General features: G+C 46.8%; 2 protein-coding genes across 3 annotated transcripts in view; both read right to left on the bottom strand.

Annotated features, from left to right (window-relative positions):
• Positions 1-19607: 19607 nt before the first annotated feature.
• Positions 19608-37055, bottom strand: LOC144142288 (uncharacterized). Of its 2 annotated transcripts, none has more exons than XM_077673680.1 (4): positions 36823-37055; positions 30454-30527; positions 29051-29213; positions 19608-19710 (listed from the first exon to the last, which is right to left on the bottom strand). In XM_077673680.1, exons 1-4 carry the CDS (start codon positions 36920-36922, stop codon positions 19640-19642), a joined length of 408 nt encoding a protein of 135 aa, XP_077529806.1. In that variant the 5' UTR covers positions 36923-37055; the 3' UTR covers positions 19608-19639. The 2 variants fall into 2 exon arrangements, with proteins under 2 accessions (XP_077529806.1, XP_077529796.1); XM_077673670.1 differs by lacking the exon at positions 19608-19710 and adding an exon at positions 23106-23308 and having other exon boundaries at positions 36823-36977.
• Positions 37056-54199: 17144 nt separating this feature from the next.
• Positions 54200-71941, bottom strand: part of Sap-r (prosaposin) — a 91999-nt gene continuing 74257 nt past the window's right edge. Inside the window, exons 30-34 of the mRNA XM_077673658.1 lie at positions 67188-67368; positions 63567-63721; positions 62329-62409; positions 58510-58638; positions 54200-54516 (exon numbers count right to left, since the gene is read on the bottom strand). Of these exons, the coding sequence (XP_077529784.1) occupies positions 54478-54516; positions 58510-58638; positions 62329-62409; positions 63567-63721; positions 67188-67368 (585 nt within the window). The 3' untranslated portion in view covers positions 54200-54477. The remainder of the gene's footprint in view (positions 54517-58509; positions 58639-62328; positions 62410-63566; positions 63722-67187; positions 67369-71941) is intronic.

Below are 71941 nucleotides of genomic sequence, written 5' to 3'. Positions count from 1 at the left end.
GTCCTCTTGTACGAAATGGTGTTTGTCGTGTGAGTCTCGATCGGAGCGCGGGTGCCGGTGATCTTGTTAATTCTGGCTCGGACATGCCGCATGCGCTGGCCGTGTCGTTGCTCGTTGACGGGCCTACTTGCACGAGTGTCATGTCGTTCGTCCGCTGGACTCGGTCGGGAGAAGCGGGTGTCGGAGAGCTCGTACTTTCCGGTAGGGTTGAACCTCGTGCGCTGGGTCTTTTGTTGCTTGTGGCCAGGTGATTTCTGCGGTTGTAACATTCGCTGGCCAAGTCCGGATAGCACCTGCAGTGGGAGCGGAGGATGTCGCGAACAGCAGTTTCCACCGTGTGTGCTGCGGCTTGGTGGCGTTCCGTGCGTTGTGCATTTCATTTTCCGTGGTCAGCTCCACTGGTTCAAGTTGGATGTCGTTCGTCACTTCTGGTGCGTTTCGTGCGCTGTTCGTCTCGTTTTATCTAGGAAACTCCCCTATAATTGGGGTGCGGTCGTTCGCCACGTATGGTGCATTTCGGGCGCCGTGCGTCTTGCTCGCTTGTCGTGGCCATATCCACAAATCCGGATGCGATGTCGTTGGTTGCGTGGACCCGCGCCGGGACAGCACGCGCGGAAAATGTACGTACCGGCTCCGTGGCGTTCCGTGCTCTCAGCGTTCCGTTCGTGTACGTCTGTAGCGGAAGAGCGGGTACCAGGAACGTGGTGCCTTCTGGCTCGTGCGCGCTGCGTACGTTGCGCGTCTCGTTGCTGGAATGACCTGCGCGTGGGCGATGTAGCTCGTTGGCGATGTAACAGAGCAACGTGTGTTCGTGATCTCGCCAGAAATGCACTGACTTCGATGCGTCTCCGTAATCGTGGCGATTACCTGGGAAAGGTCCGGTGAGCACGCAATCACAATTTTGCATGCGTCGTCTCGTTCATGTGCGTGCCGTCGTGCATTCTGTCTGGGCTCGGATCTCGTGCAGTCCAGGCACCGTGGAAAACGTGCGGGCGACTCTCGCCAGTTGTCTCAGAAAACTTTCTCGTTCATCACGCAGCCTTCTGCTCTCAAACAGCGCCGCTTGCAGGGTCCTCTGCCGTTTGTTGTCGGAGGCAGCCTGAAGTAGCGTTGGCACATTCGTTCTTTTGGAGAGATGGCGACGTTCTTCGTTGTCCTCTAGAAGACTCAAGATGATGTCGTCCTTACGGCCAGAGCAGGGTAGCCCTCGTAATCGTAGTGCGCTCACGAACTGCTGTTTCTTCGTAGAGCATAGGACGTAGCGTTCCATTGAAGTCAGCACTGTGTCGACCACCGCTGGTGTGGAGAGCGTCGGTGCCCCATGTCTGCGTGCTGCACTCTCGTAGTCGTGGTGCGCGGTCCGTCCAGGTTGTTCGTCCGTTCGTCCTCCCGTGGCCTTAAATCATGATCCTGTCGACTGCAACATCTTAGCTAGGTCGTGGCTCGAATGAAAGGCTAAACAGAAAAAAATAAAATGTTTAACTAATTAGAAATACTAAGATTACATATACATCAGGACAGAGGAGCCCGAGAAGAAAACGTCTTACACGGTGCATTGTCGTAGGGCTTCCCACTGCGCGAAGGCACGTACACAGGAGAGAGCGAAACGGGACGTACGCACTCGCGTTTTGAATCGCGGCTGAATCGCGGGGCAGTTGGCCAGTTATAGAGAGGGCGCATTATGTACATGAAGCTACTTAACGGCGACCCCAGTAGCTCCCTTGAGTACAGCGGGGCGTGATATTAAGTTGCAATAATGAATTATCTTTATGACGGACACAGACAGACAGACTGACAGGCCAACATTGTCGCGCTCAAGTCGCCAAAGAAAGACTATCGTCTTTAAAACCATCTGGAAAGAGACGCTGCCGCCGCTGTTCCGAATTCTGCGAACATTGCGCAACCGTACCCCTCGCAACCGCCGCCAGCCCGCAAAGTAAGAGATAAACAGAAAGACGAAAACCGGCAAGCGCGCGAAAAGCCAAAGAGGGGGGTCCCGCCGCGAAAAAGGGACAGGACGGGCGCTACGCGTCGTTGTGTCTATTTCCGTTAACAGCTAGGCCAAAACCCACAGGGGTCTGATCTTACTAATTTTTCTATGCGTGTGTGTGCGGTAAACCAGAGCACCCGACACAAATTTGCTGCACCTGGCGACGCGCCGACGGTGGGCCCGATTCGCGCCTCGGTCAGCCAGCCCGCGGCAGACGTGCCGCAACTGGCGGTACACGGCGCCGCCGAGTCTACTCTCCTTTTCCCATCGAGACGGCCGCACCAAATCATGCTTGGGACGACCGGCCCGCTAAAGACACGCAGCGACGAGTAGACTCTGGAGACGGCGCCGCTGAGTCGCCTCCCCTTTCCCATTCGTGGCTCGGCTGACGCAATCACTTCGCCTGCATTCGCCGGATTCAAACTGCGGCCAGTGATAGTCCTGATTGGAAAGATTCGAACTGCACGCGGCTGCGACGGAACCCCGGGGGTATAAAACCAGCCCTGAAGCAGCGGCTGTGCGGCGGCATTTCATCGGAGGCACTGGGTTGAGAAGTGCCTTTGTGCGAGCCATGTAACGCTCTTGCTACCTTTGTATATATTGTATATGAATGCAGCTTAAAATCACCGTCGGCTCGACAACTTCATCGCTCTCCTCTGCGCCGCGTCGATGGCGGAGTGAGCAGGGCAACGTCGCAACATCTATGCATCTGTATTGTTAACCTGTGGCTTTTGTATCTATGTTGCACAACGCGCCCCTTATTTAACACCCCCATGTGGGGTCTTTAAGGAAATAAAGTGAAGTGAATCGAACAGTGTTGACTGAGCTAGAATGGCCCAGTCCCAACAGTGTGTGTGTGTTCGGGGGGGGGGGGGGGGGGGGGCGTGGAGAGGGTATCGGTCGCAGTCGAGGGCCGCAGGGCACCCAGTTGCTGCCGGTACTTGGCAGCCGTTACAGCAGCCTAGAACTGCTCTGCCGTGCTTTGTGTACTCGAGAACAAAGTTTGTAGACGCGTTTTTCGGAGGCGTGATAGCTTGCACTGACGTCACTGTATTGCCGTGTTGGTGGGTTGGTTGCACAGTGGAAATCTGCAGCTCTTATCTCGAGCAACGCGGATGAAGCTGACAGCGATCGATCAAAAAGTGCGGTGACGTCGTTATGTGCAATCTACATGTTTTACGAGACGTTCCAAGATGCGAGCTTAAGCGACAATCCCGGCGTCTGGCGTTGGCGTTCATCAATTCAAAACAATTCCTTCACGAGGCCTCTCACAGTGCGAGCTTAAACTCGGCGGTATAGTTGCTAGCGAGGGGTGGTCGCCCCGCCTGTAAACAGTAGTGAAGGTAGGGGAATAACAACCACCGAAATTCACCATCATCGTCAGCGTCCTCATTACACGGTGGCATAAACGAGAAGCGGCGAATCGGGTTGCCACTCGAAAGTAAAGCCATTCGAAAGCAAAACTCTCCTCCAGCGGCAAGATGACAGAGCTCTTCGGCAAAATATGCGAGGCTAAACAAGGCGCCGCACGCGTTGAACTGGATATTATGATGTCCGATTCGCAACTCACAAACGTGCTTAGGTGTACTCGGATTGGGGCAAATTCCACCGCCGCGCCTGCACGCCGTAGTGCACGGTGGGACTATATGCTCACTTGTAAATGGCACTACACGAGACCATATTACTAGCGAACCTGAGCAAAATGTTTCAAAACGGGCACCTAATAAAACCATATGGGCGCACATACATCATCCAAACTGTCGCTTGAATACGCACAGCGAACGTTACAAACCACGCAGTCGGTTTGACGCGAGTTACGTAAATTAACTGCGACTGTTGAAATGAGCGGTTCGGCTCACGAAACGACTACACAGCGTGACATGCGTCTACGGGAACTTCTGAAGACCGAAAAAGAGGGACTTCAGTACGCCTAGTTCGTGCGTTGTTAGCAGCCTCCACCACCTCTCCCCTAAAACAATTGGAAGGGAGCAAGCGCAATGAAGCCGCCACGCGTTCACAGGCCGCGTCAACAAAAATAACTGCGGCAGTCAACAAGTCCCATCAGAGAAGAGCAACTGCGGCCGCGTTTCCCGCCGGGCCCTCACCCCCTCCTTTTTCCCTCTTCACCGTGACCCCTTTGCGAGCGACCGCCGAAAAACGCTTACAGCGCAAAACAGGGACCGGGAAAGGAGGGAGGTGCAGTTTTCGTTGTCTAATTTTACCATCCTTGACAGTTAAGCTGCACAGCGGCACCGCTAAATGTTTGCGACTCGTACACGCGCATCCGGACTCGGGCTCGTGATAAAACTTGTTTGCACTACTGTACTCAGGAGTACATATACTCATGAATACACAGTACTCATGAGTACACAGTATTCATGAGTATTGTACTCATGAATTTATAGTAGAAAACAAACAGTACTCATGTGTACTCATGAGTACTGTATACTCATGAGTACTGTGTATTCATGAGTACTGTGTACTCATGAGTACTGTGTACTCATGAGTACTGTGTACTCATGAGTACTCATACTCATTAGTACTCAAACTCATGAGTACTCATACTCATGAATACTGTACTCATGAGTACTCATACTCATGAGTAGTGTACTCATGAGTACTGTACTCACGAGTAGTGGACTTACCCCTGTACTCACTCGTCATCGTACTCACTGTTTTTTTCTGGGTGTGTGATCACTCATCATCGTACTCACTCGTGATTTTGAGTACAAATGAGTACAAATGAGTGTACTCACGAGTGAGTACGCCGACCTATGGGTATGTTATCGGTAGCGGCATTAACCCTCCCCTCTCCACCCCCAACTCATGCACGCCTAAACCGGAAACGGGGGATAGGCGCCTAATTAGGCGTGATATACACAGGCGAATGGATAGAGAAAGACTTTATATGCAACCAGGCTAAGATCTATTATTATTCTTCCGCCAGAAGAACTATGACCAGCTGGTCAACGAGGGACGCCGACCCGACAATGTTGGTCGGAATGGCTTTCAAGCTAAAGAAGAAGAATGTGGTCACCCCGGCGTTCTAACGGGGCAAGTTGCTTTCAACCGGCAAGGGCGCGCAGCTAGTGGGCGAGGTGGAATTTGAAGCGGCAGCGGCCGCGGCTACATTCTCGGCGGCGGCGGTGGCGGCGGCTTTCAGGCGTCTTTACACCCATTCTTGCTGGTGTTGATTCTCTGCAATCATCTGATAACGGCGCTACGGCCGCTGTCAGCCGACTGCGCAACTTGTGAAAGAGGCATCAGTTGTGGCGAGAGGAGTAATCGCTGTGATAACCGTTGTAAAAGAGGGGTCGGCGGTGGCGAGGAGGAGCCCCAGCCCAGAGCGGCGCCGAGTAAATCTGCTTCACCGGAATGAAAACGGGGTGGGGATGAGACATATACTGCTTTGCAGTAAAAAAAAAAAAGATGATGAATAAGCAGTGTATTCATTGCAAACATGTCTGTATATCATTGCAAAACCACACCTCGACCACACCTCGACAATGTGCCTAGCCTGGGCAGTGAAGCTTAGCGCTAACCAAAGCTAAACCACAGCAATTTTTTATACCGTTACTGATGACATGTCCGTTGTGTTGGCGTGAGGTTCAACGTGGCCGTCAAACAGCCCAATGCGACCGGTCTGGCGTCACATGTGATAGAGTGTATTGGGGTGGCGTTTTACACAAACAGCAAGACACCTGCGACGCGGGAGGGAAAGAGACAGCTCTAGGTATGTCCGCTAAGATAAAGCTCGGGTCTTTTTTCAAATTTCATTCAAGTAATTGGCCAGGAAGTATGCTCAGTCGTAAATCACAAACAAACGTGTTTTGTTTCGTGTACTCCGTGGACTGCGTCCAGCTTTGCAGGTCATCCTTCCTCAGAGTGGAAGGGCACTAAATTTTTTATTTGTTCGGAGCCCACGAAAGAGACGACCGACCCGTTCAGCAGCAAGAATGGAACTCATTATTCCCGACAGCTTCGGAGCAGGCGCTCCACGTCAGGCGCTCTCGCGCTCTCGCTCAGGCCCTTATATCTCCCCTCTTAGACTATAACAAAGGTGTACGCTCGAACGCTATAAGTTCAGTCTTTGCGGGGGCCGGACCACTCGGCCAGATCTCTTGCGGTAGCTGCCTGGAGGCTACACCCAATCAGGAACAGAAACTGTCCCAGAAGTTGGCGATCTCCCCGTACTCTCTTCTTCCTCGTGTCCCGTCCACTCTTCTCCCTCGTGTGACGCCGAGTCCTGCGTCGCGTCGGGCTGGAACCGTACCATGTGGCGGCGGTTTCTTTGCACCACGCACCTTGGTGTTTCGACCACGAATGAGCGAGGCCTTTTAGATGGGTTGAGGAGTGTCGCCGGCCAGTTTAGGTCCTTCACCCATACACGGTTACCTGCTGTTAAAGGCGGTAACGGACTAGCGCGGTGTCGATCGAGAGTTGACCGCCTTGGCTTGTTGGGCTTTATAGACAGCATCCCTAACCTTGAACTCCCGATGACTTGGGGTATGTGGACGCAGGCATTCTGGCAGACTCGTAAGTCATCTCTGAAGATTGCGTCCCATCAGAAGCCGGGCTGGGGAAAATCCGGATGGTCCCGGTGTATCACGATAGGACAGGAGTGCCAGGTACGAGTCATCGCTTTTTTCCAGAAGGTTTTTTACCGTCCGTACCAAGCGTTCCGCCTCCCCATTGCTTTGCGGATACCGTGGGGTGCTGATTTCATGGCGAAAATTGTACGTTTTAGCAAACTTAGCAAACTCGTTTGATGGAAATTAAGGTCCATTGTCCGCCCGGTCGCAAAATGTTGTCACGGACGATCCGGTGTCGCTGTAGGCATTAGTGGTTCGGGGTTCACCCCTCTGTTGGTTGTGCACTGTTCGCAGCTTGTAACCATATATTCAATGTGCATGTTGCACCCAGGCCACCAGCACTTTCTCTTGCTCGTTCCTTGCACCGGCGAAGTCCTTGATGTCCGTCATGAAGGAGGGCCAGCAAATTGGCTCGCGACGCCAGAGGGATAACTAGGCGGCGGTTCAAGAGTATAATTCCATTGAAAGTGCTCAATTTTGCCCTTTTCTTCCAAAACGGCATGAGGTGAACTGGAATCTTGCTCTTGTCTGGCCAGCCATTTTCTATGAAACCACTGACTGCGAGGCATTCCTCGTCGTGGAGCTGGGCTTGTCGAATCCCTTCAAGGCGGCTTGCTACTGGTGCTGAGAAGCCTTTGTAGACATCCCCAATAAAGAGTTCAACAGCATTTACTAATTTGGGGGGAGCGGTATCGCAGGGAGCTCTGGACAGCGTGTCTGCAGTTGCCAACAACTTCCCCGGCACATACTTTACTTGAAATTGGTACCACATCAACTTTATGAGCCTGCGCTGAATCCTTGGTGGCAGCTGATCGAGGTCTTTATTACCGAGAAGAGCTACAAGGGGTTGATGGTCAGACTCCACCGTGAAGAAGAGACCACGCAGGTACTGGTCGAACCGCGTTGTAGCCAATGTTATCGCCAGTGTCTTCTTCTCTGTCTGGCTGTAGCGCGCTTTTGTTGGAGTTGGAACGACGGGTCATATAGAGCTATGCAACAGTCTGAGCTGAGCATCTCCTTGACCTTCTTAAACGCAGTATCTTGATCCACACCCCAGGTCCAGTGACTGTTTCTATTAAGTAAAGCTCGGATGGGCGCAGTCACGCTTGCGAGGTGCGGAAGGAAGCAACCAACGTGATTGACCATACCCAGTATAGCCTGCGTACTCCGTTGGTATCCGTTGGTAGCGGAAGACTTTGGATCGCCTTGACTTTGTCTGGGTCTAGGGACACTCCGTTCTCGTTGACGACAACCCCGAGGAAACGGAGAGACTTGACTCCGAACGAGAGCGCCTGACGTGGAGCGCGTGCGCACGTCAGGCGCTTTCGCGCTCCCGCTCACACGTGTCAGAGTGGCCAGCGGCCCCTATAATGCATTTTTTATTAGAGGCAGCTGATTGTTTCAAGAGTAAGAAATAACATTGTAACCTTAATCAATCACGTTTATCTCACATTTCTTGCAAGCCTCAGTGTTTCTGCAGTCCATAAAATCCGGATGTCCGAAGCGCGAACACGCGAAGGAAGTAACAAACAAGAAAAAAATGCTCTGTGACAAGCTGAGCAGCTGTCACCTTGCTGACGAAAAGACGGCAGCTGACGACGGCCGAACAACGCGTTTCCTCCTGTGAAATCGCCCGAGCAGTCGGCTGGTCGAGCGGCGCGTAGCAGACGACGCGCCTCTAGCAGGCGACAAGACAAACGCCGACAAAAATGATCTCAGTTACTACTCTACATTTAAACCGAACTTGCTGGACGCGTGCTGACGCGTTGGTTTCATAAGTCGAAATAAAATTTTACCTAGATGTCCAGCTCTGGCGGCGCGGGCAGCTGAAGACCACGGCTTCTTGGACTGAGGAAGCCGACCAGGACTGCAATGACCTTTTTTTTTAATAAATGCTTATTCTTGCTCGTCCTCCCAGGCCTCTTCTTGCGCGAGAAATAGAGCACACGCGCAGCGAAAAAAGCACGTGCCATAGCGGTGGCAGCCCCCGGCCCCCGCGCACTCCCGGATAGGGTAAAGCTAAGGCCATTGGCGGATCCAGAGGGGTGGTCCGGATGTTCTGACCCCCCTCTTAATATTGGAAATAATAGCCCCAATAAGATGACCCCTCAGGTTCTAGAAAAGGTCTAATTGATGATTTTTTTCTATTTCTTGTATATTTGGTTATCAAAAATTTCGGTGAATAAAAAAGGCTACTATCCATGGAGGAAAGAAAAGCTTTCTTTCCTCCATGCTACTGTCCTTCTCGTCATCGTCATCACTACCATCATAATCATCACTGATAAGAATGACCCCCCCCCCTCTATGGTACCCCCCTCCCCTCAGAAAAAACCTGGATCCGGCCCTGGTTAAGGCCCCTAGGTAAATCTAGGCAAAGCCAGACTGCAGCACCCTGCAGCGATCGTTCGGTAGCCTATCAACGAGAAGAGGAAGAAGAAGCATGCTAGCCCGTTGCAGCTGCACGTGCGCCATTTTTTATGCGCCAGACTGGAGTTATTCGCTGCGAATCCCGGATTACACACCCATTTTTATGGCCGAATTTTTAGCAATAGCTCTCGCTGTATGCAAAGTACCGCAGCATGTATCAAAAATTATCATATTATCTGATTCGATGGCAGTTATATCGGCGTTAACTTCCTCTTCGGAATCTCCATTGTACCGCACACTATTATTTTTTGTTCCCAGGCACGTGAAGGAGGTACGCTTGTCTTGGGTCCCTGGCCATACGGACATCAGGGGCAACGAGCAAGCGGACCATTTAGCTAATCTCGCCGTCACAGCTCCCATTCAATTCGGAATTCCTAATCTGGCTCTATTTGCATCTGCGAGACTAAGACGATATTGGCATTTAGACGCCACCCGTTCCGATTCGCATTTATCATTTGAAGAGTTCCAACATTTAAAGTTCGGGTGGAATGTTCATTTTTGTGGCTCTCGGCAATGCGAGGTGACCTTCACCGAGCTGCGCTGCAGGGTTCCACGGCTTAATTTCAATCTGTTCAGATCAGAACTTTCACCTACAGAACTATGTGTGCGGTGCCAGGTCCCCGAAACAATCGAACATTTTTTTCTCGACTGTCGCCGTTTCTCAACAGCTAGACAACTGTTTTTGAAGGAGCCGATTGAGCGGTTGGGGTTGACTTTATCGATAACACTTATATTATCTATTGGCGCATCAAAGCTGGGGTTTGCAAGAAGGGATATATATAATTGCATTCAAAATTTTCTTTCTGCCTCAGGTCGTTTGAATTGCTAAACGGTGCTGATTAATGGGTAATTCGGGTTTCATTCTTAACTAAGTTTCCTTTTACACCCTCTTTCCGGAAATAAGTATTTTGAAGTCCTCACGTTTTTAACCAGTTTAGCCCTGGCCAATCCCCCCTTGTGGGTACGTGCCAAAATATTTGAGGACATCATCATCATCATCATCATCACCACCGCCACGTCCACTGCGTTCGCAGGCTCGTGTTCGAACAAGGCGGGGATCGGCCGCGACCACACCTACCACAGCCGTCATGGCGCAATCTGAGGATGACGGCCAACCCACAACGCCTCCGAGATCGCCATGTTCGGAAACGGGGAGCAGCCAGCGTCAAAGGCGAACCGACGTCGACACCCTCCTAGAGGTGAGTTGTACACGACATATACTCCGCCTCTAGAGGAATGAGCAGAGCCTAGAGACAGTGACGAACTGGCCAGCATGCATGCGTGGCAGTTTAATTGTTTTCGGCGACAAGAAACCGGCGTGCATGGAGTTCTTAGTGCGTAGATCCGGATCGAAGGTATAAATGTCCTGTAGGCGCCAATGTGGTTGTGCGGAAAGGGCCTCCTTTATTTGCAGATGAGATTCGATGGCAACAGGAGCCCGGGCGCGAGCCAAGCAGCGTCCGAGGTTCCGGCCGAGCAGCGCAGAAGCCGTGCTTGTTTTTGTTTTTCAGTCGTTCTCTTGCGAGTGGCCCGACCTGCGCGCCGAGGCCACGTGCTGACGACGATGATGGCAGGGGCCCATGATTGTGATGCTGGACGCTTGCGCTTGACGAAGAAGTGGCCGCTACAACCCCGTAGTTTCCACGTCCAGCGAGTAATTCTTTAGCACTTACGCGCGCTTCCCCCGCGTTGTGACTTTAAACTTTTTTTAAATGCGAATGCATTTCTTAGTCGGGGGTTGTCGTGCTCCGTCGGCGTGCGCCTGCATTCCTCCAGCGCGAGCGCACGTGAGCGCGCGCCTCGTAGTTCTGCCTTCGTCGTCGTCGTCGTCGTCGTCGTCTCGGCGCGGCGGACCCGCGCCGCTACAGTCGGGGGTTGTCGTGCTCCGTCGGCGTGCGCCCGCAGGTGTTATCTCTCCGCGCTCCTCCTTGCCCCTAGCAACAGCTGTGGCGCGCCTAGCAACCGGAGCAGGTGGTAGCTCGGGCGGGAGTAGCGGAGGGCAAGGGGAGAGGAGGAGCGCGTCGGGCGTGTGAGGGTGCTCGCATCGCGGAGCTCGGGCGGAGTAGCAGAGAGTGAGTGTAGAGGAGGAGCGCGCTCGGGCGTGTGAGGGCGCTCGCATCGCGGGGCTCGGTGGGAGAGAGAGCTCGCGCGCGGGGCGGGCGTGTTGCGCGGGTCTCTCTCTCTCTCCGCGTACCCTCTCTCAGCTCGCTGCGCTCGGAAAATGTATATAAATGCAGTGGAGCGCACGCCTCTCTCCGTTACTGCTTGCCGCAGCGCACTCATCGGTGCACCCAATGCATTCGCATTTCCGCACGATCCCCTTCGGGGAGGTGGGGGGAGTTTTTTTTTTTCTGCTGGAAAAATGCCGGTAATGGGGGTGCTTCGGCTTTCTCCTGTCACGTTCTCGGGGCATCATCATTGTAGGGTTAGCTGAAGAGTATTCAGTGAAGCTTATTACTACATGGTAAACCGAGTGGGCGGCTCGTTCCTCGTAACGTCAATCTGACCATCAGGATTGGCCAAGGTGCAGCCAGTGCCTCCTCCCGTCATTGCGCAGTGAAAGCGTCTGATTGCTCGTTTGTTCCAAGGAGAGGGGTGTAGAGACAAGGATACGAGGAAACGGTAAAGGCGCGGGCCGCATCAGAAACCAATGCAAGGGAGCGCTTGCTGCGTCTAAGTTGACTGCACATTCGTGCCTACAGTGCCTACTGTGGAGAGAAGCATCTGTGTTTTGTCCTCAAGTGCATTTGAGTGCATGCTCACTGCGCGCTCTCGGTGCAAAAACCGAGCGCTCGACCAACTGCTACGCTGGTCATCCACCTTCGCAGAGTGGAATGGCTCAATTATTTTCCGGCAGCGGCAATTTCTCATCCAATTGTTCTAGACGCTTCCAAATCACGTGACTATGGGCTGCAGGCTAAAAGGCAAAACACCCTCCGCAGACTGCGCTGCCTTTCTGGCTTGCCCTGGGAGAATGCAGGCACTTCACTCGTCGTATACCTTAGAGGAAATAGTTCTAGCGCAGTCACAACATAAGCACTCTCATCTTTGATTAATGTTCCTCGCGATCATACGCAGCAAAAGGCAGCTAATTCCGCACTACTTTCCTCCACAATTAATCAGTAACCAACTATACAAAATCGGCACAAGAGAAATATCAATTAGAATAGCAATTTACCTAAAATTTAGCGGTCACTTAAGTTTGCGTCAGCCAACAAGAATACAATGTTGTTTATTGCCTGGTGCAGGCCTCTCCTGCGCCACCCGCAAGGACTGTATCAGCCTGGACGGAGACGCGCTGCAGCTCTGACGCAAGTCCACAGAGCAACGCATCCAACGAGAGCGGCGTTAAGTTCGTGAAGCCTTTCCCGCCGTCAAAAAAAGTCCGCGGTGCACAGCACGCCCGCCCCCCTGAATCCGACCCACCTTCCCCCAACGGTTGAATAACCTCCCTGCCCTGGAAGACACGAGTTCGAGCCCCTACGGGCTTCCCTCGTAACGACGGTCATTTCCCGTCTCCGAACACTGACACCCATGTACAACGAGTGGGTCGACGTGTGCCTGCTAATGGTGGACTACCACACTACAACCGACGAACTTCAGAGCAAGCACCTTCGAACCGTAGCCGCGCTCGTCGCGGAGTCTAGTGACGCACCTTCTCTGTAATATTGACAATGGTCTGAAGCAATCTGCCATGTCCGGAAAGCCCCATTCCGGAAATGACTCAGCAATTGCCAAAGTAGCCCTTCTTCGCTTAGTACTTTTCCTGCAAGGCACCACGCTGATCTCCCTGGCCGCGTAAAGGACGTGTGCTATATGATCAGGAGCAAACAGTTCTGACAGCGCTCATAATGTCGCGCGCCGATGCATCGGTGCCTGGGCCCACACGCAGTGATGAACTAAGCTGGGTTTTTATCTGTAAAAGCTTTAATTCGGTATTTCGATTTTTTTACGAGTCGGAGATGATCTGCCGCATGTCTACCATATGGCTATCGAACGAACGAACGGCAGGCTGCATCCTCTGTGACAGGGACGAGGAGACATGGATGTGACTGGGCGTCTTCTCTCTCCGCACACAGGGGCACCACCGTTGCAGTTCACGGGGACTATAACATGGTAGAACATTTACAGAGGATCGCCCCAAGGCGATGGCATCCGCAGGGAAGGCAGCGGGCGTGCATCCTTGCGATTCCCGCATTTTTTTTAAAGAGAATGTTTTAAACGGTACGTTCTAAAGTCTTAGCTGTGATACAATGGAAAAACCACTAATTAAGTTGGCTAGCTGTTTCAGATATGCGGAGCATCATATGTAGTTTTCTTCAGGTGACACTTTGCGCAGCACTAAATCGTGGGTCTCAGAGAATTCCGTCATTAAAAAGACAAACTCGCAGTGGTTTCTGCATGAAGTCGATGGCCGGCCTTTATGGAAAAGTCCTCAGTGACGTCAGGGGAAGGAAGGACGCGCGCGGGTACTGGAAGGGAGGATCCCTTCGTGCAATCAGTTCGGGGCAGCTGGAGTAGTGTTGCCACCTGACCGGTTTTGGACCGGCCCGACCGTTTTTTTTTTAGACAGCGGGCCAGTTCCCGGCAAGTACCTAAAACCGGCCGACATTGGCCGGCTTTTTTGGCTATCGTGCAGTGGGTATTCCTTTCTCGGCCTTTTGTAAGCGCCAATACAGCAACTACGACGATAAATATGTGTCGACAAGCTGTGCTTGGGACGCGAGATGAGAAAATGCGTGGCCGAGCGCGATTCCTGAGATGGAAGGGGACCAAAGGGAGGAACAACACAACGAAATGCCGCCGGCGCGGTGAGCAAGTGCGGTTACTTTTCACTGCAGCACATTCAGAGCAATAACCAAAATCTCAATCATTTTCAGTAAAACGTTATGTGGATTTATCTGTAGGAAAACTCTACATAAATGACATTGCATGTCCAAAAAAAAAACCCTGTCGTCTGTTTTTTTTAACGCAAATTCAACCTCCTAATAGCACGCCAACCCCTCCCCCCCACCCTTCCCCCCACCATCCCCCCTTCCCGAAGAGTCAATTTTTTCCTTCGGGGAAAGGTGCCACCCCTAATGTGGAGACACGATATGGAACTCACTCAGGCCATACAGGAGCTGAGCCCAAGGGGGCAGGCCCCGTTTTACACAACTCTTCCCAGATCACTCGTTGTCACATTTGCGACATTTTTTTGCGCGAAAGCGCTAAACCTTCTACCAACAAGCACCTCTGACGTCCAGCAAATTGCATTTAGGAGGATTCGAGTGGGGGTGGCCTTTACTCCTGCAGTGACCCGCCAATGACCGCACTTCCTAGGTGCTATTTGAAACCCTAAGGAGAGTGGCGCATCTCTACGTCCCAGACAAGGGACACACACAGTGGGTGGCTAGATATAGTTCGTGGCACAGGTGGTTGCCCAAAAACCCGCGGCATTGCGCAATGTAAGGGGGGAAATAAACGCCGCTCGCGCGTTTCCCAAGCAACCAAGGACGTCCGTGGGACGTCCGAAATACAGTCGAACATCCTATGCTCAGTATGGACGGCCACTACGTCAATGTTTGGATGTACATTTGCGGACGTACAGTGGACATCCAGAAACGGATGTACAAGTCCGAATGACATCCGCCAGTGGATGTACAACGTAATTACTACCAAGCATCAAATAATGGCTTAAATTGAATATACAAGCAAAAACCAAAAAGCCGTTTTGCTTTTCAATTAAAAAGATTTTGTACATCAACACCCTGACTCGTATAGACAAGAATTTTCACTGTGCAGTGGGCGTCGCCATTTTTTTAACGACCGGTGCGCCGTCTGGCGGGCATTTCTTGGGGACTGCGCCGCGAGCAGACGACGCCGCATTCACACGCTGTTGTTCCGTGCCGCGCGTGCATATCAGACGTCCCAGCGGCATCAAAAATCGGTAAGTGCCATTTATTCAGTATGTCAGCAGCGCGAAGTTTAACAGTGATTTAAGGAGAACGTTCAAAACGTCCCAGAGCTGTCAGGTTTGCCCATAAATTCCGTACTCAACCCGCTAAGGCGGTGTGCCACCCTACGCACGCTTTGTCCTCGCGGGGGTTGCCTGAGGCTACGTTTCGCCGCGCCAGCAGGACGCCCGACATTTTATTCCCAATGATGTTTATTTTCTTAATTCTGGGCAGGTTGCCGTCATTGCCTTTACTTTCGGTGTAAAGAATCTGCTCGTCGTGGCGTCACTACGCTGTTGTTGGCTGCATCAACAATCAGCGTAAGCGCAAAGTGCCCATACAAGAAACGTGCGAAGTGCACCACGGCAAAATAAGTGTTTGCGTGAGCGGAATCTATTCGCTGCACAAATTTCCTGCGTCCCTTGAGTGCCGCCGCGAATGAGTCGTCACGCTGATTCGGAAAGATTTCGAACCTAGCAAATTTGCGAGGGCAAGTACGGTCGTACGCTGATTTTGGAAGCGCTGTTTATTCACCCTCATGCTAAATCTTTATCGCACATTTCGGCGCTCTGGAGGCATTCTATGATCATTTTATTGATGGCACTTACCGATTTTTGATGCCGCTCGGACGTCTGATATGCACGCGCGGCACAGAACAACAGCGTGTGACTGCGGCGTCGTCTGCTCGCGGCGCAGTCCCCATGGAATGCCCGCCAGATGCCGCACCAGTGGCCGCAAAATTACGCAAAATGGCCGACTCGGCAAAATTCTGGTCTATTGCAAGTTTCATCTGCATATTTCTAAAATTAAGCCTCTTTTTACTTTTTTTGAAGCACACCACCGACTCTAACGATGATCTCTTTGGGGAATTATATAAAGAACTGAGAACCGCTAACGAAACATGTGAAGCAAGTTCACTGTGTTCATGTATGCCTGTCAGCCCGGTTGTGCGGTCTTGTGCGGTGTAGTATTCGTCGTAGGAACATGAGCTTCTCGTTATGTGATTCTGGAAATTTTTACTGAGCATCCAAAATACATTCAGTTTCGGACATCCGACTGGACGTACCGAAGTGTTACATCCGAACGTCCCACGTACGTACTTAGTACGTCCATCAGCTCTGAAATGGACGTCCGGCGGACGTCCGCTAGAGCCGGAATGTACGTACATACGGTGGACGGCCGATGGACTTCCGGTGGTTGCTTGGGTTAGACGCACAAGTGGACGCATGTACAGTCAAATCCGATTTTAACGAACCCGGATAGAGCGAATTATGCTATATATCGAACAAAAGAAAATCCGTTACGAAAATGCATGCGAAGCATATTTCTTATAACGAAGTTCACATCGGATATATCGAACTCGGCACGCCTACAATTGCCCCGAAATGCATGGTCTCGGAGCGGCAATTGAGATGCTGATTGGCCACGATTGAGATGTTGAGCCTCGAATGGAGCGACGTGATGCCAGACACCTTCCGTAACTGTTTGCGACGCACGGGATTCACGACGGATCACACCCAGTCAGCGAGACCGGACCAAGACGGCATCATCGGCGAAGTAGTAGTAGTAGTTGTGGGGGCCAAGCCCCTCATATCGGGGCGAGGAGGCGCTAGCGACGTCCTCCTCCTTGGTGGGGCGAGGGCGATCCTCGCGCGCTTCCCTCCTCTCCCTACGAGGCGACGGGGGATGCGCGCAGGAGACTTCCCGGGGAGACCGCCCTTGGGACGCGCAGAGATCGCACGGTACGTAAATGCCCTTCGGCCACTTCTGGCCGTTTCTTGCATTGACCGTTGTTTCCCACTTCCGTGGGTCACGGCACCCACCGTGTCGATTAGCGCATGCCTCGATTTGCGTCAGTGCGTTTATCTAGGATGCCCGGCGAGTCTCCGCGGGCATATTCCACTTCTTGGTGGGTTGCCCCCGCGTCCGCGATGTGACGGCTTGCGCCGTCTGAGGTCAGCGGACGAGCGCCGATGCCGCCCGATCGAGTCCAGCGGCTTGAAATGTGTAGCGGCCACAGAGAGCCCCCTTCCCCTACGTCAGCGAGCGTTGCGGCCGGCCAACGCCGGCGGACGCTAACTGCTGCCCGACTACGGGCTGGGCACACGCTGACGGCTGTATGCCCCAGGGGCTAGGTGCGTAGTACAGTGTAGTGTTTGTATCGTGGTTTCCCGCGTAATAAACCCCTGTACTATGAAATGTATCGCTTCCATGTGAAGTGACTGACAACGTACACTCGCGGCGAGAGTCGTGGCTCGCTCTCGAACCCGTTGTGGGCAGAGTCTCTCGGCAGGGCAAGTTCGGTGCTGCGCGAGAGCAGTGAGAATAACGACGGCGCGTTATTCTATTATTGTTATTCTATTCCTTAATGGAAAGGATTAAGGATAGGATAGGATAATGCCCACATAGTAAGTATTGTTGAATAAGGCGGACTTAGCCTTACATAGCTGACGGCAATTGCTCCGCCTAATCGTCCCCAATACCATATCAGAGACTCTCAAAGTCATCACACCTCACTTAGTCCTAAAATAACAGACACACAATGTCACCACACCCGGCGAACTGCGCGAAGAGCTCGCCCACGTTCCAGATGCTGTGCCGAAAGGATTGTCCTTTGAGGATTTCCTGAGTGTCAACGTCGACTTTGCCGTCACTGTGAGCCCCTCAGGCACAGACAGCGTCACTAATGGCATGGTAGCTGGTGCTGCTGAAAGCACCGAAGACTGAAAATGTCACAAGGGACATCCTCAGTCTCTTCGGTGCTTTAATGAAGGTTAATGAAGCGCTTTCGCCAGTCGATGTGCTCTGCCAATATTATTTCGATATTGATGATTGATTGATTGTAGAGTTTAACGCGCCGACGCAACGCAGGCGATGAGGCGCGCCGTAGTGGAGGGCTCCGGATTAATTTTGACGATCTGGGGATCTTTAAGGTGCGCCGAAATCTCGAACACACGGGCGTTTTTGCTTTTCGCCTTCATCAGAAAAGCGGCCGCCGCGGCCGGGAATCGAACCCGCGACCTCGTGCTCAGCAGCGCAACGCCTTAGCCGCTGAGCCACCGCGGCGGGTATGACTTCGATATTGAAGGACACGGACTTGAACTGGCGCAATTGACGCCTCCGCCAAAACTAAAGTGAAAACAAAAATCACCGCTCTTTTGTGAAATAGACATTTAAGGCGGAATGTAGCTTTAGTGCATGCAATAAATGGATTGTTTTGTGTAAGGTAATAGCATGCGTTTGTTTCTCTGTGTGGGAATTGCAGGTGGGATCCCGCGTATTGCGAACTCGTAACAAAAAAATTCGTTATAGACGGGTTTGGCTATACCTAACTATTGGATATATCGAATTAATCGCTGTGCATATTACAGTTCGCTATAACGGGGTTTGATTGTATAGGCGCGCTTGTATAAACGCATGTATAGACGCTCAAAAAATTGACGTCGACGTCGGAGATGAGTATAAATTGGGGTTGTAACCATACTCCCTCCCTAGATGGACATGCCTCACTGCGCAACACACAATGTGGGAAAGCCAGCTTACAAAGGCAAAGTTTACACCGAGCCCCGTAAATTCGGCTTTACCTCCAAACAAAAAAATGCAAAGTTGGGAAGACATGTTTCGGAGGCAAGGCCGTTTTTTTTTTATATCTTTACACGCCGAAATTGATGGCCTACGCTCAATCTGTTGCTAGATACGATCTTCTGGATCTTAGCCACAGACATCTTCACTGTAAAATACGCTGCTTCTGTCAAAAAAAAAAAAAGAAAGCCCCAAAGCGAGATGTGAAAGTGGCTCTTCTGCGCACTTCATGGAAATTCAGTGAGAGGAAGTTTCGGCCCGATTTCTTTATCTTTCGTTTTTGTTTTCGTTTTATAGCTTCTCTCTTCGACACCGTTTTTCTTTGTTTTGGTTGTGTATGGCAGCGCTTGCGGCAATTCAAAGCAGATAGTTATTTTTTTTAATGCGAAACCTCAACGTACGATGAACTTGACGTTCCTAGCACAAAATTAGGATGACAGCATATCCATAGATTGATAACACATTCACTCAGGTGGATTGGCTTGGCCCGTGATGATTGCAGCTGCCGTCAGAAGCTCACGGCCAATTCACCCATTCTCATTTGGCTGCGACGTCAACATCACTAACCAAAATACACGTATGCCTACCCAGTGGGATGGGCCAGCAAGAAAAACAGCTGCTGTCAGAGTCCCATCGGCTGGTTCATCAATTCCCATTTGCAGTAACATCAACACGCGGACTCGAAGGAGCACTCAGTCACGTTCTATTGGATGATAATGCTTTCGCGTTCACATGATAACAAAAATTTAAAAAAAGCTCACACTAACGCGTAAGACTTGAAGGTAGCAAAGCTGTAGGCAACCTTCAGGACCATCACGACGGTTTAAGTCACGATTGCAGCCGATTCGCTTCTTCGCTGCCGCAACGACCTTTACTCCATCATTGTTGCTATAAGTGTGAGCTTCCTTCATTTTTTCGGAAGTGATAATCATTGGACATCACCTTGGAGGAGCAGCAAACGCAACGACTTGTCTTCCTCCTTCCGAGCAAGTGTTGCCATGATTACAGCGAACGCTGGAGTTCGTTTTATTTTTGGCAACTCTTGGCCAATCTCCCTCGGTGCTTGGCTTGACAAATGCGCGCGGAGGACGCTGGGCGGTCCCCCGCACCCGCTACCCAGCATATGGCGCCTCTTGGCTATCATGATGTGTAAACTGGGGCTGCTGCTTGGGCGGAAAAGAATCTGCGGAGGAAGCAATTGTTCCACCTTAAAGGGACCCAGAAAAGCATTTTATAAAATCTACAAAAGGTCTGTATTCTCGCGCAGCACCAATATAGCGATGCAATGCCGTTGGAATTATTGATCTACATTCAGTATTAGCTACGCCAGAAGCAATTAAATGCACCTCTCCCCCCTTGTCGATCGAGTCCTCCTCCCTCTCTGCTTCTTTCAAAGCAACTGGCGGCCGACCTAGCCGGCGATTGGGCGAATCAGGGGGCGCCTTCGCCGTTGCGTCAGCCGCGATCGCCGTTGCGTCAGCAGCGATCGGCTCGCTGCGGCGTCGCGCTCATCGGCTGAGAAAGGCTATCTTCAAAAATTGTTTACAAATTATCCGTACAACGTATGGGGCTCACACTTGGCTCAAAAATCCCCCGTTATGTGTTCTACCACCTGAATGCATTTGATTGCCACCTTCACAAAGCTTTTCTGGATCCCTTTAAGTACCATCGCTCCACGTCCTCTGGGAGCACCTGGTCTACAATGTATTATACCGTTCTTACCAATTCTGCGTATCGTGTGCAAAAGATGGCAATGCGGAATCAGGAGACAACATTTCAGCAGGCACCGACAGCCCCGAACACATGCCTCAACCCCCTGACGATTAACGTGGCAGTAATGGTCACATTAAGTGTAGATGCCAGATCAAGTCGACATCCCTTGCCGGAGGTTTTTACCTTGGAATAAGGTTTGTAGGCTGTGTAGTAACCTACTTTAGTGTCAATGGTCAATGCTGAAACGGTTTTTCTGTGGAGATAGTGCCTCAGGCGAGAGTTTCTCATACGAGAGTTTCCTATCGCGACGCTTGACGCCGTTCTCGTTCATTCAATCTGGTGACATCCTGATAAGTGCAGCTGAACTTTAACTGTCGTGGTTCTGTCACTAGCCGTGACAACCTTTGAGCTAAACCACAGTGCCGCAAGACAGACGCGCAATACGTATTCGATGCACTGCTGTATTTGTGGATCCTTTTGCGTAAGTTCTGTCTCACTTGAGATTGGATACAGCGGTCATGCAGGTTACAAATACATCCTCACTGTATAGGGACCGGGCAGCTGGACGGGTGGCACCACCACTCGGCGCTCCCCTCGTTAGTGGAATGAGCCGGTGCATTGGACTACGCAGCCTCCCGTTGTTCTTGCCGTGTTTGCTTCGGTGCTTTGAATGTTTTCGTGGTGTTGTGAGCGGATATGTGAGCGGATATGTGAGGTGAAACTAAGTCTGGACAGATGCGTTGGGTTCTAAGATGCAATACCGGCTACGTAAACTGGTCGGGAGCTTCTAAATTTGGGTATGGGCTACAATGACATGAGCGCTTTTTGCAACGGTCTACACTTGGCTCCACCCGATCTTAGTACGAATAAAACGACTATTAGTATTCATTAATTTCTCCTTAAATGCACTAACGGCTACGTACGCTTATTGGATGCTTCTAAGGTTGAGAATGGACTAATTGACGTAATGCCCGTGTAATGCCTGGTGAAGAAAGCAAAAAACGCGCGACTTGTTGCCTCAAATCGGGTGCATCAGCCCGAGTTCTCCAGCACAGACGCATCTCCGACACACTGGAAGAAGTTAGGATTTGGAGGACTGCATGGAAGTGCGAAATTACACAAAAAAAATTATCCAGCCCTCCGCCTAAGGACAACGATGGTTGAATGCGAAGCTTTCTTCGTGCGAAATAGAATGGGAAAGGGTCAAAGTCAAAGACGCGGCGATCAAAAGACCAAACTGCGTGCTAGTCAAATTAAAAGCTTAACTAGTCAAAGTTCAAATCCAGAATGCAACCAAGGAAAAGCCACACGAGATAGCTTTGCGATAAACCATCATCGTCGTTAGAAGGAGGAGTGCATAATTTTTCAAGCGTAGGTGGCAGCTTGTAAACCTCGACTGCAGCATTCAGTTGTGAAACTGAGGGCAGGTTTTTGGCACCCTCCTGTCTTTCGTCCTTCACCCACGCAGGAATTGTTTTTGGAAAAACCATAACCAACTAGCCATGCAACCATTGCAAGTCTTATAAAGCAATGCTTTCCCACGACATGCAATAACGCTCTACTATCATGCGCTATTTATTCTATAAACGATTACAGATGACCGTAGTAAGCGTATTTCTGTGATTAAAGCATTTTTACCGTAGTTCATGGAGTTAAAGAGTGCTTTCAGAGATTTACCCCAAAACTACTGTTTTGGGGTAAATCTTAGAAGGCACCCCTCCAACTTTGTCTTTCGCTTGTGCACGATGCCGTTTCGTCATCAACTGCCAAAGGCCAGCGCCGCAGCATTCCTGGATCGGCTGCACACACCGGCTTGTAGGAGCATTTAGCTGCAATATATTCCTCGATACGCAAAACTGCATGCAAGCATGAAAAATTTGCACGAAGGAACGGACTTGCAATTTCAGCTTGACTTCCAGCTTGGCGCATTGATCGTCGTCTACTATTTGTAATTACTGAGTATGGGCGTGAATTGCTCACATGGCATACCTCCTAAAAGGTCGCCTCTACTTTCAAGATTTACCGATCTGAAAAAAGTCCTTGGGGTTATCTACGCTTTGCAAGCCACACCGCATCAGAACGACAGAAAGGCATGCACAACTACGCTGCGCTGACCGCCACCGGCATTCCACTGACGAGCGGTTCGCCACGGGTGGCGCTGTTCGCTGAAGCGACGGTGGTGCAATACAACAGCCGCCCGGTCCCTATCCAAGGATACCAATTTCAAGTGTGATATTTGGCGGCCTTGTTGCACTGCCAGCACAATTTATGCGCGTGCCATGATTTAAGAACATCAAGTAGTGCTCATAGCGACCGTGCATGCAGTAAAATAGCGTCACTAAAAATTTTTTGTTATTTAGTGGCTCTGGCGTCACTCGTAAGACAAGTCTATTTAGTGGTTCATCTTGGTGGAAACAGAAGCGCTCAAAAAACAGGGACGAAGGAAGACTTAGACAGCACGGCGCTTACTCGCAACTCTACTCTACTCTACTCTTACTCGCGCTTACTCTACGTCTTCCTTCGTCCCTGTTTTTTGAGCGCTTCTGTTTCCACCAAGATGAACACCTACCAACTAGCCCAACTTTCCGTTCTTCTGCAGTACTTATTTAGTGGCTCTACAGTAAGCAAAATAGGTGCCGCCAGTATTGCAAAAACTGGGTGAACAAAACTGACAATCATTCACACATTGCGGCGACAGTCTCACGCACTCAAAGGGATAAAGTGATGTGGGAAACCGCTCTTGAAAGGTCGACAAAATTTCTTTCAACAGAACACAAAACGTTCCTTGAAAAACATCTGACAAAATTGGTGCGTTTCCCTCTTTTTATACAGAGGTCGCCTTGCACTGAAACGGCAATGACGCAGTTTTAACAACATCCACGCCTATTACAGCTGCCGCAGCTTTATTGCTGTTGCAAGTAACACTACCCAACAAACAACTCTTCATTCAAAAAATGTTTCTAGCTCCTCTCATGGGAACCTGGGAAGCCGCACGAATCCTGATTCAGGTCCCCACTTGGTTTCGGAAGAACCTGTGGGAGAAATTTGTGTCTGCGCACTGGACGAGCCTGAAAATGAAACAGAAAACAACTGTATGATTAAATTATGCAAACCACTAGACGTGATACAGGAAGGACAGAGAACACATACTAAAAAAAATGGCGGTGTATCCGCTCACTTCGCTGCAAATATCGGCGAAAGACGATATTCTTCTGCCGCCCCGGCCCCGTAAATGCTGCTCTTCTATTTCCCGCCCACCTGACACACTCTTCCCCTCCCGTTTCGCTCTTCCCATGATAAACGCAGTGGAGGTGTGACAAAGTCAACTCAGTTTTGCTCTGTTCCACTGCTCCCGCCATCTACCGATACCTTTTATTCCTTTGAACTTGGAACCGTGGCCTCCGCGATTTGCATCCGGCGGCGCGCCGCCGGTAGCCGATCGCGGAGGCCACGTTGGAACGCTGCCACGGGAGGAGGAGGGGGGGGGAGGCGTGATCGCTCTCTGTATTTCGAGGTCAAACCTTGTTTACAGCGAAGCTGTTAGCCTCTCGTTGGTCGGAAAATTTCGTGTCGTAAACAAAAAAGCCAGGCAGGATCCAGCGCTCCTCCCCTAATAGACCCAGCGCATGCGTCAGGCTAGGCAAGACTCAGCCTCTGCCGCCAGAAAAGCCCGGCGCGATCTTTGCAATCAGGCATACAGCATAAATTTCAGTATTCCTTAACAGAAAAGCCACAAAACAAGCATCGAAACCACACGATAGATGATAAGGCGCCTGTGAAAAATGGGACTCCCCTATGTGTTCCTGGTAAAGACTAGGTTTGCAGCTTCTCGCGAAAAGGGGGGTTGACGTCCTTCGAGGACGAGAGCATGGGTCAGGCTCCGCCGCCATAGAAGCCGAGGGCAAGTGACAAGCTCGCCGAGACGACGAGGAAAATTTCATGCCCTCCCACAACAGCATGTGTAGTGGTTTACGAAAGCCTCGCTGGACATCCACTTTCGCAGGACGGTATGGCGGCCATTTTTTAAAAAGTATTTTTATTTGATGTCACAAAAATCAAGCAGCAATGTATTCCTACTTAATATAACAATGCAAATATCACTCATGTATCGGTGTCTTGCCTCAAATATGTCAAATGTTTTCTTTTTGCTCGACAATGTTGACAAGTATGAACATTGCCACCAGGTTTACAAACCATGTGTAGCGTGGTGGAGGTACGCGCTGCTTTCGACCTTGTAGACGCAGCTGAGCACCCAGGGAGGGCCCTGCTGCCGTCCTTTCTGGGAACTTCCTGCTCAATGTTTCATGACGAACGCATTGCCGGTCCGTCTACCGAGCAGTCACCACCATTTTATGCTTACGTTATAAAAATGAGAAATCTCCAGTGTACCTTGCCAAGCCTAAGTTTCAGGGAAGGCCTGGCAAGCGAATCATGTGAGAAATTACCAATAAACCAATTAGAGAATCACGAGATAGCAAGATCTCTCAGCGTCCATTGGCATCAGCTGACTTTGGCGGCACTTTCAGCTGATGTTTGGGATTTTAGATGGTAGCGTGGCTGGTAAGTTCTCGCGACGTGTGACCATTTGGTGAGATTCTGTGTTGTGCGTTACACACGGTGTCCCCACTGCGGTCACACTGAAACATTACAATGTCCTTTTGCTTCAGTGTGGTGTAGCAGCAACGTTTTACACTCTATTAAGCGGACTGTTCGGTCTCTCGCACTTCGAATGAGCACACGTTTAAATGATGTGTTGGTGAACTTTCTGATGGGTGCTGCTGTTTTCGCATTGTGGCGAAATCTTGGTGCCACGTGTGTTCGAGCCCGACCACAACGGACGATGTTACCGCTGCTGTGGCGTGTACGGCCAAACGGCCGATTCTTATATATATATATATATATGTCACTTGGAGCACGAGTTGGCAGCCCTAGGCGAAGAAGCCTTTCTGTTACGCTGGTCCATGCGCTTCATAGCCGTAAGGAATAATATCCTGAGCATCTTCAAGAATAGCAAAAACAGCGCAAAGGACGGGACAAGGAAGAACAACAGGACGAAGCGCTGTTGTTCTTTCTTGTCTCGTCCTTTGCGCTGTTTTTGCTATTCTTGAAGATGTACCAACCAGCCCAAATTTTTACCTTGTTGAAGTATTCTGAGCATCTCTCTAGTGCCGTATTGATTTTCAGCCAGTTTCTAAATTCTTTCTTTGAGCACCTGTGAACTTTCCGTCAATTGATTTTGTAGCAGCTTGTTTTCCCACCCTAGACATTCCTTGTGCAGTGTGTTGAATAGTATCTGAAGTACTTGGAAACTGAGTGGGATTTTTTTAGGGCAGCGCTGTTACCACTAGCCGCTGCACCTTGATATGCATGTAGTTTAAAATAAATTCACTTTTCAAGAGTTGGAATTACTAGAAATTATTTTGATTTTACATACCGCCTGGATGCCGTGAAATACCATCGGCCATGGCAATTTTCGGCAGACCCCGCAGGGCCTCGTATTCGAATCAAAAGTAAAACTGGATACACGCGTGTCCACTGAGGGTGGAAGTAGGTTCATGAGCGATAAAAGGCTTTTGGACCTTCTGCTAAGTGTGTCCTGTCTGCATCTTTAAAAGGCCTGAGCACGTAGCTTTCGGGAACGCATCCCTTCCCTACGATCCCCCTCAAAGCTTGGCCGCTCCCCCTGAGAAGCTCCGTGCTGGTTGAGCATAGCCAGCTGGCTGGGCATGCACGGTTTTGCACATGTGAGGAGAGGTGAACGTGCGTGTGAACTGTGGTGACTATGTTTGTGGTGGTGCAATAATAGACTGTAGTGTTCAGAAGCCGTAGTAAGTGGGACTTGCATTATGAACTTATGTTACCGTGGTGAAGAGAGTGCCTTGTGCACGATTCTTGGCTACCTGTGTAATGCCCATCTACAGCGGGTAATGTTATTTGTTCTAATAAATTTCAACCAGAGTGTACTTGGAAAGAACTGGGCAGGTGGACCGGTTATACTCAGGTGGCACCGGTAGGCGCCTATGCCGCTTTATTCAGTGTGTAATCGGTGGAACACCAGGCTGAAGGTGCCCCTTCCATCGGATTGCATGTTACTACCTTCTCGACAAATTTATGGGTGGATCGAGGTCATTGCACCTGTAGAGTTACGCACGTTGCATCGCTGGCTTCGCCTCTTGATACAGAGGAATATTAGGTGAGTTGACGATACATTGTTGATATGATGGCACAGCGCAAAAGACAAGAACAGAAGGATGGGCACAATACAGGCGCTGACTTCAACTGAGCCTTAGTGACGAAACCATTAAGAATAGATACAGTGAAAAGAAACCAAAGCTAATGGGGCACATAAGCCTCCTCTTGAGATATCAGAATGAGTGCGCAGCACTTCTCGTTGGGTTGTCACAGCATATCCGTGGACGGGTATGTCGAAGTCGCTGGCATTGGCAAGTGGAGAATCCACCATGAGCCTCTGATCGCTGCTGTCATCGTCATTGCCCAATTTTCCTGAGTGGAATGTGAAATCAGGGGTTGGCATGTTGACGTCGAAGTCAACTGAGAGAGAGAGAGAGAGAGAGAGAGAGAGAGAGAGAGAGAGAGTAAAACTTCTTCATTTAACAGAGCCTTGTGGGAGTGGAGCCTTCTTACAGGTAGCCGTGCGCTGCCCCGGCCGCTACCGCTCACAGCAGGAGCTGATCGCAAAGGCGGGAGCTGGACAGCAGCGCCTCCCACTGCTCGGGAGAAGGGGGAGGAAGTGGCAGCGACAAATCAGGATTTTGGGTGCATTCAAGTATAATGTGCCTGAGTGTTCCTGACTGAGTAAAGAATTTGCATTAGGCTTCGTGTTGATTTCGGAACATCAGGTGCATCAGTGTTGGGTGGGGATACGTGGTTGTTTGCACAAGCCTGAGTGCGGTTTCTTGGGTCTTTGTTAGTTCTGGGTGGGGCAACGGAAGTGTTCTGCGACCGAGTCTGCAATGCTTCGTAATTTCCTGGTAGGGCGTGAGAGCTTCAGGTGGGTCCTCCACGGCCTGGTCGACGAGCCAAAATAGCGGTCGTGACAACGAAGATGGCCCTCGTTGTCGGGGAATCCCTGCCACAAGCCTGGACCCAAGAAGCAAAAGAACTAGCAGTAGCCTTAGCTCTCATGCAAGCGAAGGCAAAGGTCACAATTACAGACTCACAAGGAGTATGCAGGAGTCTCACGTCAGGCTGGGTGGTTCCGATTACAAGGACAATTTGGAAGTTATGAATTGGACATGAGGTTTTCATGGCAACTGACATCGTCATTGGCCAATCCCCTTGAGTGGGTATGTGTGAATTGTGTGCTGGCATCTTGACGTAGCAACCAAAAGAAAATTGGTGGATGAAACAAACATAAGCTTGTAACAGCTGCGGTTATCATCACAGGGCAATCTACCTATGTGGGTAAGCTGGGCTTGAAGTGGGTTGAGGTGATGAAAAGGATGAGGCAGAGTTATGTTCTAAGGCACTCGCGCACTCCCAGCACTTGCTGCAAACAACGGGGAACATAAAGGAATAAAGACGAGAGATACAAAGATGGCGTGTCAAGCTAGCCATTGCTGGTTTGTCTTCTACTACCATGACTCCTCCTTCGTTAACACACGGGTATTGCTGAATTGGTCGTAAGCTTCTGACGGCTGCCGTCATCATCAGTGGACAATGCACCTGACTGACTACGTTGTGACGCTGCCGCAGACAGTGGGAATTTCGATAAGGGATTTCGGGCTACATGCATAGCTAAAAGTAATTTTACTGAAACGGCCTCATTGCGGGGATCTTGGGATGCCGCTTTTTTCGCTGAATAAGCAAAGTAATGCGTGAATGATGATCTTGCATTAAAACATAAAATCTGCTTGAATTATGCACCTCTAGTGATCAGCTCTGGACCACATCGTTTTCCCAAGGGGATAATATTGGATGCTGCGCAGGGAGGTGTCATGCCTTATTCTTAGCTTCCTTCGCGGGACGGAACTGATAAATTCATGGTGAAGTGACAATAATACTGACTCATTAGGTGGCACTCAGGCAGAGCAATTTCCGGCACATCTTGTCAGGCTAACATACAACAAAACAACCCCCCCCCCCGCCCCACCACCACCGGTACCACCACAGATACCATCACAGGACATCACAAGTGTGAAAAGTGCGACGTCATGAAATTTTTTTGTTTTTGTTCAATGTGCAATGCATATATTCCTCGTAATTTCATACCTAAAGCTTTGTTGAAGTCAGCACTTGTCTTGTGTCCTTCTGACTTCTCGCACACTGCGCAATCATGCCGACGCTTTAATGGTTACTTCTTTACTTGGAGGTGAGATTAGTACCAGCAATGCTGTTGTTAAAAACCAATCCCCTTTTAACCTCTGTAGAAAATACACCGATATCCCCCCACATACTCGTTCTTTAACCTATAGACCATCATCTTCCTCTGGCTCCACCTCCAGGAGGCCTATCTAGCCCATCTTGCTAACATAGTTCGTTAACTATTACTAACATAGTTCGTTAGACTAACATTCGAGAGACTAACATAGTTCGTTACATATATCCATTGGCAGGTCAATTTTACCTCATTACAACGAGGTTTCAAATACATTGTTCTCTGAGAAGTTCAAGAAAAATTTGTTTACTTCGTTATATCCATTATTTCATTATATCCCATTATGTTACAATAAGGTTTAAGTGTATTAGATTCTTTGATAAGATAACACGTCATTACCAGTTACAAAGGGGATACCATTAACAATAACAATCATCATCATCAATCATCATCAGAACAAAGAATGACTCACGAGGGCACAATGTCATCACGTTGCAGAGGACAATGGGATCAGTACGGTACTTCAGGCCCATGTAGAGGACGTTGGCATTCTTGTCCACAGCTTTTCGACAGGGCTCCTCAATGGGTTCCGCGAAAAGCTCGCAGACTTCGCTCACCCGGAACATCACCTGAGCCTGGGGCCGACACAATGCAGCTTTATGATTTTGCCCAAGTGGGATCAAGTAGCCCTATTTGCTCATTGAAACATTCAGGTGATGCAATTGAGGCCTCAAATGGCCGCCAATTTATCGAAGGTCTTCTGCAGCCATCACGCTTGCCTTAAAGAGACTCAAGCACGGTCATCGGATGAAACTGGGTATGTGGAATATTCTGCATAATGGCCAAGAGATGGTGCACAAAGGGGCTGACGGCTCAAAGAATAAGAAAACAGGTCAGACAGGTCAAGTTCACCCTTATTAAAATTTACCGAATTTTCCTTTCAACTGAAATTCTGTACTTTGTTTACAGAAGCTGCACTGAGAATATTGGTGCATCTGAGCATTCTTTCATCCATTTGTCTTTATTCATTCAATCCAAGTATTGTTTTCTGTTTCTTTTTTCTTTCAACCATCGGTCACTTTGTGTGTTACCTCTTTGGCACGACGCCCGATTTCGGACCTACTGGGTTAACTAATGCTTTCTCGTTAAAATGCATATATGTGCTGCCTGCCGTGCCGTGCAGCACTACGTGAGCGGTGCGAATGAAGCTTGTAGCAGCTTACAAGGGACAGCTCAGAGCATTTACGCTGCGGGATAGGGCGCGGCCATCGGGCGGCCGCATCGTGCTCTTGTGCTGCTGCCTGCTGTCCCTGAGCACTAACGCTGCAGCGGCAATACTGCGGCGTACAAACGTTTAACGAAACGACTGCCACTGCAATAGGCTAAGCGGTAAACTTGTGAATTGGCATTGAGCGGCGCTGCATCGGGCCTCGTTGCGCTATCATCAGATTAAGTAGGAAATCATTTGTTCAGTGTTCCAGCAACCAGCAGAAGCTTGTACACGAGTCGTCTCTTAATGCTTAATTTAAGCCACAAGAAACAGTCTGGTTGGCGGAAATCTATCAGTATTGTGTGCAGCGGCATGTGCAGGATTCCCTCTCCTGTATTGTTCTTACTCCTTGGCCATACATACCCATGAAACTTAGATTCAGGTACAATCCACGCTACCTTCTGCTTTCGCCAACATTCAAACAAGCAATGCTATCTAACGGACACACCAAAGATATTATTTTTCAAAAAACCAAGTCGAGAACTAGTTTGCAATGTGCAACGTTACATGCTGTGGCATTAAACACGTCAAAACTGCGGCTGTGCACGCCATCAAAAACTACGGCCACGCAATTTCCGTGGTGAGTGTATATTAAAGATTCTTACAGCTGTCCTGTTCATCAAGTTCTTTTCAATGTAGTCAATGGACGTCTTGCAGAACTTGCACTGTTCCGTCTCGTCTGCACAACACACACATACAGGAAGAAAACATATAAATATAGAGGGTGTCAGGGCATAAGCCCGGGACCCAAAGCAGCCACGACATAACGTTCAAACACGAAGGATGCAGGAACGAAAAAACCTGGCGACACCCGACCTCCGTGAACAATTGAGTAGTTTAAAGCTTTTTTTAGATCCCCAGTGGCTGTCATTACCACATGACGCAAGAGAAAATCTACAACTGGATGACTGCAACTGCTTAGAAGCGCCCCGCCATTTCACCGTGACAACGATTTACATTTGGTTTTCGTATGTTGACCATCTCGGTCAGCTAAAAAATAGTTTTATGTGGCGAGGCTACACTTAGGCTATGAGCAAGTAGTAGACAGCTCGTAGTAGTAGATAGACAGCCAGTAGTAGATACCTCGACATATGACACCAAGGGTCCGTACCCATTACGGAATGGCTGCGCGGCCATATTATGTTCCTGCTATCTTCAACGAATTGCCTGACGAATTGTTCTCTTCAACAACGCGGAAACACTTGCGTGCTGCTATTCTGGCATTAGAAATATGCTGAAGTACGTATGTGTATGCGGTGATTGGTAGCTATTTCTTTGTTCTCTAATTGTTTTCTTGTGATGAAGAAAATGCCACCCATGTAGTTGAAACCCATGTTGATTTATTGTATCCTTGTTTTTCTGTTTGTCTTCCTCTCTTCTGTTCGTCGGTTGTTGTTTGCTTTTCTTTTTCTTTCCTCCCTTTAATTTTTAGCTCTCTCTTTTTCTTTTTTTTTCTTCTCTTTTTCTCCCTTTTCTTTGTCTGCTTGTCTTTTTTTTTTACCTTCCTATTCAGTCACCACTGTCAATGAGTGTTTTTTACAAAAGTGAAGGCCGTTGCTGCCGGGCGACGCCGCACAAGCCCACCTGTAAGCTTGGTGGCCCCATTTTGCTTCTGTATGTACTCCTTAATAATAAACAATGATTATTATTATTAATTACAACAACCGCATCTTTGACCCGCCACGGTGGCTCAGTGGTTAAGGCATTGTGCTGCTGAGCCCAAGGACACGGGTTCGATTCCCGGCTGCGGCGGCCGCTTTTTTGGTGTAGGCGAAAAGCAAAAACGCCCATGTGTTCGAGATTTCGGTGCACATTAAAGATCCCCACGTGGTCAAAATTAATCCGGATCCCTCCACTACGGCGCGCCTCATCACCTGTGTAGCGTTGGCGCGTTAAACCTCATAATCAATCAATCATTTTTTGACGGGCGCTTCACCTGCACGCACAATACCCCACCATATCAACTCTGGAACAATCTCTGCCTCTTGTTGTCTCTCTGTATCACACGCACGTGCACATATAACAGCCAGAGACAAAATTTGGGCAAGGAAGCGCACTCAGCCATGTACCAACGTTTCGACAAAGGCTTGCCTTCGTCAAGGCAACAACGGCAATCCTTAGTGCGCTTTATAATGGGGGAAGGTCACTTCAGAGAGGGGTTACGATGAAAACTAAAATTGGCTTAACACGCTGAAGCAACCTTCCTCTGCACTGTGAGATGCGCTGTAGTGGAGGGCCATGGATGAATTTAGAGCACCTGGGGACCTTTGCCATCTGCTGAAATCTCCACATATGGGCATTAGTGTTTTTTTCAGAAAACCAGCCTCCATGGCAGGAAATTGAACCTACGACCTTGTCCTCAATAGCGCTCCATCCTAACCACTGAGCCACATCACCTGATAATACAATGTCTCATTGGGCGTGCAATGCCTGCCAGCAAGGCATGAGGGGCGGCTCTTGTTTGTAGTCCATCAATTAAAGCTGAGTGCGCCCCCGCATTGTCCTGACAGTGCAGCTGCATGGCATATTGCACATGTGGATTTTTTTTCAGAGAAATGGCACTTTCACTCTTGCCAATGTCGTTTGTGCACCTTCCTTGCCCATTTAATACAGTAGACTCTCGATAAACGGAACTTCAAGGGACCGGTAAAATTAGTTCGGTTTAACAGGAGTTCCGTTTACTGAGAGAGATGTTCTAAGGTGCAAATTTATCTGCGTACACACTTCTAAGGGCATTTCATGGAACTCTAACCTCTACAAAGTGACTGTAGCTGAAAGTTTTCAGAAAGCAAGAAAACTACAAGAAGCGTAGGCACAGCATTCATAAAGTTGATTTGGCAACAATGAGTCGCTGTGCACTACAAAATGCGTCAATTATTTTTGTTTGAGTCCTTGCAACTGCATCTTCACGGAGGCTAGAGGCCTCAACTTCGCGAGTGCTTACGACCCACTGAATTTAGAAGACGGCAACGTGGTAATGAAGGACGAATAGCACAACGATGGCACGAACGAGGCGACAGGAGGTGAGCCCTGTAGCCTCGGCGTCTAGAATCGAGACCGAACGACTGGAACAAGAACTGCGATGTTGCATTCGTTGCGCTAACACAGCTAACCATTTACGAGACGAGGTTTACGAGGCCAACAAGGCTAAAAAAGCATGGAGGAAGAAAAGAAAACAAGAACGAAACAGCCGGAACCGTAAAAAGTTGATTCTCATGCCAGTGGATTTCACAAGAAGTTCCATTTCTGGTTCCGTTTACACGGTGATGAGGAAATTTTAGTTCCGATTACCGAGAGTTTTTTTTTTTTTTTTGCGTTATCTGAATACAAAACCAACCAAATTCCAGGCAACTGTTCCGTTTAAGCGATTTCCGTTTATCGAGATTCTACTGTATTTTATTTTCAACTTGCCAAACCAACTGGTCTATCATGCTGTGCTAAACCGATTCCAAGCGCAGCGGGTCTCTGAACCCCAAAAACATTTCTATGTCCTTATTTTTTCTTTTACAACCCTCTATGCATGCAGCTCACACCTAAACTCATGTAAGTTACATGAACACCTCATACTTTTTTTTTGTCCAAGTACTAATTGTGCTGAAACGCATGCCAATAACTGCAACAACCCCACGACCGAAAGGCCGGGCGACAACTCGGCTGTGAAGATTCAGTGGTTGTGGTGGTGATCAACCAGAAGAGCAATACGATTAACGAGGAAGGGAGTGGTCCGGATATGTGGTACGCCAATTTAAACTTTATGCAGTGGTATCACATAAGGAAGCGAATAACCAGCCAGGACCACTGCCTCCGTTCTGTAACTCACAGCAGAGCAAGAGGAGGAGGAGTAAACGTTCATTGAGACCCAAATTGATAGAAATTATGGCCGCATGTTGGAGGGAGGTTTTCTCAGGCCACAGGTCATTGGGCCTTGGCCGCCCTCTTCATCAGCTGAAGCTGGTCGCCGAGGACAGAGCTGGTCAGTAAGCCATCCTATAGGTATGCGTGGGTATTTGGGGCCAAGTGGGGGGGGTGTCGGGGCATTGCCAGGACGTGTGGTAAAGAGTACATGCTTGGAGACAGAATTTACAGGTAGCGGAGTAGGTTGTGAGTGAATAGTGTGGAGGGGTACCGCGCGCATAGATGTTGTGGTGTACTTTTTGGAGGAGGGTCGTGTGTGGCGCTCGAGGCAGCAATGTTTGAGAATGTCCTTATACTTTCTCAGAATGGCCTAGCCTTCCTCTGGAGGTGGAGTCGACAAGTCTCTGAAGGGGAATTCCCAGGGATATGCACACAGGCAATGGCGCGAGTCGCCTTGTTGCCCTCCAGAGACGCGTAGGCCAGGACCCAGAGGATGTAGAAGACGAGAGGGTGGGCATTGATTGTAAATATGAGTCGAAGGGTGAGGAGAGTGATGCGGCCAGCGGCGTAGTGACGCCAGGATGCTTGGAAGTAATGATGATAGTGAGACAGCCCCTGGCGGTGGTGGCTGCAGGTGCAATGGTTAGTCTCTTCATGGCAGCGGCATCGTGGGCATTGATAGTGCTTGCAGTCAGCCTGTGTACTCGGTGGTTGACGCTGGTGGCTGCGGAGCCGTGTTCGGTGGGTGTGGTATAGGACCGTGTCAACGTACCGGACGAGCTCTAGTTGTTGGATCGGTATGTCTTGCGGAGTGCTTGGACACACACCTGGCATCATACTTGGTTGTAGAAGGCTGCATATTTTTTGGCAATGGGAATGACCAACAGAAATTTTAGCTCGAAGATAGAGGGACGTATTTGTTCGTGGGGATGGAGGGTTGCGGGGTGTTGATAGCCAAGGCGTCGGACGAAATATTGGCCAACAGGTGTGAGCTTTAGGCGTTTGATTTGATTGAAGGCAGATTTTTCTTGCAAAGTCATAGACCGGCAACTATAGTGGGTTCCATTTCCTACCGTGGCGGCTGTTTTCGTGGCGGAGGTGAAAAACTAAAAATGCCGGTGCGTTTGATGGTTCAGCACACGTTAAAACACCGATTTAAAAACACCAACTTTGGTATTTGAGATCAAGAAGCGCAGCATAAAAGCTGTGGGACAATGGGGAAGACTAGAGGGTGTCACAGGAAAGATTCCGTAAATGGTCCTTCTTGTGAGCCATGTCACTACGTGCGTGGTTTTCAGCTCTTAGGGTGTGGGCGCCTCTAACAAACTCGTTCTTGCAGAGCCTTTGCACCGCTGTTTTTTTTTCCTCGTGTTTGCTGTAAACTGCTTGTCTGGTCATTGTTCTGCCTTTCGGGAGGATCGGTATGACCCGGGACTAGTGAAATACTGGTGCCATCTGTCGTTCCAGGCACCGATAAAAATACCGCTCCTCTATATACAGTAACAGCTCATAAATTCTAACTGCAACGGGGCGCCACCTCAGTTCAAATTAATAAAAGTTCGAACTAACGAAAGTGAAGTACAAAAGCCGTACAATGCGATTGTGACCAGATAGAGTATGTCAGCCACTGAATGCTTGAAAAAGGCTGCGATTGAAGCCTGCCTTTTATCCTGGAAGGTGAAAGCCAGCACATTCTGCTCTAATGAGCTCTAGCAAATGTAGCGGAAAGCCTTCGCGTACTCCAAAACTGAAGAAGAGACGGGCGGCATTCCATCCGGTCATCAGTGAGACTTAGAATAGCCGCTAGTGTATGCTGCACCATCGGCAGCGGGTCCTGCTACCTGCCGCCGGTAGCGTAGCGTATGCTATAATAGCCGCTATGCTAAAACCCTGTATTACGAGTGATGGCCGCGCTGGTGCTTGTCAGCCACCTCCGTGTGGTCACTGGCAGCAACAGGTTCTAGCCTTCTGACCTCAGAAATGATGCCATCTGTCAGAACCCCGCACACCCTAAACTCGTGTCCACATCAACCTAGTCCCCAAACAGACTTTTTCCAAACGTCTGTCATGCGGGTTTTAGATTGATTTTATGCGGTTTATTTCTATCTTTGTTGTTCTCTCCTTTTTGGAAGTGACGCCGCCCCGTGTGTAGGCAGCGGGGCCATTTTTCAGGCCGTGTGCCAGGCCCCAAGCTGCCGGTGCGGTGACACGTAGTTCGAATTATCCGTTGCGGAGGCCTGATCGCGTTCGAAATAACGGGCTTTCCAATACATAGGCTTCTATGGAGACTTGGCCGGACCAAAATTGTACCGTTCGAATTATCCATATGTATAATTCGAATTATTGAACTTTGAATTAACCAGCTTACACTGTATAATGTGAGACAGCTCTGGGTCACCCTGGCCCTGAATACTGTAGGTGGACCCCTAGACCATGCCCTTTCAAGAGGCAATAGCTCAGGCAAGCACAAAGACGGACAACTGACAGTCTTTGACAAGTGATTCAATAATGCTGACGGCGTTCATATACCCCCGATATTTACAATTTTTCCTGTCTGCGAGAAATTCCTTAACCTCTGCGTGTGAATTAGAACAGCGAGGTGTTCTATGTGTGAGACGTTGGAAGACAAACGTACAGGTGCATGTATGAGCACGCAATCACTGCCTAAGTCGCACACCGTCCAAAACATGATTTGAATCTCTACGTCTCATCACTTGGATATACATTTTGAGTAGATTAGTTATCAATGACACCATTAAGAAGATTAATAGAGTCAAAGTAAGTGTGCATGCATGTATGTATGCGTCTTTCTTAGGGGTGACTGCCATCAACGCTCAAGAGAAATACAATTTCCTCATACATTTCACCTAAATTCTATGTCACTTCTATGCCGTGTGCTAACAAGCTTCACTGGTCATCCCCCTTCTCAGAGTAGAATGGCTCATGATGGCTCATGATTTTTTACACCCCGTCCCTCTGAAAGAAAAGGACACCGTTTTTCCACTTCAGAGCCCGGTATGCATCATACTCCAGTCGCTGCGACAGGAAAAAGAAACCAAAAATGGTGCTGAAACTATCTCCTGTGAAAATGAAGATGAAACGTGCCCCTCTACACTCACTGACAGCTTTCTTCCGCAAGGCTTGAAGGCTGCCCAGGAGTGTCTGCCGTTGCCGCTGCGTTTGACCAATCTGGTGCGAGGGCTTGTTCGCTGCTTCCATCCACCCCTGCAAATGCAGCTGGCATCACTATGGAGACGCATCCTCTGCTGCTGCTGCTGCTGCTGTTGTTGTCATCGCTGGTCGTCAGCAGCCACCATTTTGTTGTTGGCATTGATTTGAACTATCTGCATTATTCACAATATCAAGAATGCGACCGTGGCCCTCGGGGCGTGTCCAAACTGACAGCTTGAGGGCTGTTCACCATAGGAAATCCACAATCTTCACTGGGGACAGAGGAACAACGCGAAGGGGCTGGGCACCCTTAGCAACCTCTTTTTACCCCACTCACTGGATGCAAATAATAAATGTGTACTCAACATTAAACACAAGTTCCAAATTATTTTATTGCGTAAATTGTGTGATTCAAGTTCCGCATATGGGTGTGATTGCAGACACAAGTTAGGGTGGTCTTAAAAGGACAGGGAAAACCTATCCGTTTCATTAGAGAAAGTATTTTAGGAGAAATATGTTTTTTCGTGTTAATCATCAAGCCTCTACTCGTTTATTCTCAAATGATGCTGTTTGTTATTTTGGCCTTTATTCAAGAAATTATACTCATTCCTAAACATGTAGCAAGCCTGATTATAATCATAATATTGCAAGTAAATATATTAGAGAGAGAGAGAGAGAGAGAGAGAGAGAGAGAGAGATCATGAGGTTCGATGGGCCAGTATAAAAATAGTGAAAGAAGTCGACTGACACGTTTCCCGTTTTTGTTGCCAACAGTTTCGGAGTTAGAAACTCCTTCTTCAGGGCTGTATTTTAATTTCTCACATTGCGTCTTTATACAAAAACTTCGGTGAGGGAGGGTTACTTCCCTCATCCCTGCAGGAGAGGTCGCGGGTGAGGGGTGTTTCAAACAGTTTGAGCAAGTGAGGCATTCCGATTGGCTAGAAAGGTGGAAGGTGAGGTAAGGGGAAAGAACACGGACGGAAAGAAACTGTGGGCAACAAAAACGGGAAACGTGTCAGTCGACTTCTTTCACTATATATATATATATATATATATATATATATATATATATATATATATATATATATATATATATAAAGCAAGTTCTCTTTGCTGAAACGTAGGCCACAATCGTGCTTTTACCTTGTTCGAAGTTTTACTTCTATTGTGTTCTCTACCATCTTCAAAGTTCTACTACTCCCTATATATATATATATATATATATATATATATATATATATATATATATATATATATATATATATATATATATATATATATATATACAGGGTGTCCCAGCTATTATGCACCAAGATTTTAAAAAGAGCGATGGAGTTACTCGAAGAAAACCTAGTGCATAATGCTTGCGGTACTATGTAGAAGCGGGCAGTATTTTTTCGTTAATGAGAGTTAATTAATTAATTGTGATTAATTATCTAACTCGGTAATTACTGTCCTTATCCCTAAAGTGTCAATGAGGCACTTGTAGGTACCCACGAGGGGCATCAACCTGCGCTATTTTCAGCGACGAACTAATTGCGTACTCATTTATTCTGACTTATAAAGAAAACCCGCGAAATATGAAAAATATCACGTGACGGCGCTCCCGCGCGCATCGTAAAGCAGCGCCCCCAAATAAGTTGATTGAAAGCAACTGCTTTGCCTGTCACCCGCCCCAAGAGACAGCGCATCACCTTGATAATGGCATGCATGAAAGGAGCAGCAGCAGCAAGTTTTACGGGACGCGTGTGGCAGATAAGGCACAAACTCGGTCGCATTTCTTCTTTCTTACTTTTGTTTATTACATTCTGGCTAACTAAGAGGCAGCCTGTTTGAGGGCATTGCTTTACGATGCGCTCAGGAGAGCCGTCACATGGGATTTTTTGTATTTCGCGGGTTTTCTTGACTGGAATAAATGAGTACGCAATTACTTCGTTGCTGAAAATACCGCAGATGCCCCTCGTGGGTACCTACAAGCGCCTCATTGACAGTTTAATGATTAGGACAGTAGTTCTCGAGTTAGATAATTAATTACAAATTATTAATTAACTCTCATTAACGAAAAAATTATTATCCGCTTCTCCACAGTACTGCAAACATTACGCTCTAGGTTTTCTTCGAGCAACGCCATTACTCTTTCGTTTTAAATCTTGGTGCATGATAGCTGGAACACCCTGTATATATATATATATATATATATATATATATATATATATATATATATATATATATCAGTGTGTCGAACCGAAGAAAATACCGGTTCGGTTACGGTTCTGGTTCAGGCGAAATCATTTCGTTCCGGTTCAGTTCAGGTTCGATAAAATCACGTACCGAACCAGTTTGCGAACCGCTTCGGGAGCTTGAACCGGTTTGCAAACCGGTTCGATGAGTTGAATTATAACTGAAATTAGAAAAAAAAAAACATTTAGTAGTTTAAAACGACAGTCAACAAAATACCAACAAAAATTCAAAATGCTGCTGTTCCCCAAGGGCAGTGGCGCAATTGCAAAGCAAACTTTAAACAATTACGAGATATTAGAAAAACAGATGAAGTGGCGACGATTTACCACCTACTCTATCGCCCAGACTTTATGTTGTCCTAGTGACTACTCATAAAGCCACCGCCAAGAGATGACGGTGGGATTATCTGCCTTTTTTTTTGTTGAAATCGCAATCGTCGCTATAGAATCGCCCATCACGCTAACCTTGAAGCCTTAAATTTAGGCCTGCGTACTGGCGCGTTCAAATACCAGCGCTTCATACCAATGGTGCACATTTTTTAAATATTTGTAACAAAACAGAAAAATCCTACAACAGGCACATACTACCAATGAATTAGATTATTTGGTCACCCTCAATAATTTGTTAGCTGTCACCTTATCGATTATGTGCTAGCCACACTTTTTTTAAAAGTAAGCTTTAGTTAACGCTCAGTCACTGCATTATTGCTCTGACCACTATAATTCCTTTTGCGATAGCTATACCGGATGTGTGCATTACAATCAGTGTGTCATCGTACCGCCTGACCCCCGGCCATCGTTCCGTGTGCTACATTGCGGAATCTTATAACAGATTATGCTGTTAAAAAATAAAAGGGAAATTTGACGCGCGGTGAATGAGATGGGACTTTTTTGGGTAGACGCTCTTTAATTCGTCCACAGCAGTACTCCCCTCCGGAACGAGTAGCACTACAAGTAATGTAGCGAGTTTGGCAGTCAGTACAAGTGCACCTTCGAAAAAAAGCAGATCTGTAAGAGGCAAAACTGCATCAGCAGCAAACGGCTTAGCCACTGGGCAGCTCCTGCGGTCACACTTGTTAAGTATTAACAATTTTCAGGTGTCGGACCTTTAAAACAAATTTCGAAATGCAAAAAGTTTGCACACACCGGGTGTGGGCGTTCGCTGTTGCGCAGTGGAGCACTGCAGCCTGATTGCTCCAATAAAGTCGCAGCTAGGGAAGGCCAAAGTCGTTTTATATCCCCTGCAAGCTGCCGAGAATGACATTTCGTTTGGTCAGCTTGCACTACGCTCGCGCTTCCAGCGGCAACAGACCATTGCTACATTAGTGCTCATTCGTTTCGCCTGTTGTTAGAGTGTGATAGTGTTCAATTGTCTGGAGGGGGAAGTGCGCGAGCGGGTACGAAGTTGATGGTACGTGAAAGAAAAAAAGGCCTGAATTGCATTGACTGTGCAGTATCAATAACGGAGGGTCGAACCGTTTCGGCATGAACCGGTAACCGTTATTTTTTTTTCGGTTCAGTTCCGGTTCGGGTTCAGCGTGCTCAAAAAATAACGGTTCGGGTTCGGGTTCAGTTCCGGCAAAAATACCGGTTCAGTTCCGGTTTTCGGTTCGGTTCGGTTCTGGTTCGACATCCTGATATATATACTAAACATGCATTTATATTGTGAATATTGGATATCAAATGCATCTAGCCATCTCACCCGGCATGCCAAGAGACTGTTGCAGGTTCCTTGGTGTTTCTGATATACATATGTTTACAATACTGATGATTTACGTAAGTGCTGGACAAGTCCAAATTCTACTGTTTGCTGATGATCGCATTCTAGTTAATGAAATACAATATCCTCAGGACCGATCATACCGCTGAATTCCCATTTTAAGAACTGAAGTACTGAGTGGGATTTAAATGCTCACAGGGCTGCTTTTATGAAAATAACAAAGAACGAAATTATTCACTTGCTTTTTTTTTTTCTTGGAAGCTAAAATTACCTTTTCCTTGCAACCATCCAGGTCAGCGCCATAAAAATGAAGTCAGTGAATGCAGGTATCGCGGTGTCACACTAACAAATAATTTAGCCAACGCATTTCAACCATTGGCATATCATTTTTTTGTAAACCCAGTCTTTTGAGTCAAGCTTAAACATGACCACCACATGTAAAGTTGCCAGCTTACACATCTGTCTCCAGAACAAAATTGGAGTATGCATAAATTGCCTGGTATCCTCACACACTAACATTTAGGCCTTGCGATAATTCAGAGTAAGATTATTCGGTTCATTTTATCCAAATTTTACCTGAGTGACTCACTAACCACTCACTAACCAATCTGATGGAAGAGCATACAAAATTTCAACCTTAGAAATGAGATGCGAAATAGAGGTAGTAAAATGTTTTTCATCTTTTCACGGATAATGCACACTGCCAATATGGGACCGGAACAATGCGTGTAATCACTAACAGCCCGTAGAACACGACACTGGCAAAGTGAATCATTAACTCCTTTTAATGTTAGAACTAACATCTTCAAATTCCCTTTTTTGAGGAAAATAACCAAATGAAACCAATTACCAGGACTGACAATACTTCCAGCAAAATTTGTTCATAACGCAAAGAGTGTAATGCCTTGTATATGCACAAAAATGCATGATTCGCGAATGCATTTAGTCATTATAATAATGCAAATATAGATTATTGGTAGCTTTATAATTGATAAACAATTAAAACAAAACAAAAGAACACTTTTCAGAGAAAAGACGTTCTCTTAATGCTGGCTTGAAAGCTTACTTTCCCTCATTACACAGCTGCGTGCAGAGAAGCTTCTGTAGGGCTGCTTAGTATAACGTTAATGACGTGGAGTGCGCAGTGCGTTATAACGTGGAGTGCATTATAACGTGGAGTGCGTTATAACGTGGAGTGCGCAGTGCGCAGTCGACCTGTTCGGATGTGCTTTTCTGGTGCTCCGACAACAGCGTGTTTCTGCAGTGAAGGACAGCGAAACGGCAGAGACAGCGGAGGACAGCCGAAGCTGAGTATTTACCTGCACGGTTTCTTTCTCGTTGTGTCGGGGTTTCAGCCGAGATGGCGCGTAGAAAGCTGGTACAGTGTAGTAGCTGTCCGCGGCACGTAGACGCAGAGGAGTTTCAGCGGGATGGCGGCGAGGCAGACGAAGGGGCAGGTACGTGTCGGTTATGCGTAGTGGTGTCGCGGCTAGAACGCGTAGAAGCGGATAACTCGGGGTTAGCTAAGCGGGTTGCAGAACTGGAGGCAGCGCTAAGTAACGAACGCGATGAACGGAGGGCCGTTGAGGGAAAGTTAGAAGCAGCTGAGAGGAAGGTAGAAAGGAGCGTCATTTCGCCAACAAATGACGACCACCTCGGCCCATGCAGCAAAGCGGAGGAATGCGCCGAGGTGACACCGGGGGTGGAAGTAACAATAGGCAACAGCTACTCCCACGTGCTGCGAAGTAGGACAGCAAAACCAGTCGAAAACCCGGGTACCAGTAAAGAGCGGCACGTGGCAGATGATAGCGTGGTAATCATTGCGGGTGACTCTAACATGAAGAGGAGCAGCGCTGCCATAGTGGAAAGGGTAAAGGGGGATAAGCGTGTGAAGGTGGGGTGTTTCCCAGGTCAAACGATGCAGACGGTGATGAGTGCAGCGAAGGGGCAGCTGGCCTTGTCTAGTAAAGCTAGAAACCTTGTGGTGATTGCCGCGGGGCTTAACGATGTTCTAAAGGGAGAGGAGGGTAAACTTGGCCAGGAGATAGCGAAGGGGGTAAAGGACCTGCGGGCGACGGCCCCAAATGTGAGCATTGCTGTCTGCACCGTGCCGGAGGTGATGAAGCAGGGCGTGCACACCGAACGGGTAGTACTCGCTGCTAACAGCGAGATCGTAAGGTGCGGCAGGGAACTTGGGCTTGAAGTGATAGACGTGAACAGGGTAGTGGGCAGCATCGGACATAGGCAAGCTTTTCAGTGGGACGGGATTCACTTCAGCCCCAGACTAGGAAACGAGGTGGGGTGGCGCTTAGGTGGGAGAGCGGTAGCTTTTTAAGGGGGCCCCGCGCAGCTAAGGAAGGCAAACTAGGAGACAAAGGGGAAGCAAGAGACACATGCACACTCAACGCGGGGAGGCAGCCAGGCCTAGAGCTAAACGGAGAACCTACGGACGTAACTGAGAGCGTTGACAGAAGCCATTTAAGTGGAAACAATGGAGCAAACAACTCTGTAAACGACAAAAACAGACCCCGTAAGCGGAGAGGGAAAAACAAATGCAATAAATATTTAATCAGCTACATAAATATGCAGGGAGGCAGAAAGCCAGATAAGTGGGTGGAAATTCAAAAGCAACTTGAACGGGAAGGAATAGACGTGTACGCTTTAGCCGAGACTCACCTCCGGGACCTAGAAGCCCCACCTATCATAGACAATTATGTCTGGGAAGGTTGCAACAGGACCACAGGAATGAAGAAAGGGGGAGGTGTTGGCATGCTCATTAAACAAGGGACCGACTGGCAGAGAGTGCATGAAAGTTGTAAAGAGCATCTATGGGTTAGAGGCACCATAGAGGGGGAAAATACATGGTTAGGAGTGGTTTATCTGTGGACCGGAAGTAGTGCTAAGGAAGAAAATGAGGAAATGGTTAACTGTTTGAGAAGAGATATAAACGAGTTCAAAGATTCGGGCGAAATAATCATAGTTGGAGATATGAATGCCCATATAGAAGGTTTGGATGGATACACAGACCACAACGGTTCTCTAGTGATAGATCTATGTCAGGAAAACCGGCTTGTAATAGTAAACACGGAAAGCAAGTGTGACGGACAAATAACGTGGGAAAGCGGTAACAGGCAGTCCAGCATAGACTACGGTTTAGTATCCGAGACAGTATACGGAAGGCTGCGGGAAATGAGGATAGATGAAAATGGAACAGACAGCTTAGGAAGCGACCACAAGCGGTTTAGCTTGCTCTTTGGAGGCGCAACCCGGACAAATGCAGAAATAGGTACAATAGGAGGAAATAATTTGAATAATGAGCAGTTAAAGATCATCGCTGATAGATTGGAAGATGAAATCAATAAATACCCAGGCAAAAATTGGGATTACGATGAAATAATTGCGTTCATAAAGGGTAAGATTAATGAAGAAAAGGAACGAAACCGATGGAAAGGGAAGAGAAAGCCGAGAAGCTGGTGGAATAAGGAAATAAAAGAGGCTATCGACCAGCGAAGAAAGGCGTCGAGAGAACATAGAGAAGCAAAAAGAACTAGTATGGAACCGGAGGTAGTGAAGGAAAAGTGGGATGTCTACCGTGGGAAAAAACTAGAAGTGCAGAAAATGGTGCAAGCGAAGATCAAGCAGAAAAGCGAACAATGGATGGCAGAAATACGGAAGAAGGACAAAAGCGCATCCAAGAAGTTTTGGAACCATGTAAAATCACTAAGCTCAAAAAACGATAACCATCAAAAATTCCTGATTGATGAGGAGGGGGAACATTTAGAAGGAGAGCACGCGTTGGCGCATATTCATCGAGTGATTAGTGAGAAGTTTAGGATAATAGTGGTAGGGAAACCTGCACCGATAACATCAGCGCCACAAAAGACTGCGGAAAGGGAAATAAGTTTGAGCAACCTTGATTGGAAAAAAGCAGAGCAAAAGGTTTCCCCTCAGACAGCAGTGGGCCCGGACGGAATACCAATGCAACTGATAAACCTACTTGGACCTAAAAGTAAGGAATCGTTTATGAGGGCAATAGATAAGGTAATAGAAACCAAACAAGTACCAGAGGACTGGTTATAAAGTAGGATGAATTTAATATATAAAGGCAGAGGAGACAAAGCCAGTATTGAGTCATACAGACCACTCACAGTAACGTCAGTGGTGTATAGATTCGTAATGCAGGCGATAAAATCAGAAATTCAAGCATGGATGGAAGAAAATGAAATACTTGGGGAACTGCAGAATTGATTTAGACAAGACAGGCGACTGGATGACAATCTGTTCGTGATAACGCAATGCATTGAAATTGCGAAAGCACAGAATAGACCACTATGGATTACGTTCTTGGACATTAAAGGGGCATATGACAACGTAAACAGAGAACGGCTGTGGAGAATGTTGAAACTCCAGGGATTAGATGACGAGTTAGTACAGTTCCTTATAGCAATCTATAAAGACAATAGAGTGCACCTTACTTGGGAAGGACAGAAATGCGCCCGGGAGGTCAACATCCATCGGGGACTGAAACAGGGACGCCCTTTGAGCCCAATACTGTTCATGCTTTACATGACAGGGTTAGAAAAGAAACTGGAAGAAAGTCAAGTAGGGTTTAGCCTAACCCATATGCTGCAAGGCGAAGTGGTACAACAGCATATTCCGGGAATGTTATACGCAGACGACATTGTTCTTTTAGCTGATAACCAAACCGATATGCAGCGGCTAATAAATATTTGCGGCCAGGAAGCCACTGACCTCGGGTTAAATTTCGGTGCAGAAAAATCAGGAATAATGGTTTTCAATGACGCCACCACCGACGTAGTGTCTATCCAACAAGGCGAATTACCTAGAGTCAAGGAATATAAATATTTGGGAGTGTGGATAAACGAAGGGGATAGCTACTTAAGTACTCACGAGGAGCAACTTAAGGTTAAGGGAAAGCGAAACGCAGCTATAATGAAGCATAGAGCTCTGTGGGGGTATAACAAATATGAAGTAGTAAGAGGAATGTGGAAAGGAGTAATGGTTCCGGGTCTCACGTTTGCGAATGCTGTACTCTGCTTAAAATCAGACGTTCTATCACGCCTTGAAGTAAACCAGAGAACGGTAGGACGTCTGGCCTTAGGCGCGCATGGAAAAACAACTAACGAAGCAGTTCAGGGAGATATGGGCTGGGCGTCGTTTGAAGTTAGAGAAGCTCAGAGTAAAATATGCTTTGAGATGAGGTTGAGGGCAATGGATCAACGAAGGTGGGCAGCTAAGGTTTTTAGGTACCTATACTTGAAAAGCGTGGACACGCAGTGGTTAAGAAAGACTAGAAGGCTAACGATGAAATACGGAAAGAACAGTGGGGAATCCAAAACAGCCAAGGTAACCAAAAAAGAGGCAAGGCAGATTGAAACGAATAAATGGAGGGAAAAAATGGAAGCCAAAACGTCGTTAGAGATGTACAGGGCTGAGAAGATGAACATCAGAAAGGAAATTTTCCACGATAATTCCCAGGGCAGTGCTTTGCTTTTTGAGGCTAGAGCAGGTTGCCTGCGAACTAAGAGTTTTGTGGGGAAGTATTCACAAAATGATGGGGTATGCGGGGTCTGCGGAAAAGAAACAGAAACTATGCGGCACATCGTGCTAGAATGTGAGGGTATCCATCCAAATCTGCATGAAGGGAATATTGGGCTGTCAGAAGCCCTAGGATTTAAAGGTATCACAGAGGAAGTTAACTTCAAGGCTGTCGAGGGGACGAAAAGAAGATTAGAATGCTGGTGGACGAAAAGCAGAGAGGGGAATATTGCCTAGGACAGTTGCCACTTGTAACAGAAAAAAAAACGTATTTTGTGCCTAATAAGCTTTTTGTGCCTGCCCTAAGCAGCGCTAGTATTGAACCAAAAGTGTAAAACATAGGTATATTAGTCTTTTTTGGTAAGATGACATGTCATCACCCCGATACAAAGGGGAAACCAATAGAAATCATCATCATCGTATAAAGAGTAACTGCTTGGAAATGTGATACAATAGTTAAATATTAATATATGACTGGTGGCAGTAAAAAAATGGTGACATTGTCATTTATGCATCAAAGTCATAACAAAAATAAATGAAATAAAATGACACGAAAAAGAGAAAGGAAGAACAAAAAGGAGTGACTGAAGGCCTCATGGCTTAGTTGATGACGGCTCTGGGAATCGAATGTGGCAAAATGTGTTCCGTCAATGCCACCAAGGAAATGTACGGCTGTTGAAACAGAGCAGCACTATAAGAATGCTTATGCCTTTGTAGACAATGCACATAATTTATCTACAATGTTTCTTTTATCTATTGTCACGTTACTTTGTTTTTCGTAATTTTCGCTCAAGCTTGTTTATTCAATTTTGTGTCATTCTTGTCCCACCTGCTTAGGCCCTTTGCTGGGCCTAACTGTAACTAAATAAAACAAATAAATCAATCTTCCATTTTACGAGCGTGCTTGCGTGCAAGGATAGAGCACACGCGCACCCACTCACTGTGCGAGGATCGATACTAGTCACAACTCCCTTCGCGACTTGAATGAAATGCGATGCTTTTCCCACAACCTTTACCTCATCATGGTGTAAATGACGATGGCTCAGTTAGAACCCGTGACTGCAAAAATACCGCTAGGCCATGGCTAGATACATATGGAGGTTCATCAAGTGTTAAGAAAACAGCCCAAGGTCATACGAACTTATGTCCCAAACCCACGCAATGTATTGGCAAAGGTCAATCAGTTGGTAGGCAGCTTCTGAGAGTAACCTGGTGTCATTAGGTCGAAGTTGACTCCAGCTCATACGCGTAAAACAAAGCAAACCAATAAAACTGATTCGCAACAGATGAATAAAGGCTCCGCCCACCTTGTTAAGAATCCTCGCCAGCTCGCTCAGTCGGGCAGGTCATTTGACATTTTGAATTAACCTACATGCTTTCTCCGGGGAAGGTCATTTTGCATGCCAATTTTATGTATCTACGCATAATTATTCCCACATTCTTTATTAATACAATGCGTCATTTTCCTTACTTTGCAAATATACTTTGTTTTTTCTTGCTTTTGGGCAATTTCTCCCTTCAAGTTTTAAAGTCTCTCTCATGGGCTACTTAAACGCGAAAATTTTGGTCTGTCTTATTCTGTCTGTCTGTCCGTCGATTCAGCCATCCAGTTCTTGAACGAGAAGTTTGTCAGTCAAAACCTTCCTAAACCACTAAATCCGGAAACATACTTCATTACATGTAAACATTGTTCTGGGATATTCGAGGTAAAACATATCAGTGCATAACTGGTATTCGCAATGTTCTTTTAATTTAAAATAAATGTGCACTGAAAATATTCTAAACAAAAAATACAAAAAGAGCTTGAACCAGCCCGGACCTTATAGCAGCGTTCCAAGTTCAACAGTAACAAAAGGTCCCAGTAGATTGCAGGAAAAACTTCTTGCTGGGCTAGTTGGTGAATAGATGCCATGATTTGAAGCGCAAAAAAAAAAAAAAACACGTACGAAGAACAGAGTAGACGAAACAGGCGCTACCTTCCAACTATTTTATTCGGCTACGCATGTGCTTATATTTCCTAGGAAAATAGAGGGCGAGACAGCAGGAGCGTACACATACACAGATGATAACAAAACCAGATATGTTTACAGCACGTTTTCCAGAAAAACCATTTCGCTACTGTACAGAGCAATCGAGGTTACCACAGTCATCCGCTCTCTCCCCGATATAAAACGCTTCGGCTAATTCCCTCGCAACCCTGTTCTTGCTTTTGTTTAGTATTCTTATCTCTTTGAACCGTGGCTCACAACCGCAGGAACGAGAGTGGGTGGGCAAATGTGCTCCATTATCTTTACCAAGCGACAATTCATGTTCCCTGGCTCTCTCATCGATGCAACGGCCCGTTTGACCAGTACGTAAGACCTTCTGCAAGATAGCAGGGTTTTGTATACAACACAAAGATAATGGAGCACATTTGCCCACCCACTCTCGTTCCTGCGGTTATGAGCCACGGTTCAAAGAGATAAGAATACTAAACAAAAGCAAAAACATGGTTGCGAGGGAATTAGCCGAAGCGTTTTATATCAGGGAGAGAGCGGATGACTGTGGTAGTGATACGTCGATTGCTCTGTACAGTAGCGAAATGGTTTCTCTGAAAAACGTGCTGTAAACATATCTGGTTTTGTTATCATCTGTGTATGTGTACGCTCGCGCCCTCTACTTCTCTAGGAAATATAAGCACATGCGTAGCCGAATAAAATAGTTAGAAGTTAGGGCCTGTCTCGTCTACTCTGTTCTTCGTCCGTGTGTTTTTGTTGCGCTTCAAATCATGGCCTACATTGCAGGAGCAGTAAAAGGCGGTAAAGTTGAATTGACTTTAGCAAACGTCCTCCGTGTTTATTGTGGGAGGATGGAAAGGGAGGAGGAGGTGGGCGGGTGAGAGAAGAGAGGCGTTTACGTGGCAGAGGCGGCACGAGACACATTTGCAGCGAAGTGAGCAAATACGCGGCCAATTTCTTTTTCCCTAACCCAGCAGCAAAAAAAGAATAACAGACACAGAAGGTCACGAAGAAAAAACTATGGAATAATCTTAACATTAGTAATAACCTGCCCATTTCACTAGAATTTAGATAGTATATCCAAAAATTACAGCTGAAGGTTAAAAAAAGAAATGCCCCTAACAGCCAGCATGTTATTGACACCTCATTTCAGCGATCATGGCAGTCTTTTGTTCTCCTTCTTTTCCTTGTTTGTTCAAGGTTTTTACTTAAAGTTTGAATAGATTCTTACAGCTGGCATTGGCTGCGCACCTTATACATTTGAGGCACCGGTGGTGCATTGATTTGTGTTGTTGAGGCTTACAGAACTTTTACCGTGCTTAAGCAATCAAGCTTGATTCCCATATAGTACTTCAGCACGAGTCATTATAAAGATGTCTTCTTTTTATCTAGTACAAGGTTTTGAAGAAGCTACAAAGGAGAAATTAATTGGGCCCGGATGGTGCCTTTACAATTAATTTGCCACATTAAGTAACTGAAAACAAGTTACCTTCTGTAAATCAAAGTATGGCTGATCAATGCTTACAGAGACCTAAAAGGCTACTACTGTCACGTTGTAGTGACCAAAAAAATGTTATAAATATTGGTCAAGAAAGCTCAAGTAAAATATAGTTTTGAAAAAAAGAGGAGGAAGAGGAATACTAAATGTTTATATGATGACTTAGGACTAGTAAAAACTTTTACTGCAGGGATTCAATCTAAGACCATATATGGGAGATGGATGCTGAAAAACGTTTTTTTCTCTTGCATAAAACATCTCGCGTCAAGTTAAAAGATTTCCACTAGGTAGTGCACCGGTGGCCTTCTCTGTGGTGAACTGAGATTGGAATAGCATTGCCGGTTGCAGTAAATTATAGAACGAGAATGCATTTGATGGTAGGTTTTGGCAAACCATATTACAGAACACAATCTGCTTGTATGATTTTGATAAAGTGGGGGAATTAGTTGTAGTCCCTGAAATTTTGCAATTCAAACATGCACCCTAAAAAGTCATTAATAAATTTTGCTCAGTAGTAACGTTTTGTTTACATGCTCCAGTCCATACAATGTCCACTGACAGTTAATGTAGCTAGAGGTGCATTATGTGTTGCTGCCATAGTTTCTTTCAAATATTCTGTATCGGCTCTAAAAATCCCTTCAGAACTCCAGTCCAAGCTCTGATAAGCAGTGCTGAAGGATGTGCCATTCAGGTACATACTGGTTATGGTTAAGTGGGGAAGACCCACTGAAATGAGCCATCAGACCATCCACTCTCCCGACCACATATTAGTACTTGAACTTGACAGAAAGCCTTTCGATGGCACGTGTCTGCGGTTGTTGATGCCGTAATCTGGTTAGCTGAGTGTTAAAAGATTTTTATAAAGCCTTGCACACTTCTTCGCATACCTCTGTCTGGCCCTGGGGCTACCTATATTATCATTCTTTAAACCATGACAAGATGAAAAGAATTGGAAAAAAAAAAAAAAAAAAAGACACTGGTGTGTGTGGGTCATCGCCTGGCAGTGAGCGTGCATTTCGAGATCACTTTGAAGTGCCGCCAAGTCGTCATTGGCCGGCGCAGTCGTCCGACGTCAGCAGAGCATGCAGCCTCGCCTGGAAGCATTGCAGACAATTTCACAGGACCTCGTGGCAAATGACCCCACACCTGTATTCGTCGCTTCGTTTCCCTGAAAATCATTAAAAACTTTCCATACTGCTTTCTGAGTGGTTTTTTTTTTTTTTGAGCAAAAGCTCCATTATGTCAGGTGTTGCAAGGCCATCCATCTTGTTGCAATGACCGTGAATAACCAGAGTGCAAGTGGGAAAGATGTGACATCACTCCATCATTCCACATGATTTGCTGTAGAGAGGCGTCACAGCTGCGTTCACTTGTACTCCTCATCCTTTCAGAAATATGATTTAGCCAAATAACTTCCTATTCTACAGAGAGAAAGATAGAGAGAGGGGGTAGCTTTTATGAACACTGAAGAGGTTAGTCCCACAAATAGCAGGGCTGCTACTTCATACTGTGGTGAATACACCGAGGTGGAAAAAAAAAGGGGGGGATAAAACATAACAATAAAATGAACAATAATTACGGAAAGTAGGGAGGAAGAAAATTTTTTCCAATTTAATAACACGAGAAAACGATTAGATGGCCTCAAAGCTACGGGACCTCCGCCAATCCTGAACCAGTTAGAACATTGAAAAGAGCTTTTGTCCCTAGCACTGCGTCTGGATGACAGTGCCAAGACCCATGAAAATGTCTTAGCTCCTACGTATTTTTTCCATCGTGGTCGCACGAGAGCTCTTGTCGGTAATACTAAGAGGCCTACAAAAGCCACTGACACAAAGCTTGTTCGTACTTCCCGTGGCCGTCACCACCTGAAGAATGGCGCGAGCTGGCAAGGCCTAGCGAAAGCCTTTTTTGCCAGATGCACAAGTTGGTCAAAAGGGGCCAAAATAATTCCACCCCTTGTGTTTGGGGAGAGGAGAGTATGGAACGGCTTGCGAGTGAACTCATCGCACGTGTGCAGCCCATCAAGCGAGATAATATGCATTGTGCATTGCATTCAGAAATGGTAAAATGCATGCAGAATTGACATTGCAGACTTCAATAAGCGTTCGTTTTTTTTTTACGTTTTTGTTGGGCCCAGATTTTTGTGGCTGTGAATCGAGCTCAGGACGTGTACGCATGTGGTGTGTAATGTTTGGGGTCAACCTTCATGTGACGAGTTGAATTCACCAAGACGACAGCTATTAGTCCTTAAATTAGCAGATAAGGTTGCATTAGTTCTGCATATTCATTTTTCCCTTACTGACTTTTTGCATCTTTCACCTCTATAAAGCTCAACACAACTGACTCTAAATTCAGGTTCAACACACTTTGACTGGACTTACAAGACCACACAAAGTATAACTACAGGGTGAAAAGGTGATGCATGGGCACCGAAAGAAAACAGTAGGACGCACACAGAACAAGTAGGATCCATTTGGGCCCACTTAGTCATGAAAATGAAGTGTGCTTGTGCACCTAAACGGAATCCGCATCAGACCATCCCATTTTTTTTTTAGTATTGCGTGTGTGCATGTCTGGTGCTAATTAGTGCAATGAAAAATGTGTTTGCTACCCCAATGAGCAACCAATAACATTCGCTTGTTCTCATCTGTTAAGAGCAGTGCCCTTCCATTGATCCCAGACACACTGGCCAAGACACCCTTATGCATGCACACGTGTATATGCCCACATCACTATCGAAGCCAGCAGAGGCTCTAATGGGGCTGCAAGTTCAAAGTCCTATCAGGACAATATTCGCAGATTGATGCGATACCCATCATTCTTGTCCACTGGGTCCTTCGGAGAATTTCTGGTTGTCCAAACTATAGTAGCAAACACAACAGCTTCTGAATCATTGATGGCGTTTTTTAATTAATTAGAAGTACTGATGGCCCACCCACAGAACACAATGTTCAACTCTTTACGGCAAATCAAGAGTGCCACAGTTGAGTGCATACATGTACAGCCAAGCCAGTAAAACCATGTTGGCGTGAATCCAGGTTCAATGCACGCGGAAAACGATAATGGCGTGTTGCTTGTTGGGCAAGCTATCGCTAAAACAGAGCCTGGTAAATGTGACCAAGCATGTTTGCCATCGCCTTCTAGACTTTCAATTGTTTTCCATCTCCACCACTGAAGTCAGTGACGCAGGCTGAAAAATTTTGTTCAGTGACATTTTCTAGCAGTTCTGGTACCAAGCAGGAATCCTCAGTCGGTTTAACTTTGAGAAAGTCCCTCCAAACAGAAACATTCAAAATGTCAAACAGCCTTTATCAATTATTGCGCAGTATTGTGGAGTATCGAATGTGTCACTACAGTCAAGAGGTGGTAGATTTTGAGGCGACATACAACAGACACTCATCAATAAAATAGTTGGGAAAATTTGCACAATATTTGGGAAACATTTATGCAACCCTGTTTTGATGGCTGACCAAAACATAACTTTGATGTGAAGCCCACTAACACAGCTTAGTGTCAGCAAGTTTTTAAAACCATAGAAAACAATTCTATTGTTTTCTTTCGTTCCCCCTGAGATACAATTTGTTTTCTGACTAGCCCCTGTGAGAACTAGGCATCAGATAAGCTAGCCTCGAATTGGACACTTCCTGATGAGATGATGAGGCATTAGCACATAAGTTTTCTGGGAAAATATGAATAGTCACATAACTCGCACATTTTTTTTGTTTGTTTTGTTTTTTATCTTTTAAGTGTGACACTGGTCTGAAAAATAATGTCCCCTTCCAACACATAAAAATAATATGTACAGTATACTCTTCATTTAGGGCAAGCTGGGGGCCACTCGTGACACCATGCACAGGAAAAAAAAAAAGAAGAGGAAGAAGAGATGTAGACGACTTTACAGCATACTATACCTGTAATACTCTTTTTAACTACTCCTGAGCAGCCAGATTGTTGTAATCTAGGGTTTAGTTGCGATATGCATATACTAATATGTATTCCTCACGAGCCTCCAAGAAAAACATAGGAGTAGATGGTGTAGAACTTACCAAAGCTTGAAAGCAAGCAGCCAGCAGTAATTTTGAGCAATTAGTAGTTTTGAATGAGTAAAAGCAAAAGACAGAAAAGAAAAGCATGCTTACAGTGCATTGTCATATTTACCACAATGACCACTGTGCACGCACCGGCTGTTAATTGACTGCATGTTGTGCAGCTTTTCCACCAAATTGAACAGAAAGGTACTAGTGTGCAAAAGCAGCCATTGTTTCAGTGTTTTCTCTACAAAAACTTGACAACCGTAGCACGCAGCCAAAGTAAAATCGCTATTCAATGTTTATTGCCACGTTTCCGCTCACACAATCATCGACAGACAGAGTGTATGTTGTTCAGCTGCCCGGAAACATTTGTAAGCTAACGGGAAGGGGGTATAAAAAGGAAAACAAAACGAAATGCTTTGGTCTAAAAAGTAGTCTTGCCAGTGTACCTAGCTACGTATAAAAACAAACATAGAAACATGAGTAGTATTGTGCCTTAAGCCTAATCAACATGTGCTAATTAAAATGAGTATCAAACAAAAACAACAAAAAAAGGCACTACTGCTTCCAGACCTTTTTCTCGCAATATTCGGTGGCCTGCAAGAGAGAAGAAATGGTCGACATTACTTCAAAATAGAAAAATGCCCACCTCCAAAGACAAAGATACACAAACAACTTTATCCAAAATTATGACTCTTCTTGTGCACTGATAACGCTCTGCAATGACCGTTAGCAATGGGGCAAAGACTTTCTGATGCAATCTGTTGTGTGCTGCTGAATTTAAATAAAACTGCACCTAATTTGCAAGAACATTACATTAATTGCAATGCTACGTTCTAACACAACTGTGTGATCAGAACTTTTTTACCTGCCGACGAATTATCGGCAACTGTAACTTTCTGTTTGCCACATGCCTTTGAGAATACTGCACCCTTCACTAAAAGTGGTACATTCAATAATCAATCTATGCACTAGTGAAGAACAGTGACACAACATTGTCAAAATCTGGAGTTCACAAAACCTCATTAGTCCATCATTACTATGAGTGACATGTTACCATAAATAATAAATCCGTGAAGTCATTCTATATGCATCATATCTATTTTAATGCACTATAGCCATTCTTTACTTGGCCGGGCAGACCTCATTTGCAAGAAAGTGTTTAATAGACTTAAGTCACCAGTTTTAGATTATGTATGTTTATTATAAGTACATTGGAAGCAGGTGATAAATAATGGTGGTCGACTTCATTAGAATCCAGAGTATGCTTGTGGCAAGATATAAAACCAGTAAACAATTTTTTTCTTAATTATATATACTAGTACTAGTAATACACTAGTAACCAACACGCAGCTCAAATAAAGCCACATCACCAGAAACGCAAGAATTCTTCACTGAAGTCAACCCAAGACAATGGGGTTAGCATGGTCAGTAAAAAAGTGATCATCGAAGAGGGAAATGGCGGCATGCAGAGATAGGGTGGGATAAGAGCCCATGGCAAATAACAAACAGGGAGAAATGATGTAAAACAGCTTTTGAAATAACTTTAGCCAGCTTGTTTTTCAACAAAATGAAAACAGCAAATAGTATTTTTCACACACAGGAGCAGACAACATGGCCCGATGCTCTATTTCGGAGCATGCATCTGAAAGAAGTGGAAGGCTGCAAGCTCATCATTCCAAGCGACCTCGTAGCAACACAAAAGCAACATCTCACAACAACTCTCCAAACTGGGAAGCCAGCACCTACAAAGGGAGAGAGAACAAGCAACAGGACCAAGGAAAATCAAGTGGTTCAAGCTTTAAAAGGCCAAAGTCCGAAGAAAGCTGTCCTGCACTGAGAAAGCCCACGAACGGTGGATAAGAAATCCAGACGAGGAAGTGCTCAGAGTAAGCCCGGGGAAATTCTAGGAGAAGAAAGAAATTTTGCGGGGCAAATGTTCATGCCCGATAACCTTGGAAACTATGAAAAGAAAGATGAAGCGGAAAGGAAGACGTTCCTGTGGCCGAAAGCATACGAAGCAATGACCGAAGAGGAAAGTCAAGAAAAGAAAAAGAAACTATGACATTTCATAAGACAAAAATACACAGTAAAAAAAAAAAACGCCTGCCTTAGGTGGATTTAAAGAAACTAAGGCTAGAGATTATAAGAAAATGAATAGCAGCTGTTCCGGAAAAAAAAAGAAGTGGGGGGGAGACCAGCAATAATAGATAGAAAACTAACCGTGAGCAAGACATACCATGACAAAAGGAGGTTACACACAGGGGAGAAATGCAATCTGCATGCACAAAATGGCACACCGTATTTACTCGAATCTACGCTGATACTTTTTTTAAAAAAGTCGTTCACAAAAGTCGGGGGTCAGCTTAGATTCGAGGATGCGGCTTTCCTGTCACCAGTAGCCACCCAACGCCGTCTCGCGGCCATAGGCTTGCAGCTTGCAGGTTTGCAGGTGCCATTTTGCTTGTGTGAACATTGTGAACTCGGCTCTGAGCGTTCCGTGCTTGCTTGCGTTCGTCGCCGGGTGACCTCGAGAAGCGCCCGCGTTTGTGGCACAATGGCGCCCACCAAGCGGTGCCACTACACCGCGGCTTTTAAGCGGAAGGTAGTCTTGGAGGCGAAGAGAACTTCAAATCTCCAAGCACAGCGTGAATTCGACATCGATGAGAAGAACGTGCGCCAATGGCGGAGGCAGCGGAACAAACTTTTCAGCTGTGCTGCCAAGCGAATGGCCTTCACAGGACCCAAGAAAGGTCGTCACCAGGTGGAAAAGGAAGTCGCTGACTTTAACCGGCAGCAAAGAGAGGGTGGAATGCCTATGACGACGGAGATGATACAGGCGAAGGCGAGGGAGATCGCAAACGTACGAGGCGTCGCACAGACTCAGTTGAAGGCCAGCAGGAGCTGTGTCACTTGCTTTATGAAGCGGTTCGGGTTCAGCTTGTGACGGCAGACGTCTGTGTGCCAAAAGCTGCCCCCTGACTTCGAGGAGAAACTGGTCGCAGTCCAGTGCTTTGTCATCAAGAAGTGGGTAGAAAAGGAGTATCGACTGGGCCAGACCGGTAACGCCGATCAGACCTCGGTGTATTTCGACATGCCTGTGGCATACACCGTAAATGACAAGGGCGCGAGAGAAGTGAAGGTCAAAACTGCAGGCTACGAGAAGCAGCGCGCCACCGTGATGTTGTGTTGCACGGCCGATGTGCAAAAGCTGCCGCCGTACATCATTTGTAAGAGAAAGACTCTTCCAGCGGGGAAGTTTTCCCCAAGAACGTTGTCGTGCGAGCCCACGAGAATGGTTGGATGAGTGGTGCCCTCGTCAAAGATTGGGTCGAGACTGTTTGGCAGCGACGTGCCGGTGCTCTGCTGTTTAAGTAGTCACTCCTGGTTCTGGACTCCTACTGCGGCCACTTGACAGATGCCATTAAGTCTGTGCTTTTGGAGGGTGGTACAGACATTGCGGTAATACCTGGCGGTACGACAAGCCAGCTACAACCGCTCGACATGGCCATCAGCAAGCCATTTAAGGACAGGCTGCGGAAGCATTACAAGGACGGGCTGACGCTGCAATATCACCAACTGACACTGACCAGGCGCATTAAGCGTGCTTCACTCAGCCAACTTGCGACCGATGCTTTATGCAAATGGAACACTCTCCCTGAAGAGATCCAGCATTTGACAATAAAAATAGCCGATATGAGAACGCCTAGCTCGACATCCAGTAGAGTGACAGAAAAAGATACAGTTCTACTAAACAGCTGCATCACAGGCACTATAAAAGCTATAGACATTGAAGGCAATATTCAAGAGGGAAGACAGGTGGTTGGCATAATGAAAAGGGACACTGACACCTTTTTCTGTTAAGATGGTAATGAATTGACGAGAGGAGGACAGGAAATTGACCAGGGGGAAGTACATCATCAAGGAGGACCTGAGAGCCAAATGTTTCAGGGTAAAGAGGATCCCTAATAAAACCAAACAAAGAGCGCCCATATGAAAGACTGGCCACATATAAGAATTTGTGTAAAGCCCCTTCAAGCAAAAAAAAAAAAAAAAAAGGATATGATCTTTTTTTTTTTTTTTTTCATTAAACCAACTTGGAAATCAAGTCCGCAAAAATCATGGTTTTGAAAGGGTCAATTAAACAGGTTTAAGTTTTACTGATCTCACCCTCAACAACAAACCCGCAGCCTCCCACAATAATTATGCTTCTTCCTAGCAAGCAAAAAAACCCAGTCAACTGTAGTGTCTTGTACAAAAGAACACAAACAAAATGTTCTGAAGAAACGATGCTTCAAAATTCAGTATATTGTAATTCATAACCGATAGTCCACATATTGCAGAACAAGATAACTCAGAGCCCAAGCTCTTGCTGAGCTTCAAATCTGCAAGCGTTCGAGTGCATCTTACTCCATCAGCTACAGAGCCATAGCTTTTGCAAGGAGAGTTACCAGCATCCTTTAAGACACAATAGTAATGCACCCTTGGCCTGCAAAAGTGGCAGTACCTTCAATACTGGTAACAATACAAGAAGCAAAACAGATAAATGAACCCCCAACGGGGCCATTCACACCAGGCCAGGCTACTTACGCCGCACGCTGCCGCATTCTCCTTTGAGTGGCACCAGTGGGACGGGCCATGGGTGCATGGGTTCTTGCCCACAAGATGTATGGGCCGATGCTTGTACTCTACTGCCTCCTCCGAGCACATGTTCCACGCCTGAAGGCCAAGACAAAAGGATATGCATGTTACGAACAGCACACGGACAATACATAGTGCCTGCCTTCTCTCAACCAGCAGGAAGCATAGCATACATCACTTGGGGGAGGGTTAATGATTAAAAGGGAAAATGAGAGACAACAAGCAACACTGCAAATACCAAGGGAAGTTGGGGATGACTTCAGGTGCAAAAACATAAGACGGGTGCCCAAGCCCTAACTTGCCCTTGGCCTTTGAGGTGCGACACTTTTTTTTTCACCCAGGTATTACGTGCCCACCAGCTCACTTCCAACTAGGTGTGAAGGGAACTACTCAGATGGAGAAGAGTAGTTGAAACAGAGTAGAACCTTGTTAAAGTATACTTTGGTCGGATGCAGTAAAAGAACGCTTGAAAGCTCAGCAGATTTTGTCAATCTAGTGAGGGAGCCTCGGATATGATATTAACTAACTTTTAAACCAGCACTAAGCCTTGCACACTTTTAGCACAATTAAAGCACAATTAACCGATGAGGAGTCGCACTAGGTACATGTCATGCAGTGATTACACGGTCGCTGCCCGATACACCCACAGTTGTTGCACTGTGATTTTTGCTTTAGCAAGATAGATGTGTGCACAGATTGTGATAAAGACTACGACTGTTTGCTGTGTGGCAATTCTGAATGCCCGAGTTTGGCCTTTCTCTCCTTGCTTATAACACGCTTCTTGAAATTCCCAAAAAAGGGCAGTGCTTAGGCACAGTTCCTCATGCATTCCTTATTGACAACCTCACTACATTGCCATAGGCTCGGCAGCCACCTGGTACTCGCATCACAAGCTAGCCACCAGTCATATGCCATGAGCAAGCATAATGACCCATGCCTGAGAACATGCTAGGTCGGCATAAGAAAGGTAGCTACAACGGTGAAGGAGGTGACTTCAATAATCGCAGGGACACACAAGCTGCTGTGAAGCCAGTAAGCAATAAGGCTGAAGTTGCCCGTTTTTTTCTTTTTACTTGTTTTGCAGCGCGACATTGGTTTCCATTCGAGTGCATCACACGTAAGATGCAGTGGTTGTTTTTTGTTTTGTTTTTTCTGGATTTAATTGGGGTGAACTTCCTTGTCATCAAATTTCTGCTAGTCCCGACTGAAATTTTGCTGTTCAGCAACTGCAACCACTGGATGTGCTGGCATATACACAGGCGCTTGGTCGCTTTCGTTATTTCGCTTCACTGCCTTTGGCATGAAATGCTTCAACAGGCAAACTTGTGACATACGCCACTGCCTCAGTATCCGAGTTCTGCACGGCTGGGATGTGCCTGTTTGACTCACGTGCCGGCACATTCACTTTTCCCGTGGCATGCACTGCTTTAACTTTTGTTCTATTTATTGCTGCAATGTGTGAAGATGGTGCAGTGGCCATAAATAAATAAAAAGTGCAGACAGTGCAGTGGTAGCATATTGGGCTTCCAAAGGAGACTCGAGTTAAAATCCCTATGGTTTACATGTTTTTTTATTTCCTCCTTACAGCGGCAGCCATTTTTTTTATTGGACAACGAAGGTTTTTCCTAGACTGAGGCACTAAAAGCCTTCTTCTTAAATCAGATTATATCGTCGCCACTGAAACGAGAGGTAACCTGCTAACAAAAGGATGTCTCCCTGTGATGCCCTGTCTGGAGCAGTGGAGCGCTGTCTTTACTTCTGCCACGGTTTCACGGTTGCGGATGCTCAGCAAATGCGCAGAAGTGGCGCGGCTGCGCTGAAGACTAGCAAACAAAAAAGCAAAATCTTTTTTTATGGTCTCGCGCGTTGCACGTATGACAATTATCTGGTTGTTGGAAACTGCTACAAACCATGGAATTCACGAAGGTTGAACAAAATGACAACCAAAGTTCGCTCTATATGCATTATAATGGAAAAATCAAGGATTAAAAAGAATACTGGGAAGAATGGGGGGAAGTAAAGGCTGACCAATTTGCTGCCTGCCTCTCCATCCTAAAACTAGCTCAATGCCACCAAATTTGATGTACAGTAAAAGCTTGTTAATTCGACACCCGTTAATTCGGAAATTCGGATAATTCGGACGGCTCTATTGGTCCCGGCCAAAGCGCATGTTAGTCTATGGGACCAAACCTTCGTTATTTCGTCAGAATTCAACCCCACACCGCTTAATTCGGACAAATTCTGACGGCTGCCGCTGCACAAAAGTGTGGTAAATTAGCAGCACTGGAACCACTGCAGTGAAACAGAAACCTGAGAGGCATCGCCATCGTCATCAACCACGATTCTGACGAAGAGTCATGTGAGAAGGTGCAGCCGCGACCTCATCGCACCTCACGAGAAGTCTCGGAGGCGCTTTTGATATTGGAGGACGTTTGCCCGAGCAGTTCCGACATTTTGTGTGCTGTTGGCCACTTGGAAGAGTTAAGAAAAGTTGTAATGTCAGCCGGAATATGCGCGAAAAAGCAGATGACTATTACAAAATACTTCAGCAAATAAAGGTATGCTTCTCCAACGTGATTTTAATGTTGTTTTTCCTATTCATTCATTAATTCGGCATTCGGATAATTCGGACATTTTCCCCGGTCCCGTGAGATCCGAATTAACGAGCTTTTACTGTATCTCATTTCTACAAGTGTACTTGATACAAGTGTAAAAAAAAAAAAAAAAAACGATGGCTTTGGCCCCTGGCTGTTTACCGCTAAGTCAGCCCTTGCCAGATGGCAGTTTGAATTTCTGCTGGTAGAAGCGCTTTCTCACACACACATACACAGTATGGCAAGGTGAGGGACAAGCACAGCATCAGCTGCAACCATAGCCTAGGTCCTTTCCAAGCAGTGACAATACCTGTCACAACAATTGTACTAGTAGGTGGGCTGACTGACTTGCTCCAACAGCTCTCAAGCAGAGGCTGTCACAGCATGCCAGTTGCGAGCAGGCAAAGTTTCTCCTTACAACGGCTCCGCCAACTGCCACCAAGGTGTAGGACTTGCAGCTCACTGTAGTAATACATGATTATAGGGGCATTTGAAGACAGGCCTCAATCAGTGCAACAGACAGGAAAATCCAAGAACCGGGATTGCAGTACAGAGTTCCACGTGTGGTGTTTTTATCAGCGGGCGATTCTAGTAAACCTCAAGGGGAGATCGACAGGAGTGCTGAATACTCCATAACCATTATTTCAGGCTAACATATGCAGTGCTTGTAGTTCATATCTACACCAATTCCGGGAAATTTGCAAAAATAAACAAATAAATAAACTGCACTCAATAGTGTCACTGTCACCATCCCTTTTGCCAATTATTTGAAGTCAGCCGTGACTACACACTCACAAACCCACAGGGCAGTAAATATAGGATCACAAACCTGTTCATCGTATACTAGCCATGCCCCAAATTGACACAAGGCTGGTATTACCCATGAAATATCTAGCTAAGAATTGAAATTTCAAAGACTCCCAACGTATCAATATTGCCCCACCACTAGAGCAGCTCACACTTGGCAGTTTCAAAAGGCATTGAGTGTTTCCTCCTCATCCAAGCTTTTGATTAAAATAAGCTTGGGCTTCAGAACTCTGCCATATGGTGCTTCAGCTGCATGTAGGAGATCGACAAATAAGCTTCAATGCCCCTTTGCAATACAAACACTGTCATGTCACTAGTGGGCATCTCATGCAACGAGTGTGGCAAAATAAGAGGCCGCAAACTGTACCTTGCACGCCTTCATGCTGCTGCCGAGCTGTGAGAGAGTCTGGAGGAACGTGGGGCCATACGCTCCAATCAGGGCCTTGCACTGTGCAGTAAAACCAAAAAGGGACAGCACACCTCATGAAATAAGCTGAACAGGCAAAACAAATAACTTGCCAAGGTAAAAATTTGCCCATGGATCTGGTGCAAAGCAATTACGGAACTGCATCCTAAATAAAGAAACCTTTCTTTCCTGCAAAGGTGGCTATGGTCGCCCTTGTACAAGTTTTAAGGCTGAATGCATGCACCTGTACCCGCCTGTCATGCAGAGTCCATTGGCTGAAACATTCTTTTGACCATTCCACAGTCAGGTGGACAATTCCCCCTCAAAGAGCCAAAACCACAGTGCACAGTGTATACAATATATCTCGGAGACCCATATACAAGTATCCCCAGCTCGCAATGCTCAACAAGACAAAAATTTGAGCTTTTTTGCAATTTGAAACCAAATCATAACATGTCGTGCCTTAAATTGTCCACTGAGCAGGCAAATTAGTATACTGCATAATTAGTATGTCGCTTCAAAACACCTGCACAGACAAAACTGTCTGGTTCACAAGCATGCCCTTCTTCAATATGAAGCCCTTGCTTCCTGTTTCTACTTCCTTCTATTAACAGTATACCGCCACCACCACAGGCCAATCGGTGAAATGCAATCACTCAACACCACCAATGTTATATGTGTGCACAGTACAATGAATAAATAGGGCATTCATGAGCCATCATGAAAACAACAAGCACAGCAGATGAAGGAGGTGACCTGAAAAGATGTGCAATTAACAGATGCTTACATCCTCTAGACTGAATGCTTGCACATATTTAGCAAATGGCTCAAATTTGACACAAAGAAAACTGCAGGACTTGAAATAAAAATATGCAGATGAGAACACCAACCATTATATTTTGTGCAATTTACGCAAATAATATTGCTCGTGCAAGAAAAAGGGTGGCAGCACATCAAAAACAAGCATAGAGTTCAAAAGCCAGAAAACTCGCCTTATGGAACCTACCAGACAGAAAACAGGAAGAGATAAAGCAGAATTTGGAATTCTGCAATGCTCAAAGTTGTTATACAACTGTTTCCTTAGCGCACTTGGCTACAGAGCCCTACCCCATACAAATACCAGCACCTAGAGTTACTTCATTTATGACAATTCCATAGCAAGAAACCACGTAGGACTGGCAAGTAGAGTGCAGCATTACCTTGGGCTCGACTGCTTTGGGCACATGATCGCAGACATTGGCCAGCTGTTTGGCTACTTCTTGATCATTTTCAGCCTTTTTTAGCGCCTGCTCAATGTAGGTGATGGCTGAAGTGCAGCCCGCGCAGGTGTTCAGCTTCAGCTTCAGGTCCGATTCTAAATTGACACAGGAAGCAATGTTACATATTAGGGAGATAAAAGACAACAGTGCCAACACTACAAGGCAAATGGTGATGCACATTTGAGGTACTTGATGGTTTTTAATTTTCCAGGGACCATTGCTCAAAATGCTCACTTGACAAACATTCATGACGGCTTCATTCAAGCAGGTGATTCTGAAGAATTGTCGGAAAACTTTGTGCACTAGGCATCTAAAATAACCAGGCCGACACACTGCCAACATTGCACGGCAGCATATGCATCTATAAAAGTTACACCTGCCCATTAAACCAGCAATCACAGTGATAGCATCAACGCACACTGCAACCAGTGTAACGGGATTGCAGTAGTTGGCCAGGGGCCCACGAAGGCCACCTTGGTGTTCACTTCTCTTTCAAGTAAGAAAAATAAACAAAAGCTTCAGACTTCTCCAGATAGGCAATAAAAAGGCAGAATGAGTCAAACTTGAACTTTGTGTATTTACATGTTCCGTCATCGCTTTTCACTGTGATAGTAGTAGTCATCGTTGTAGCCATCTATTATACAGGGTGGTGTGACGATAATTGGAACATTTTAAAATTTTTTTCTGAACGAACCGCCTCTCTGTTCGCGCTCAAACTTCACACGAAGGTCGCATTTTGTGGTCTAATTTGTTTGACACCAGGAGCAACGACGGTACTTGCCTGGTTATTTTGAAAATAAATAAAAACGATTTTCACCTATAGGAAAATGGCGGCTGATTTGGACGCGCAATACAGCACAAGTTGATCTTGGAACGACGGCGCCACCCGGGGTATTTAGAGTGAAAAGAATGTTTGGTATTCACGGTAGGAAGGAGCCAAATGGTGTAGCAGACGATCAGAAAATATGAAAGCGGGTTTTCTGATCATCTGCTAGCTCATTTGGCTCCTTCCTAGGAGCATTTTCTGATTGTCTGCTGCATCATTTGGCTCCTTCCTACCGTGAATCTCAAACGTGTGTTTCGCTCTGCATACCCCAGGTGGTGCCGTCGTTCCAAGATCAACTTGCGCTGGCTCGTGCGTCCAAATCAGCCACCATTTTCCCGTAGCCGAAAATCGTTTTTATTTCTTTTCAGAATAACCAGGTAAGTACCGTCGTCATCGTTCCCAGAGTCAAACAAAAATTGGGCCCATCTCCCCGCGAGGGGGACTCGAGTAAATGCGTCACATAGGGGGTGGGTGTATTGCGTTAACGTTTAGTGTTTGGGGAGTTGGTGGTAGTGAATGCGTTGTATCAGCAGCTTCTTGACGTAGTTTGAATGAGTCAAGGATATAAGGCGCGTTCGTAGCCTCCCATTCTGTGTCGGCTTTGTGGCGCAGTGGGTAGAGCACCATGTACATTGTGTTCCGCCCGCAGGGTCGAGGGATCGAAACCAGGCGCCGGATAGTATTTTTTTTTTATACAGTGTAGGGGGAGGGGTGCGGACAACGACGGTGCGGACTACGACGGACGTCAACGCGGGTGACATCGTGAGTCACTGAAATGCTCTGCATTTAAAATAGACCACAAAATGTGACCTTCGTGTGAAGTTTGAGCGCGAACAGAGCGGCGGTTCGCTCAGGAAAATTTTTTAAAGTGTTCCAATTATCGTCGCACCACCCTGTATCATCGTCTCCCTCATGCATGACTGGCGGGCCTGGATCATTCTGTCCACAGGTGTTCACATTTCTCCCAAAGTGGAATGTGTCAGCACACACTAGAATTAGCAGCCACCGGCTTTGCGAACTGGGCGTCTGTAGCGCGAGTGGTCTTGTGCTCCCCCCTTAAAGGAGCCATGAAGAGAAAATGCAAGTTGGTTTTATTCGAAATATTTCGTGTTTTATAGTGCCCCCAGCCCTTGTCCGGATACAAACGGTGCTTTATTCACTGAGAAATTAAACAATTTAGGTTAAAATTTTGATTTTCCCGCTCAATCGTGCGTTTTCGTGGCCCCAAGTGACATCACGGGAACCGACCGCTCTGCAGCCTAGAGTACCTTCATTCACGCATCCGCCGTACAGGGTAGAGACACGTAACGCTGGCGCCGCCATGTTCAGTTGCTCGCTCGCCGCCGAAGCAAGTCATTGTGTCAAAACCGCGCTAAAATTATCGCCGCAACGCGGTTTACTGAAGAAGTTTGAATCATATTGTCTGTTTCGCGTTGCTAGGTCTCGTGGGAAACGAAAAGAATAACGCGTTGAGCCCGTTGGCCCAATTGCGGCGGCACGGGACCGTTCAAAGGTTGTCTCCACCCTGTACAGCGGTGTTGGTTTATTCCCGCGTTTCTTTACGTTCCGTAACCTAGATGGCGCCACCATACCGTGGCAAGCGTTTGGTTTGTTTTTGCCCGCATTTAAACCTGGCTTGTTTTTGTTCTGGGAGAAAATATTCGTTCCCTGAAACAGTGCTCGCTCGACAAATGGGGTCACGTAAGACACCGTTGCTTGCGTCAATCGGCCAGTGTCGTCTGAGACAACCCCAAGCCCCGTAGTGCTGTGCAGCTAAACCAAAGCATGCTGTGCGCAGTACGAACAGCAGAACGCATCAGTACTTCTGTGTTTACATGTGCTTTCGTAACTTCCACTGTTTGTCCAATCATTCTTATTGCTTTGTAAAGAATGTGCCCTAAATTTAAGCGCAAATCGCTCGTTCGTCTAGTTTGTAAGCTCTACCTAATTTGCGTCTGCTTCTGCCAGCCTCCGCCAATCGCAGAGCTTAGCCCATGTGACATCACAGGTTCTGTTGCGGGAAATGAGCTGGTGGGTCGCATGACCATTCCCGTTTTTCCTAATTATGTAGCTTATTTGAGCGAAGTTTACGTTAAAAGTGGTGTCAGTATGATTCTAACGACACAATCTTTTGAATGAACCAAACTTGTGTTTTCTCTTCATGGCTCCTTTAAGCCGTGGACGCACGTGAACTGTTTTCTTAGTATTTTTTGCGAGTGCCATGCGCCAGCCTGGACGATGCCGGGCACTCCTCGTCAATGCGCATGCTCGCGTGCATCGTAAACGGCGGGAGTAACGAGTAACTATGACTCGCGGTTCTCTGATGACGCCGCACACATTACGGCCAGCAACAATAGCGCTGTTTGGTGGCTGAAAGTAGCAGTTTATGTCGTTGTAAATATGCTTGCGTAATTCTTTCCTTTTTGCACTCACGGAAATGCGCAGTAAAAAAGCAGCGAGAAATAGGTTTCACCGAACCCAAGCCCTGCCCTTCTCACTGCCCTACTCGCTGACAGGCAGCTGTGACCGCAGTAGCTTACTAAATCCCTTTCCACAACGTACAGGCAAGTCTTACAAAAAGGTGCATAATAAGACAATTAATACGATGGATGCAAGGCATTCAAAACAAGTGCAGGTACAGGGTGGCAAACTTCGCAGCACAACTGTCGGCTTCCTGCTAAGTTCGAAATGTGTTTCGGGGCCCCTTTAAGAAATGCACAATGCAAAATGCTCACGTTTCTTGAGCCCTCCCTTGGGGCAAGCCTTGATGGCAACGCAGACAATGCTGGGGTCAATCTCCTGAGCGATAAGCACCATCACAGCAGGTCCGTACTCTTCCACAAATGCAGCGCACTCGTCAGCTAGGTTTTTGGGGAGCTTGCTGCACAACTTTTCAAGGATGGCTTCAACCTCGGTCTGCGATGGAACAAAGAACAAGCCTACTCATTAGCATTCCCTCTGCAAATCAACACGCTGAATTAACGCACTTAAAGGCAAACCTAATGGCCATTTACTGGAAGTCACATCTCAATGGGCCTATTCGGCTGCTGTGTGCATATTTAGACTGCACCACACACAGCCAGCCGGGTATTTATTCATTGTTTACTCAACAAGCTGCAACATCAGTTCAACCTCGCTGTAATGAACACCTTTTGCTCGATTTCAATTTCAAAAGTGCCAATTTTGGGTGGTCCCTTGCGGAAACTGGGTTTCCAAGACATTAAAATTTTTGCTGCAATTGACCTTTAAAGGGACCATGATGACAACATACGCTCTTGTTTTATTTCAGGGAACTAGCCTTTGATGATAATTCGCTCAACTCTATTCCAGCCCACAAAGACTGTTGTTTTAATTTTAAAAAAGATCACTAATATGGGCAAATTTTCAAATTTCCTTCTACACAAGTTCAGTAGTGATGCCTTGGCAGCGTGCCAAAAACGGAGTAGTACTCAATTTGCTAACTACCCACTGGCTTCAAGCAGTGCAATCAAACAGAACCATAGGACCAATATAGCTCCATAATAGTGTTTACTGAAGGTAATGTTTGTCAGTGGCCTCCGATCCCCCACACTAGTCCCAGTGGTGTCATAGGGGCAGTGAAAGTGACTATCAAGTTGCCACTCTTTCATCTGTATTCGTTATCATCTAGCTCAATTGTTTGAAGTTTGCATTCAAATCACCACAAAGTTATTCTGGAGTGGGGGAATCTTTTGAAAGAAAGAACTCGTTTTATATCTTTACGGTCCCCTTAAGAACACTGGCAGCACAACCCTGACAGTGTTCAATGGGGCTCCAGTGCCACTGCGTCTCCAGTGAAGAAGTGCAAAACTACTCTCGCCACGCTTCGAGATGTCAAATCTATGGTGCTTGTCTCCAGCAAAACGTGAAGAGCGAAAGGCAAGGAAGACGAGCAAAGGATTACATATAACAGCCGAATCAATCTGTGACCACCAATGCGACTTTTTCAGCAGGGGTATGAAGAGAGAGGCAAAAAAGACAACCCCAAGACTTGAGCAAGAGAAAACAAAAGAGCGGTGCATCACGGCGTGTAGCTGCGAGCATACAACTAATATCACGATACATTGTCTTTAACGAGTGCTTTGCACTGAAAAAATATTCTGGCAGAAAATGGCCACACAACATGCAGGGAACGTTCTTTACTGCCAGCACAACGGTCAAGTAGTAATTTTTGGCTCCATACAACAATTGCATTTGTTAGTGCTGCTGCGAGACATATAACGCGAAGGTGCTGAATTCCCTCTAACGCTGCTTAACCCTTTCAGGGTCACGAACGTACATATACGTCCCCTGCAAACACCTTCAAAATGGTCAATAATGTACATGTACGTCATTGCTTGTACGTTTAAAAAGCGCGCCTTTTACGCCAACTTTCTTGCTTGGCATGTGCTGCCACACTGTGGAAATACGTCAGATTGTTTTCTTGCGCCGATGGGTCTTTTTTTATTTTTTTATGATATACTTCAGCGGTGCATCGGCTATCGCTTGGCAATCCGGTAACGAGGGGGCACACTGGGTATCGCCCACCGGGCGCCTGGGCACCTCTCGCTTCTTGCGCCTGCCACAGACCAAGGGTGCCTGTGAAACTGGTGAGGCTCTTTTCTCTCTCTCTTTTTTTTTTTTTGTATTTTATAGGAGCGGTGCACCGTCTATCACTCGGGCATCCGGCCGCGAACCCACGCACAGCGGCTGGTTTCAGTATCGTCCTCCGGGCGCTTCCTGCTTTTTGCGCCCGCGAAACTGATGTCCATCTGATTTCGATTCACTCAAAAGATGCAGGCTTGTTACTCTCTCATTTTTATGTAGAATTTTTCTTGTGTTACTCATGAATAAACTATATGTATGTAACAACACAAACGATTTTTTTCTCATTTTATGGTCACCCTAAAAAAATTATGATAATTTTTTCTCGAAATAGATTCATTCGAAGAATTAAAATCAGCAATAACAAAAGTCGACCCTGGGGGGTCGCATTTGGCGAAAAAAATTCTCCCCTCAAAGGGTTAACAAAATGTCAAGAGCGAGCTTTGGAAAGCAGAAGGCCATGCAGTTGCCATTTTAAGTGGGCCCACAAGTCAGCTACATACGGCTATTAGATATCTGCACCAATTTTTTTCCTTTGAGGGCAGAAGGGATGACCATCAGTTCTAAAGGCCAGAAAATGGACACTAAGGTCGTAGAATCCTTTCCTTAAAGTATCTGCCTGTTACAATGGACCCTCTTAATCCAGAAAATAAATGCCTACTGTACCCAAAATATGTACTATCCAAACAGGGAGGTGGGCAGTAGATGAGCGACAAGTAGGAACTACGACCAGTATTGCATACAAATGCTGCAGACAATTTATTCTTTCTACGAGACCACAGCATTTCTGCACACCGTTCACGTGGGGAAACGAATCGCTTAACGATGTTGTCGGAGCTTAGCACCAGCGCTTAGTTAGAAAAGTCTAGCACATGCGGTTGAGTGCATAAAGACGCACGCTACGCTGAGGAAATAGAGCAAAAGTGTAATTAGAAGCAATTACTAACCAGCTAGAGTCGAAACTGACTATATCGAACTTGTTTACATCAAATTACCCTGTATATCGAACTATTCCTGGACACTGTATATTTAAAATGAGAATATATTGCAAAAATTACACTTATATCGAACAAAAATACCAGCGACTCCCAATATATCAAACGACAAATGCCGCAGAAGTTGGCTTTCCCTCGCGGTGGAGGAGAAATTCTGTCAACACACCCTAAAAGTGGCTTAGCCCGGGGCAGTGGGTGGCTCCCCTCGCTCTTCGTGACTGCGATGCCGCGCCGTGTAGGGCGAGCCATGGACACCCCACATGGAAAAAATGACCCTGGCCCGCACACTGCGCTCCTTTGGACAGCCAATCACTGGCAACACTGAGGTGAGTTGTCTCCACGCTTTTCTCGTTCGTTGTGTTTGCGTCGTTCGCACTTTGTGGGTTTTCTTGTGAAGGGTAGCTGTGGTGGCTAGTGCTAGTGTAACTAAATAAAGGCTTATTTAGTGGATGGAGCTAGTGTGAAGCAGCAGAATTTTCCTTTCGCTGTGAAGCTGGCAATCATAAATCGAACCGAACGCAGTGAGAAGTTGAATGTTTCCATGGTGCACGAGATTCCAAACAGCAGAGATTACCGGGCAGATATTACAAAAGAAACCATCCGAAATTGCTTCAGACATGATGGTTTGCGTGTGCCTGTGACGACTTTGAAAATCCTGACGATGGCAACGAAGCCATCGCTGGTGTTGCCAAAGTGTGGAGCAACCGCCATTGCTGGATCAAAAGTCAGCGAGTATGTGAGTGTGGATGATGTCGTCGCGACCACAGGTGAGTTTGGTACACTATGTCCAACATCGTACCGAGCACTAGTAACAGCGGGCGCAATGAGGACAGCAACAACGTTCTTTTTTTTCTTTACCCACAACCTCCGAGGTGATTCGTGCCCTCGCACTAGTCTGGTACTTCTTCGCGAATGTGAAAGGTTGCAGCCTTAGCTGCTCCGACTCTTTGGGCAAATGTGGAGAAGTGAGTACTGTCGCAGGCAGCGAGGTTGTTCAACCAGAAGAAGATACAGGACTATTTTATGCGAAAGTAAGCCAGTTTCACCGATAAAGTGTTTTTATAAATGGCATGTGCTTTTATGACGTCCAATTCTTTAGCTGGCTTACATTGCATTGCTTCCTATATTGAACTGATAGGTGCTTTTTGAGAGTTTGATATACCCAGGTTTGACTACAACAATCAGTCGCGGCCAGCAAAATTAGCCAACAGCCGTTCATTTACCCGAAACCCGTTTGCAAAACAGTTTGCATTGCTGCTTAACGCTCCTCAAGACTGCTTGCTCATTTTTTAAATGGTAGCACTCCAGTCCGTAAAACAGCTCATATGAAATAATCTGACGAAGTACGACTGTGAAACCGAAAGTTAGACCAGTTGGATGCCGCACGGCCAGCGGCAGATTGCCCACAATGTACGGGAATCACCTCCCTGCTTGACGCAATTCTTACCCTTTTCATCGAATAGAACGGATGTATGCGTGGGAATCATAAACGCCGAACATCACTGAACCTGACCGCTTTATTACATAAACTATGGGATGAGGGCAGACTCGACCTCAAATACCATCAAAAGAGCAGACTCGACCCCCTCATGTGCCACTTTGAATACAAAAGTGCTTTTCTTGACTCTCCCTGGGGTCACATTTTTTGACGGCATCCTTCTATTTGACAGTCAAGTTGACCGTCTGCCTAGACAGGCCCATTCTTCTGGCAATGTTGACCTGCTTGTTGCCATGTTCAGTAGCATTAATTAGGCTCAGCTTATCCAACAGTGAAATCTGCTGCCAAGTCGATGATCAGGAAAAAAAGAAAAAAAAGGCCACCAGCGCTGGTTTGACTCAGCCATAGCTCGCCCACACCAGCAACCCATTCCCCGCCGACAATTTTGCCAGAC

This window comes from Haemaphysalis longicornis, unplaced genomic scaffold (assembly GCF_048455015.1).
Source record: "Haemaphysalis longicornis isolate Haplotype H1 unplaced genomic scaffold, Haemaphysalis longicornis Haplotype H1 scaffold_1, whole genome shotgun sequence".
Taxonomy (NCBI): Eukaryota; Metazoa; Arthropoda; class Arachnida; order Ixodida; family Ixodidae; genus Haemaphysalis; species Haemaphysalis longicornis.
Note: the sequence above shows the minus strand (reverse complement) of the source record. Positions and strands in the feature narration are given on the sequence as shown.

Bases quoted from the DNA above. Each gene is read 5' to 3' on its own strand.
- LOC144142288 (XM_077673670.1), bottom strand. From the start codon at position 36,922: ATGGAAGCAGCGAACAAGCCCTCGCACCAGATTGGTCAAACGCAGCGG. The intron at 30,528-36,822 runs GTGAGTGTAGAG...TGTGTTGTGCAG, and splicing joins CTTGCGGAAGAAAGCTGTCA to ACGAGACGGAACAGTGCAAG. The intron at 29,214-30,453 runs GTAAGAATCTTT...TGTCGGCCCCAG, and splicing joins ACTTGATGAACAGGACAGCT to GCTCAGGTGATGTTCCGGGT.